The 51,623-nt window shown below is 43.8% G+C and overlaps 2 protein-coding genes across 3 annotated transcripts; one reads left to right on the top strand and one right to left on the bottom strand.

Annotated features, from left to right (window-relative positions):
- Nucleotides 1-14,014: 14,014 nt before the first annotated feature.
- On the top strand, nt 14,015-33,468 carry ggt1a (gamma-glutamyltransferase 1a). The gene is made up of 13 exons (XM_023808588.2): nt 14,015-14,120; nt 16,609-16,794; nt 17,686-17,816; nt 17,914-18,003; nt 19,347-19,539; nt 19,714-19,874; nt 20,365-20,514; nt 21,188-21,324; nt 27,565-27,752; nt 28,228-28,355; nt 28,819-28,931; nt 29,008-29,121; nt 29,212-33,468. Exons 2-13 carry the CDS (start codon nt 16,613-16,615, stop codon nt 29,356-29,358), a joined length of 1,734 nt encoding a protein of 577 aa, XP_023664356.2. The 5' UTR covers nt 14,015-14,120; nt 16,609-16,612; the 3' UTR covers nt 29,359-33,468.
- Nucleotides 32,886-50,445, bottom strand: LOC111842200 (glutathione hydrolase 5 proenzyme). Of its 2 annotated transcripts, XM_023808587.2 has the most exons (12): nt 50,128-50,432; nt 41,448-41,575; nt 40,866-40,961; nt 38,297-38,486; nt 37,731-37,891; nt 37,391-37,537; nt 36,932-37,068; nt 35,706-35,890; nt 35,174-35,265; nt 34,971-35,083; nt 34,561-34,671; nt 32,886-34,354 (listed from the first exon to the last, which is right to left on the bottom strand). In XM_023808587.2, the coding sequence occupies exons 1-12, from the start codon at nt 50,298-50,300 to the stop codon at nt 34,208-34,210; spliced, it is 1,680 nt and encodes a 559-aa protein (XP_023664355.2). In that variant the 5' UTR covers nt 50,301-50,432; the 3' UTR covers nt 32,886-34,207. The 2 variants fall into 2 exon arrangements, with proteins under 2 accessions (XP_023664355.2, XP_023664354.2); XM_023808586.2 differs by having other exon boundaries at nt 34,971-35,265; nt 50,128-50,445.
- Between the last annotated feature and the right edge of the window lie 1,178 nt (nt 50,446-51,623).

Below are 51,623 nucleotides of genomic sequence, written 5' to 3'. Positions count from 1 at the left end.
CATCAGCTGCTTCCAGAGTCCCACAGGCCAAAAAGGCCCGATAGGACTCCTTCTTCAGCTTGACGGCATCCCTCACCGCCGGTGTCCACCAGCGGGTTCGGGGATTGCCGCCGCGACAAGCACCGACCACCTTACGGCCACAGCTCCGGTCAGCCGCCTCGACAATGGAGGCGCGGAACATGACCCATTCGGACTCAATGTCCCCCGCCTCCCCCGGGACATGGGCGAAGTTCTGCCGGAGGTAGGAGTTGAAACTCCCCCTGACAGGGGATTCCGCCAGACGTTCCCAGCAGACCCGCACTATACGCTTGGGTCTGCCAGGTCTGACCGGCTTCCTCCCCCACCAGCGGAGCCAACCCACCACCAGGTGGTGATCGGTTGACAGCTCCGCCCCTCTCCTCACCCGAGTGTCCAATACATGCGGCCGCAAGTCCGATGACACGACCACAAAGTCGATCATCGAACTGCGGCCTAGGGTGTCCTGGTGCCAAGTGCACATATGGACACCCTTATGCTTGAACATGGTGTTCATTATGGACAATCCGTGACGGGCACAGAAGTCCAATAATAAAACACCACTCGGGTTCAGATCGGGGGGGCCGTTCCTCCCAATCACGCCCCTCCAGGTCTCACTGTCATTGCCCACGTGAGCATTGAAGTCCCCCAGCAGAACGAGAGAGTCCCCGGGAGGAGCGCTCTCCAACACCCCTTCCAAGGACTCCAAAAAGGGTGGGTATTCTGAACTGCCATTTGGCGCATAAGCGCAAACAACAGTCAGGACCCGTCCCCCCACCCGAAGGCGAAGGGAGGCTACCCTCTCGTCCACCGTGGTAAACCCCAATGTACAGGCGCCCAGCCAGGGGGCAATAAGTAAGCCCACCCCAGCTCGGCGCCTCTCCCCGTGGGCAACTCCAGAGTGGAAGAGGGTCCAGCCCCCTTCGAGGAGACTGGTTCCAGAGCCCAGGCCGTGCGTCGAGGTGAGCCCGACTACATCTAGTCGGAACTTCACAGCCTCGCGCACCAGCTCAGGCTCCTTCCCCACCAGAGAGGTGACATTCCATGTCCCTAGAGCTAGCTTCTGTAGCCGCGGATCGGATCGCCAAGGTCCCCGCCTTCGGCCACTGCCCAACTCACATTGCACCCGACCCCTATGGCCCCTCCTACAGGTGGTGAGCCCATTGGAAGGGGGACCCACGTGCCTTGTTCGGGCTGTGCCCGACCAGGCCCCATGGGTGTAGGCCTGGCCACCAGGCGCTCGCCATCGAGCCCCACCCCCAGGCCTGGCTCCAGGGGGGGGCCCCGGTGACCCGCGTCCAGGCAAGGGAAAACGTGAATCCATTATGTTTTTCTTCATGAGGGGTCTTTTGAGCCGCACTTCGTCTGGTTCCTCACCCAGGACCTGTTTGCCTTGGGTGACCCTACCAGGGGCATAAAGCCCCAGGCAACTTAGCTCCTGGGATCATTGGAACACGCAAACCCCTCCACCACGATAAGGTGTCGGCTCCAGGAGAGGCACTGGCAGTGTCCGTTGAGAAAATGTATACAATGTAACGTTTTTAAAATAGATGCATCTGACTGGTTGCATTTGAATTGAGGCGCGTAATAAATAATGATACTGTTCTGTGAGGATGTGCTGTTTTCTCTTTTTTTCCTCGTCCCATCAAGACCGCTATGTCCGAGACAAAGACAAGACCGAGACCAACTAGAGTCGAGACCAAGACAAGACTGAGACCAAATAGAGTCGAAACCAAGACAAGACCGAGACCACAAAAAATTGGTCTCGAGACCGGTCTCAAGACCAAGACCGGTCTCGAGAACTACAGCACTAGTAAATCCTTTTGCTAACTGTCTCCCTGTTCTTTTTTTTTCTTCTGCTTCCCGTTTCCCATGAACGCAAACATATTCTCATTGGTTCACAAATTAAATGTAACGTAAATATACATTCAGATTCTGCACTTACAAAACATCAAATAAAATATTTGTAAAACCTTGTGGTATTTTTCAAATATTTTTAACACCAATATTATTTAACAGACAAAAACTTACAACTTGTATTCCAACAGGCTTTCATGAACAAATTAACTTTGCAATGCTGACAAATAAACCTAACCCTTTTAGCCTTCCAACACTGCCTTATTTTCATAGGTCTACATGTCAAATATACACTCACCTAAAGGATTATTAGGAACACCATACTAATACTGTGTTTGACCCCCTTTCGCCTTCAGAACTGCCTTAATTCTACGTGGCATTGATTCAACAAGGTGCTGAAAGCATTCTTTAGAAATGTTGGCCCATATTGATAGGATAGCATCTTGCAGTTGATGGAGATTTGTGGGATGCACATCCAGGGCACGAAGCTCCCGTTCCACCACATCCCAAAGATGCTCTATTGGGATGAGATCTGGTGACTGTGGGGGCCATTTTAGTACAGTGAACTCATTGTCATGTTCAAGAAACCAATTTGAAATGATTCGAGCTTTGTGACATGGTGCATTATCCTGCTGGAAGTAGCCATCAGAGGATGGGTACATGGTGGTCATAAAGGGATGGACATGGTCAGAAACAATGCTCAGGTAGGCCGTGGCATTTAAACGATGCCCAATTGGCACTAAGGGGCCTAAAGTGTGCCAAGAAAACATCCCCCACACCATTACACCACCACCACCAGCCTGCACAGTGGTAACAAGGCATGATGGATCCATGTTCTCATTCTGTTTACACCAAATTCTGACTCTACCATTTGAATGTCTCAACAGAAATCGAGACTCATCAGACCAGGCAACATTTTTCCTGTCTTCAACTGTCCAATTTTGGTGAGCTTGTGCAAATTGTAGCCTCTTTTTCCTATTTGTAGTGGAGATGAGTGGTACCCGGTGGGGTCTTCTGCTGTTGTAGCCCATCTGCCTCAAGGTTGTGCGTGTTGTGGCTTCATAAATGCTTTGCTGCATACCTCGGTTGTAACAAGTGGTTATTTCAGTCAAAGTTGCTCTTCTATCAGCTTGAATCAGTTGGCCCAATCTCCTCTGACCTCTAGCATCAACAAGGCATTTTCGCCCCCAGGACTGCCGCATCCTGGATGTTTTTCCCTTTGCACACCATTCTTTGTAAACCCTAGAAATGGTTGTGCGTGAAAATCCCAGTAACTGAGCAGATTGTGAAATACTCAGACCGGCCCGTCTGGCACCAACAACCATGCCACGCTCAAAATTGCTTAAATCACCTTTCTTTCCCATTCTGACATTCAGTTTGGAGTTCAGGAGATTGTCTTGACCAGGACCACACCCCTAAATGCATTGAAGCAACTGCCATGTGATTGGTTGATTAGATAATTGCATTAATGAGAAATTGAACAGGTGTTCCTAATAATCCTTTAGGTGAGTGTATGTTTAAATATATTTGCTTGTGATAGGGATGGGGAATCGTTTTCTCTTGTAATGATTGTATGTACAGTTTCCCCTCAGAAGCCAACCTCCCAGAACGTGGCCACCAGAGGAAGTACAACCACGGGTTGATCAGAAGGATCGTGCAGATGGTGTGGAAGTAAAATTGGACATTAGTAGGACCGGGAGGGGAGGCATATTGGGTCTGTTATGTTTTAGGCCTTAGGCAAGAAGAGATTGTTTTGAATATTGTGTGACCTCGCTCTGTGTTAGCCGCCTGCAGTTGGCTCCGCAGACCCTGAAGAGAGCTCGGACCTTGGAGAGGCAGACAGCAGAGCAAAGGGGGGAAAACCACCTGCAGGAAGAGACTCGAAGCCACCCCAACTGGTGCACAAAGAGTTATAGCTTTATAAAATAGTTGCAGTAGACAATATGTTACGCAATTGATTGCATGAGTAATCATGTTTATCATACTAATGTTAATCATGCTAATCATATGTTAACCATGTATTTGCAGGGATTCAGGGACAATACGTCAATGTGTTAATCATTAATCAATGGAACACCCAAACATTAACAGTGATTCAATGTCATATAATTAATATCTATATACATAACTCAAGTAGAGTCTAGAAGCCGAGGCTGTCTCCAGTAAATTGTGTATAATGGGTGAACTTTACCTTGCTACCAAAGTGAACCAATGGAGCAGGAGAATTGTGTTTGTTATACGTTTCAGCTTAGTTTGTTGATGTTTTGTGACCAATCAGGACTTAGAAGTCCTGGGAGCTATGGTTTATCTACTGGTTGCTCTATGTGCTGGGTGTGACTTGGTACCGAGTGCCAGAGTGTGATGGGAGCGCTTTGCTGAACTCGCTGGAATAAAAGAGATTTTCTTTACTCACCAAACTGAGAGGTCCGGACTTTTATTCTAAGTGCCTCTCTGTGTTATCAGAGAAGTTGATTTATAATTTTTCTACCACAATGGTAGAAAAAGAGCCAAGGGAAACACCCAAACCCATACAAGCTGAACTCCAAGGTCAAGGTACGTGACTGTCTGATTGCACCATTCATCACCTTTTGAACAACAATGGGCTCCATGGAAGAACAGCCAGGGCTCCACTATAGAAAAAACATAAACAAGCCAGACTGGAATGTTCTAAAATGCATGTTGTCCTACTGTGAAACCTGGAGGGAGCTTGGTTATGTTTTGGCGCTGCTTTGCTTTGCCTGGCATAGGGGCCCTTGAATCTGAGCTGGGCACAGTGAAGTCTCAAGACTACCAAGGCATCCTGCAGCGAAACATACTGCCCAGTGTCAGAAAGCTCAGCCTCAATCGCAGGTCACAGGTTCTCCAACAGGATAATGACCCAAAACACAAAGCTCAAGGCACTCAAGAATGGCTGGTAAAAAACATTAGCCTATTCTTAAATGGCCCTCCATGAGCCTATCTTAGCCTATTGAACATATATGGAAAGATCTGAAAAATGCAGCGTGGAAAAGGCATGCTTCAAACCCGAGACAGCTGGAGCAGTTTGCTCATGAAGAGTGAGACAAACTACCTGTTAGTAGATGCAGGTCTCATTGCGAACTACAGAGATCACTTGTTGGCAGTGATTGCTGGTAAAGGTGGTGCAACAAAAATATGTCAAAATAGTGCTCTGGTGCCAAGTGCACTTATGAACACCCTTATGAACATGGTGTTCATTATGGACAAACTGTAGTTAGCATATAAAACTACAAAGGTAAGAAAATGAAGCCAGCTAACTTATCTAAGGCTAACTGCGCTAACAATTAGAGAAAGCACAAGTCAATGTTGTGCAAAACATTTTTTTGTGAATATATATATATATATATATATATATATATATATATATATATATATATATATAATTTTACACTGAGGCAGATGTATATGTGACATTTTCTTTCTTATCTCTGCATCAGTTGGGAAGCAGTGAAAGTTGAACATATTGTTTAATTTTGAGGATACTGAGCACACGGGGAAGAAGCAGTGACCCTAGGGGTGGAGCCGAACCCGAATATGGTATTCGGAAAGGCACAAATAACGTGTATTTTTTTTACAAATACTTTAAAAAAAATTGTGTTCGGGAACAAGAAAAACTTCATATCAAAAAGCTGCGTTTCCTCATGAGACCGCAGTGCACGCCCGGATGAGTGAGTGAGTGACGTTCAGGAGTCGGGGGGGTAGGGGGGAGTATTAGAGGTGATTGACACAGGCTGCTCCACACAGCAACAGAGAAGGCTCGGCTGAGCGAAAATAGACTTAACTACATCACTATTTTTGTTGAATAGATTTTTGTAGCTTAACTGGGTTCGGGAGATTATTCCATTACGCTGCATTATTGACGTCTGCAGTCGGGTGCTCATGTTCGCTCTGTTTACGTAGCTCTGTTAGCTCGGTAATTTAGACAATAGGCTGTTGACAGAGTAACGTTAACGTTCGGTTAAAAATGTTAAAACAATGCTTGTGTAGTTGTGTCGAATTATATGCACTTGTGGGAGTTATACAGTATATGGTACGTTTAAGTTATTCTGTCTACTCTGTCTATTGCATATCCATAATTATTATAATGGATATAATTAAAGAATACTGACACTATAACGTAAATTAGAAGTGTAACGCAAAAAAAACTGGATTTTTACGCCGGCTGCTTTGCACACCCCTAAGTGACCCGTTCCTTTATTTCTGTTGTTTTTGTCATGCATGTAGTGTTACTCATTTTCTATACCCTGTATACTCATCCGTACCGTATTTACTAGGGCTGCCACTATAATGGCTACTTTTCTTTCGTTTAATCCATCAGTTCTTTACTGATTTATCGATTAATCTAAACGATTAATTTTCTTCCTGGAAAATAAAATTGATCATTTAATTTTATTTAATTTTGTTTTGACAAGAACAAACTATTTGTCATTGCAGAGCTTTAGAAAACGGACGTCAGCTTTTCAGCACTATAATTAATACCTTAATACTCCATCTGTAACACCCTGCTCGTCTGACCCTCCTGTGTGCCACGAGGTGTGACACCATCAATTTGATAGACAGATTAGTAGTATATATAAAATATTATTGAGAGGCAGATTGTGATACCCAAAATTTATAGTAATCTGTATAGATTTGGTGTATCCTTGGTAATTCATGGAAGCGATAAGCACTGAAGTCAACAAAGGGACAGCGTAGTAACATCTTTTCACTGCATCTTTTAAAATTGTGGTTATATAAAGTTAAGCAACGTTAGTGGGTAGTGGTACTTTTTTGCAGTTTGAAGTCCATTTTTTCAATGGAAATTCTAAAGTAGCAGGCAAACAACTTTATGGCTTTAACAATGAGTGTGTTTAGCAGCTACAGTGACAAAGGGTATTAAAAAGCTTCCCGACCTAATGTTAATTTAATAAACATGAATAGACAACACTTATGGTAGTTTTGCCTATTCTGACGGTCCATCATCCAAAATAGCGCCTGTGTATTTTCTCTTCAAGTGCTCATGCATAGCTTTCGTGTCGCCGTAGTATGACATCAAAACTTTGCACAGTGTACAAACCACCCTCTTTTCTTTGGTGATAGTTTGAAGTACTCCCATAATTGCATAGTGATATTAAATGAAAACTTATATCGAAATATATATCGATATATAACGAACAGAACCATTTTAGAAATCAAAATGGTAATTTTATTACAACAATTTTAAAAAACAATGCGTCGATTTAAAATATTGATGTTGACCCTTTTGCAGTGTTGCAAGTCATCGACTACGTCGACTAATCGCAGCAGCCCTAGTCTTTACATAGTGACGGCCAGAAATGCTGGAGCAGCTATTAAATGGACATATATCCTGTGCTAAGTGCAAGTAGCCCATTAGGTACGTCGTTCCACCCATTTCACCGTAACACCCTGCAGAGACCTATGTTTGACATCACTAGTAACTAACAACTATACTTGAGTTTTTAGAAGTATGCTGGGAGTGTTGTTGAAACTCCGGAGCAATGTGGACGAAAGGCGAAAACGGAGACAAAGTTTTTGTTTTTAAATGAAAACATAGCAGTGTGGACGTAGCTTTAGATGTGTGCTTATTCTCTGGCTTTTTCAGATGTTAAATGTGCCACAATTCCTGGACAGCCTGTGCCATCTTGGGTGTCAAACCCGCTGTGGTGCTGCTGTTCCCCTTGACCTGGGCTGGAGTTGCAGATGTCACTGGCAGTCTTTGGCAGAGACCTTCCCTCTTCATCCACTGCACAGATGCCTCCCATCCTGTCTTCCTACGCCACTGGCACTGGCTGCTACTCGTCACACTGGAGGACCATTATGTCTGTACCGAGGCTAAGGGCTGCCTCCAGTACAGTGCTGGTGGACCCCTGGTGGACTAGCAAGTCTAGGCTGATGATGGATCGACGATGTTGGCCAGCCAGGCCTCCTGCATCACCGTGTGTCCACACACACACACACACATACACACATTATTTACAATAATTAACATTAAACATTAACATGACGTTAATGTACAGAACAATGAAAACACAATATGCACTAAAGACACACAGCTGTTTATGATTGACATCTAGAGCTGGGTAATACGGCCAAAAATGTTATCGCAATAAAAAATTCATATCAGTCAATATTGATAATCATCACAATAAATGTCAAATCATTATTTCTTTCCAGTTTAAAGGCTGATTCTTACTCCTGAGTTAAACTTGAAGAAACCATATGGTTAATCATAGTTCTAAACTATTTATCATCAGAACATGACAAGCATTTGCCAGACAGTAGTGATGGCCAAAGTGATGCTTCCAGAACCCTGTGCTCTGTTTTCTGACCCCACTAGATTGAGCTCTCTGTTCAACAAAGGGCTCAAAGCACAGCCAACAGCAGAGCAGGAGGGTCATGTGGGCTCACAGGTATCGCGAATGGTTCATGAAGCATCGTTTTGGCTATCGCTACCAGATAGCATTTTGAATCTCACTGAGATAACCGCAGAGTGATAGCACCGGCATTTGCATTCCTCTTATTGTTTCTTAATTCTCTTTGGATTATTACTGTATGAATTTCTCATGGGCTTAATTTTAGTGTGGATTTTCCTTTTGTAATCTTGCTGGATTACCCTTATTGAACAGATTGCTTTGGACATATTAGCTCTCGCTGTGAGTTGCCCTGTTGTTTTGACATTTATTTTTCTGTCGTCTGTCTAACCACCCTATTGCATTCTGTTATTTGTTTGATTAATCCCCCGTTTGTGTTTTCACGGCTGTGTTTGTGCTCGTGCTCCATTGCCATTCAAAATGTAGTCACAGAGAAAGTGACATCATTTTGTGATGCAAAGTGGCAGCATGTTTGGTCTTAAAGGGGCAGTTCATTGATTAAAGATGTTTTAGAGGAGTTTTAGCGCTATCTTGTCCATCTAGGTTGTTCTGCTGGCTAATGGCTTTTTGAGGGGAGCCTGATCTTATGGGTCCGTTCTTTTCTGAAAGCCTTTCAAAATAATGGCTCATTCTTCTTTTTCCTTTTTTTCTTAGGAACATGATTTACTATGTTTGTATCTGTGAAATAATCACTAGGAAAATGATATGGTAAGATTAGGATCAGATTCAAAGTTAGACATCCCACCAATGATGACATATGGCTTGCCTTGAATGCAATTTATGCAACACTGGTTGGTTCACATAAAATAGAGTGGATTTTGAGCACAACAATAAAAAGAACAGCTCTGAAGTACGATTCAGTTCTCTTTGTTTCATACAAAATCATTAGTGAATGTACCATCTGTATCACAAATTGACAGAAAAGACAGAAAAGCCAAAATGAAATTAGTCAGAGAGCAGATTTCCCCCAAAGTTATTCCAAAAAAGTTCAGAAAACTAAAGTAGGCTACTTATTTTTGGTCCATGAATAAAAAGTGTGAAATGGTGACACTTTGCCTGAGAGGACACAAATAATGTAGTATTATGCTATTATTTATGTATTAATTAACAATAAATTAAGTGTTGGTTAAAAACTGATCTCATGTTTGTTAATCATTAATGAATTGTCACACATATTGAATTGTCTAGCAAGTACTATATTTGTTACTATGTCAGTTAATTACATAAAGCTTTATGAACTACTGAAGGAAGTGCCCTGGGAACAAATTATAACACATGAAATACTGTTCTCATGTTTGTTCATCATTAATGAATTGTGACGTATCATTTATCTCAAGCAGTTACTTTTGTAGCGCCAAGCAGACCAAGGCATCACGAGAACAGCAAAGGAGGAAGAGACTTGCTTGCCGGGAAGAAGACGCTCTTTTATTTCAGTCCTTAACAGGACTATAACAAGCATCCAATGGGTACCGACCTCCAAACCAACCATCCATTCATCCATCCATCCATCCGACCTCCAAACACTGTAACAAAAAACAGGGAGGTCAGGCACCGAACTGTAAGGTACATACATGGTGGGAGACTTATACAACGCTAAGGACACGCGAGGATTGGACAGGGTACGCATAAGACACGGGCAAACATACATGCCACCATTGGGAAATTCAACTAGCATTTACATTAACAACAATGATTAAACACAAGGGCTATATACATGGCCCCCGAACATGCTGGGATATGCAGATCTCACTGGTGCTACACTGCCCCCTCCCATAAAGGTCGGCCATCCCGGCAACCACCACCCCCAGTCCCCACCTCAGTTCTGAAGCAAGTCCCTGGGGTCCAGTTGCAGGTGCTGGTGCATCACTTGCAATGATGGCGGGCCGTCATCTCCCGATGCTCACAAGCACCTGCAGGACTTAGCTACTGGCAGGCTTTGGCGTGTCAGATCCCCCCACCTGCCGACCCTTTTTCTTGCGCACCTTAGGTGGATCTGGCACCCCTTCCAGAGGGTCCTCCTGGCCAGGGAGCACCGCTCCTAATGACTTCCACAGCCAGTCCCCCTTCTCCGGGGACAGCCAGCACATGGAGCAGCTGGAGACTGCTGGCGGTGCAGCCTCCTCCTGGCCCCAGCCCTGCTTTTTACCCGGCTTAGTGGGGCCTCGATATTGTGTGGCAGGCTAGTCCTGCCACAGGACCTCCTGCCTACAGGGTCAGTGGTCCTGCACAGCTGCTCCTACACCGCGACTTAGGTAACCTCTCACAGCCATGCCAAGCTGCCCTTCTCCTCCCATCGCTGGTAGAGGGTCCTTCCCCAGCTGGGCCTCCAGAGTGACGCACACCTCTTCGTGGTCCCGCACCGCGGCCTCCGCCTCCTGCAGCTCGCAAGTCTTCTGGGCCAGCTGGGCTTCCAAGTCGTGGCATGCCTTCTCCCGGTGTCGCCAACAGTGCCATCCCACTGCCCTGTAATGACCCCTCCACTGCCTTGGCCAAACACCTGGCTGTCATGCTTCTGCCCTCAGGTGGCCAGCTTGCCGCACAGCCGCTCCTGCTCTGCAGATTCCTGCAGCTGCTGCTGGTCCTGCTGGTCGGCTCCCACAGATCGTCAAGCTCACTGTGTTCCTGGGCTAATTGAGCCTCCCAGCTGCGCCACGCCTCCTCACGCTCATGCAAAGCAGTCTCTACCTGCTGCCTTTGCTGGTTGTGTTCATAGCTGGGGTCTCGTTGCGGCTCCTTGCGGCTGATGAGCAGGGAGCACGCTGGTGAGCCAATAGCTGGTGAGCCGATAGCTGGTGAGCCAATAGCCGGTGAGCGGCCAGAGTCCGCAGAAGAGCTCGCTATCCTCTCTCGATGACTCGGATGGTGCCTTTCTTGCTCCAGCATCCCCTGCTTGTCTGCCGCCGGCTCTGGTGCAGGCTTACGGGCAGTGGCGTGCCCGGTGCCCTTCTCTCCTGCAGCACCAGCTGTGGGTTCCCATCCCTAGTCATCCTCCTCACATGCTGTCTCTTCTCAGCTGCCTTGAGGTTCACCAAGCTAGGGCAGGCTTGCCGGATGATCTTGTACAGCACCCACTTCAGCAGCGCCAGTGGGATCTCTTCCGGCGTCTCACTTCTGACACCACTGTAGTGCCAAGCAGACCAAGACATTATCAACAACAGTACAACAAGGAGCTATTTACAATGCACAGAGAGGGGCTATTTACAATGCACAGAGAGGGGCTATTTACAATTGGCCACAAGCATGCAGGGAATGCTAATCCCGCCGGTACTACAATATATCTGTTATTGTACCTGTTAATTCTGTAAGTCTTAGTGAACTAGTGATTGTGACTATGATTTGTACTTCAGTAGTAAATGAGTTATTACTAAGTATTTGTGTCCCCTCCAAGTGTTACCGTGTAAAACTTTCATAAAACATCTATTATTCTAGTTTTTCCCGATTTTGCTCTAAACAGAATGTTTTTAAAATGAAACCAATACAGCACAGGGCTAGAGTACATCCTGGACAGGATACCAGTCCATCACAGGGCATATGCATGCCTAATCATATAATAGGGGTAATTCAGAGGTTCCAATTGACCTCACTGCATATCTTTGGACTGCAGGTGGAAATCCACGTGACACTGGGGAAAACACAAATACAGAGGAGAGGTGTGAGGCTACAGTACTACCCACTCAGCCACCGTATATTACTGTTATCTTAAACAAACATTCGCCTTGCCTCACACTTCCAGGGTTGTGGCTTTAATTCCCACCCCCTGCTCTGTGAGTGTAGAATTTGAACGCGCTCTCCTCACGTTCCCACTGGGTTTCCCGCAGACGTAAGCAAATTGGCATCTCTGAATGTAGTGTGTAGGCTTTCCAGACGGAGCCATACTGGTGTCCCGTCCAGGCTGTCCCTGCTTTGTCATGTGCCTCCTGACCAGAGGTGGACATTTCAGGTCCGGAAAGTAAAAATCCAGACCAGGATTTTGTTTCAACCAACCTGCTGAGTATAAAGATTCACAGCCATATAGTACTCAGCTGGTTGGTTGAAACAAAATCCTGGTTTGGATTTTTACTTTCTGGACCTGAAATGTCCACCTCTGCTCCTGACTTCAGACTCACATTGACCCTGCACTGGATAAACGGTTATGTAAGCTAGAAGGATGATAATACTATAAAAACTGGTTGTTTAACAAAACCAACTTTTAAAATACAAGCCACGGCCTGTGTTGAAATCTAAGATTTAAAAAAATGGATTTATCTTACAGGCCACATTCCAAGATTTTTACTTCATGTAAAAAAAAAAAAGGTGAGTGAAATATTTAAAATATGGTAAAATCGTTACTTATTATTTGACACCCAAGGCTCCTGTCGCAGGTGTTCAGTATTCCTGTTCACATTGCTATTTTGTTCTGTTATCCATTAACAGTGATAGCTGTTCTCCTGTTACGTCGCTTCGCCATATCGACCAGCGTCACGTGTCTGTCCGCAAAGGGCTCAGCGTGTTCTGTGAACCCGAACACGGGCAGTCAAACTGCACCACCTGCCATTAATTATGCTCCCGGCCACATTGTGGTGTTTGTGGAATCTATAGTGCAGTTTCCATCCCTGCACTGTGAGGGAAAAAAGTACCACTTTGTACTTTTGAGGGTAGGCCTACAATTACCTGGTGCCTCTAATTGCCCATTGACAGACTAGTATTCCTCCGGTGGCGTCCCCTGCCACCCGTTTGCTAGCATTTGTATGAATTATGAAGGTTGCTTCTTACATTGTACTAACATCTGTTCTCTGTTTATTGATTATACACTGTTAGCTCTTCTTTGTAAAGGATGTAAAATAAACATACCAATGTCCACAGCCACCATATCCTGAATCTTCTGACCTCCATTCATCTCACGAACAAACCCGAACATGTGCATTGAAACGGGGGCTTCCAGCATGGTGTGTGCCCCCCCCCCCCCCCCCCCCCGGTCCTGCTGGCTAGGCAACACCAGTTGACAAGGTCTTTGTTTCCTTTATAATTCTCGGTGTGCACATAGATTTTGTAATGCTGATCACAGTCATAACTTCAAAATCTTCACATCACATCAGGTTTTTTGAGAAGCACAGTTTTATGTACGCGTTAATGCCGATTTAACAAATGTGCTGAGAATTTTGCTCTCGTCCATAGATTTTCTGTGATGTCATCTTTAAGCTATATTGATAGTGTATAATAGCTTATTAAGAATGTATGGGCATACTTAATTGTAGTTTAGGAAAAATTATTTTATTTCTATTTCTGAGCATTTTTAGGATATTATAGAAGGACACAAAGTACTGTAAGTCTGTTTTGCCAGCGTTCACAGGCTGCAACATGTATAAACATATTGAGACAGGGTCCTGCTCTCACTCTGATATTGAAAAACGATATCAAGGCAAGCGGAGTCCCAGTTTGCTGGCTGACGTCTGCTGGACCCTTAAGAGTGACGATCCTGAGGCCAAGTACAGCAGTAAATCATACACTTCTACCTTTTAGATGAGTCACATCCACCGTCCACATACACTGAATATGCGTATAGCATAAGGTTAATTTGCGTGTCAAATCCTTGCAGGATAGGTAAATTCTGAGTAGGTATTTCAATTCAGCTTAAACAGTACTGTGAGATTCATCGATTTTGATTTGTGAAACAAGGATGTAAAAATTTGTTAAGCAGTATAGTATGACAATTACAAGGGTGTTGTAAATTTTCCCAAGGTAATGGTAGTTAATGTTTACTGAAAGCATTATAATGGCATGCAGTAACTGTATGCAGGGCTGCCTATTTGGCGAAGAGCAGCACACTAGCTGGACAAGACAAGTACCCTGAAACTGGAAGGAACCGGGTTGTTCAAACAGGTATGCCGCATCTTCAGAGCCGTCGGCGGTCAGATGAGAGGAGCCACTCAGTCAGGGTTACAGTAACGTATTTACTACTGCCACACTGGAGGATCTGGCTCTCTACTGCCCAGCAGTGCCTGAAAGCAAAGCCTCAGCCATAGCTGTGCCGATGCTCCCAGTGTTTATGCTGGTATTAGTGAGAGTCAGGCTAGTTGTTAGCATATGTGCACATGTCACTGGAAGCTTCTGTGCCTCTCAGAGAGGTGTTTTGGGGAGAAGGTTTTATGTTACAGAAATTAGGCACACACTGGAGACAGTGCACTTGCAGCAGTGAAGTGAACTGACACATTCAGAAGGTATTTACCGTCTCCACTTTCAACAGTCTTGCTTCATACCTGTCACCCCATCTTTTCATCGAACATGGTGAGGACTGAAGTATGGTGTTTCCGAAAATGTAGTAATTCTCAGATATTGGCACCCCTTGGGGCTCCCATCTTAATGAGAAGGAAAACATTCTTAAGTGATTGGAAATTTTCTGACAGGTCACTGGCAGGCTAATATTTGGTGAAACATTACAAACTTCAAAGGGACAGTAAACAGAAACTCACAGAAAAATATTTTTATTATGATAGGTTTTTTATTATGATATCATAACTATTTATTATGAAAATAAGTAATGTTAAGGATGCAATGGACTTGTGCTGGAGACTAAGCTCAGCCGCTATCCTGTTCAAGTAATTTCAGACTACATGTCAGACTACATGTCAGACTACATGTCAGACTACATTTTTGACTAAACTAGCCCAGCTGGGTAGTAGCAAAAATGTATTACTAAATTATTAATAAAGTTTCACCCCTGCAGAGGACCTATACGTTATTCCCTGAATGCAAAAAAGAATGATTTAAAGCACTTCATCTTCATTTGTTCAACTTACCCTTTTCTACAAAGAGACATGCATTTTTTATGAATTCATACGGCTGGATGTTTTGCTGGAGCAGCTCAGGTTAAGTATTGACCTCACCAGTGTTACAGTAGGGAACTGAAATAGACATCTTCAGATAACATGTCCTAAGCTACTCCAGCCCGTATTGTCCTGCACGCCTGGCTTTAAAACCCTGCGATGGCTGCTTTGTTGAGCTCTGCGTTCATCCCATGACACATCAGGACCATAAAGGTCAGTTTCCACCCTAAACCACGCTCCCTAAACCATGGTGTATGATTTCTCCGGACTGGGTTAGGTGTTACACTCATTTCTGTGTGGGCCACATTACGTAAGTGTGGGCAGAGCACAGGGGCGCCAGGTGAAGCACGTAGTGATTAACCAGGGTGTTGCCTCAGACTACATCTCCAAGCAGGTGCCTCGTGATTTAATATGACCCTGTTAGTCCATATATGACCCCCTTCGTCCAGGGACAACGTATGACTTGCACACATGGTATAATTACAGCTGTGACTGAGGCTACTGTCGCATTTCAGTGTGGATAACAAGTGTCATCCAAGTTAATCGGTTTGGTCTTCAGTGAAGGCTGTATGGCCACTGGCAGGACAAACGGGGAATGTTGGTCAGTCTGGTCTACCCTCGGCGAGCACGTCTCGACGTGAGCTGAGGTTCGCAGGAGGCCCGAACGGAGAGCTGAGTAGCGTAGCAGTGCCCATGGTTCTGTGCCGCAAACAGAGCTAAGAGAAACTCCCCGGCGGACATCTGAGAGTGTGGAAAGAAAATTTGACATTGGTAGGCATGGGAGGGGAGGCATATTGGTTCTGTTATATCTTAGGCCCTAGGTACGAAGAGATTGTTTTGAATATTGTGTGTTCTCGCCTCATGATAGCTGAATGTGGTGGACCTTGGAGAGACGGATAGCGGAGAAGGGGGGGGGGGGGAGAGAAACTGCCTGCAGGAAGGGATTTGAAGCTGCAGCAACTGCTGCACAAAGAGCTGTAGTTATAAAGTAGTCGCAATAGGCCATACGCAATATTTTATGTAGTACAAATATATAAGTAGTTCTCACGTTAATCATGTTAATCAAAGGTCAACTTAATATTTACAGTGATTCAATGACAATACGTCAATACAATATGTCAATCATATTAATCAAAAGTTAACCAAGTACTTACAGTGATTCAGTGTCAATATAATCAATATCTATTTTCATATCTCAAGTAGGAGCCTAGCAGTCGAGACATGTTTTGGTAAAATGAGCAAAATGCGTGGATTTGCCTTGCTACCAAGGTGAACCAACAGAGCAGGAGAATTGTGTTTGCTATACGTTTGAGCTTGGTTTGTTGGTGTTTTGTGACCAATCGGAACTTAGAAGTCCTTATCTGGAATTGGGAGTTATGGTTTCTCAACTGGGTGCTCGGGGTGCCTGGTGCCAGAGTGTGAGGGGAGCAGAGTTTTATTCTAAGTGGCTTAACTGGAGTAATTAGAGATGAGATTTATAATTTTTCTATCTCGAGAGAGGTGGAGTGTATGTGTGTGACAGATACTTCCATGTGTGGTGGCAGGAAAATGGTCCGGAAGACGATCGTCATCTCTCTGCTGGCGTTACTGGTGGCAACAGTGTGCATCTTCCTGGGGGTGTTCTACGGTGTTGGCCACAGAAAACTCCCCGCTGGGGCCCCGGATGACAAGCAATCCTTCAGCAGGGCCGCAGTGGCGGCAGATGCAGGGCCGTGCTCGGAGATCGGGAGGTAAACAGTATCCTATCATGCAATATCAGATTTTTACCAGGCTTGTTAGTGTCTTTGGTTTGTTTGTAGTTTGTTTGCCTCTCGAAAAAAGAATATTGCTATGAATGTGCTAAAATATTTTATAAAGCGTTTAATGTGGTTTGACTAGTTCATGTTTCTTGTTTGTTTGTCTCTCAGAAAAAATAATCTCACTCCAAATCTGCTAAAATATAAAGCAACGACACACAGCAGCGTGTTCATGGATGCAGCCATGTTTGTTCCGAGATGTGGGTAGCTCGAACGGGAGATTGTCAGACGTGATGTCACTCAACTCGGAATTTCCGAGTTCCGAGAGAAAAACGAACGCACCATTAGATAACCGCCTCGACAAACATTCACATACACGTCTGAATCCTTGCTGAAGCGTGTCGTCGTGTTCTCTCTTTCACACTCGTCACAGTAAGAATAGCTTAGATCTATCTGATTTGGTTTTGTGTTAAACGGACTTTTTCACTTCAATTAAAAATTCATGTAGGCCTAGCGCTTTTCACGTTGAGAGGTGCATAGAAAAAATAATTGTGTGTAATTTATCACGGGTACGGGCGGGTAACGGGCGGAAAGTTAACGGGCCCGGGTGGGTGCGGATTTAACTTTGAAATAATCACGGGAGCACGGGCGGGTGTGGTGCTGTACTGTGCGGGTGCGGGCGGGTGCAGGTTTCCAAAAGTGGACCCGTGCAGGACTCTGCGCTGATCCTTCCATCTTCCAATTGTTTATCCAGTAGAGAGTAGCGGAAAAGTGAACGCAAGAATCGTTCCTGAGATGCGCCATTCTAGGACATACTACCTTCACACCATCCATTAAAGAGCTTTTGACTGCATTTGATTGTGTGTGTTTTTCCAACATACTCAGGGACATTCTGAAGAAGGGGGGCTCTGCTGTGGATGCCTCTATCGCCGCCCTGCTGTGTGTGGGGCTCATGAACGCCCACAGCATGGGTATTGGGGGGGGGCTGTTTTTCACCATCTACAATGCTACTACAGGTGGGTCTGCCCTCTGCTCCTGAAAGCTCTGTGTCTCCCCCATTTACAGAATATCCGACAGGGCTACACAGGCTGCTTTTTGTTTGGATTTACCCAGGAAAGGTAGAAACCATCGATGCAAGAGAGACAGCACCTTTGAACGCATCTGAAGACATGTACATCGGTAACGAACAGCTGTCCAGTAAAGGTGAGGCCCCATTGCCTCTGTAATACAAAATTTGGGAACAATAATACAGTCTTGATCCATCCATCCGTTTTCCATTGAAAAATGATCCAGTACAGGGTGGTGTTGAGCCTGGAGCCAAACCCAGGAAGTACCGGCACAAGGCAGGGGAAACAAACCATGTGAACACAGGGACAGACACATGGAACCCACAACCCACTAGGCCACCTTGCCATCTTGCAGTTATTATACAATAAATATTTAAATACTACCAGCCAGTGATGGACAATAACAACAGAAGTGTTCTTAGCCAAGATTTACTGAGACAGTTAATGAGTGCTTACAAAGAAAAATAATTTACTCAGAAAAATTTTGTCAAATCCAAGAATTATGTCACATGGCAACATGTGAAAATGTGGCTAAATTAAATTTATAGCAGTGCATCATGCTATCTTTACTGACCAGCAGCGAATCACAATGACACAGGTTAAAGGTGCGCAGTGCACTGGCCATACGTTGTTGTTGAAGTCTGCTCACTGCCATCTGAGATATGACTCATGCCACAAGGTAGGGGGCGCTTGTGCAGTTTTTACTACAGAAAGCTGTCACAAAGTAGCCCACACAACTCCTGTTCCTGTGTACTGCGGTACATGAAGGCTCCTGTGCCAACAAGCACACTCAGCCAATGCCAATTAGCTGGCAACAGAACTGTTTTTTGTGCAGAAAATACCTGAGGATGCTCTGTCAAGCACAGAGACTCCACTGTGCCTCCAGCGAATGACCTAAAGCGGTCGTGATGTTACATTTGTTCTCTGTATTTTAAGGAACCCCTCAGAGGGGCTGTTAGGAAAACCTGAGAGCACAAAGGCCAGTAGGAATAAGATCCCCCTAAAACACCCTCATGTTGACGGGGGGAGCAAACAAATAGGAAATGATGCCAATTTCTACACGCCTTGCTGCAAAGCTAGGGTTTAACTGGAATGTATGAAATGTTTTCTGGCTTCTGCATGGATGAAACAATGCAAGATAAAACGGTGCTGTAATTTACTATAGTTAATTACTAGTTTCCTTGGTAAATTACATTTTTAGCAATGAATGTAAGGAGAGATAGCCAGAAAAACATTCCTAGAATCAATAAACCGTCCAACGTTGTGGGTTCAAATCTTACCTCTGCTCTTTGTGTGGAGTATGTATGTTCCCCTCGTGTCGTGAGGTTGCCTTCCACTTAGCTACAGTCAAGCTAAAGGCCATTTGGATGGATGGAATACTCTAGGAACTGCTGGTTATGATTATGTCGACCCCAAAGCCTTGAGGAACCGCATTCGCGGGTGGGGTAGTTTCAGTCATGTGGGTCGACTGTCTTGCAGGTGGTCTGGCAGTCGCTGTGCCGGGGGAGATCCGGGGGTATGAGCTGGCACACCGCCGGCATGGCCGCCTGCCCTGGAAGGATCTGTTTGAGCCCAGCATACGTCTGGCTCGCAAAGGGTTCCCCATCAGGAATGCCCTGGCCTTGGCCATTGACAAAAACAAGGACACCATCCAGGGAGATGCAGCCTTGTGGTGAGAAGTGACGTTCTACCTGCACGCATTTCCAGTGCACTGAACTCAGCTTTGTTTATTTGTTAATGCTCCTGAACACCGAACTGTTGCATGTTACAATGATCTCATGAGCCAGCTGCTAATGTCTCCTCTTTTATGATCTAATGCCGCTGTTTCTCCTCCTTTGTGTTTCAGCAACGTATTCTGCGATGCAAACAAGCGTCCCCTAAAGGAGAACGAAACCATTAGGTTTCTCACCCTCGCAGACACCTATGAAAGAATAGCCACTGAGGGACCTGACGTGTATTACACTGGGAAAATGGCAGAGGACATCGTGAAGGACATTCAGGAAGCAGGTTGTCTCTCCTGTTACCCATCATACTGACATTAACTGATTAAGTTTCCTGTTTACAGATTGCACAATTCTGTGGAACCACTTTTGGTTTTGTTGCGCTAACAAAGAGTCATTGCAAGATGTTTCTCAAAAAAACACGAAAAGCTTTAAATCCATCAGTTGCAAGTTCCAAGGAGGAAGTCCAAGTCTGTGCCAAGGAATTCTTCCGTGCAGGTTTACAGTCATAAAGATTTATAGGTAGCTGTTTCAGGGAAGGTGAGCTCGACTTTGTTATGACAGGCTGTTCACTTTTACCAAAGCGTGACATGTTTGAAGTTCAGTGTTGGCTTTGTCATATCAAACATTCCATTGCTCAAAGTTATTCACATAGATAAATATGAGAGTTTAATGGAATTCCTAATTAAAAGTAGTGGACTGAATATTACACTTACAGATGGAGATGATTGTGTGTGCCCTCTAGTTGAGACAGTGTCTCTTTGTTTGCGTTCCAGGGGGTATCATCACACTGGAGGACCTGCAGGCCTACCGACCTCAGCTAGATGAAAGCCCGCTGAAAGTAGAAGTGGGTCAGTACACTATGTGGGCCCCCAGTGCTCCGTCCAGTGGTCCAGTCCTCGCCCTTATACTTAACATCCTGAAAGGTAAGCTGCGTCCCCCTCCCCCCGCAGACAATATGAAAGTCACAGTGGGTTATCAGGCACTGCTGGCCAAATCCTGCCATTCTCCATCTTGCAAATCTGCCATGACATAACAGGAAGGGAGAATAAGTGACTGGTATTAGTCTGCTGAGTGATTCGGGGACCTTTAAAGCAGCAAAAGCCTGCCTGTGACATTAACACTCAGGTCTCCAGGGGTTACAGTTGGGGAAGCAGGTTTCAGCAGTAGGTGGAGCTGTGACTTTCCAGAACTGTGGACCTTTTTCTCTTTAGACTTCAGCTCTGATGGAGCACCTTCTCTAAACAGCTTCTGTTGTCCCAAGCAAACTCCTCTCTAAGAGAAGGTTGCCGGAATCATCAGGTGTGAAGATACAGGTCCCTCTCAGAAAGGGCTCAGCCGGCAAATCATTAATGCCTCCAGTCACTGTGACTTTGTGACTTACGCTTCAGTGTTGCAGTGAAAGCTGCTCCCTTTCTTTGAACAAATATATCTCCACAGTTTCACTGGGATGGAAAGAAAAGTTACATGAAGTTTGTCTTTCTTTTCTTTTTTAAGACGTTAAATCCCTTGTCGTTATTGTCAGTTTTTTTAGACAAGCTTTTCGATGGAATTCTGCGGCTTCCCAGCTGCTGTTCATCGGAATTCTTCTGCCGACAGGCTATAACCTCACAGCCGCGAGTGTCTCTGACACAGAGACGAAGACCCTTACCTACCACCGCATTGTGGAAGCCTTTCGCTTCGCCTACGGCAAGAGGAGCAATCTGGGGGATCCTCGTTACCTGAACATCACCAATGTAAGTCCGTCACCCCATTAAGCTCTAATCCTAAGGTATTGGGGCTGTCACCATTGGATACCATTCAAAGGAGTAGGAGGCATATGTTAGTATGGTAGCTGAGGGTAATGATTCATCAACCGAATACCCAGTTAATCAGCTTAAAACAACCCCGTTTCCAAAAAGGTTCAGACCCCGTGTAAAATGTAAATAAAAACAGAATACAGACGCTCCTCCACTTGCAAACGAGATACGTTCGGAACAGCCGTTCGCAACGTTGTTTATAAGTCATTATTCAACATCATTTTAAGGGTATACGCAAGTACAGAGAACTAGGATGCTGGGAGTACACACGCTACGCTGCTGGGAGTACGCACGCTACGCTGCTGGGAGTACACACGCTACACTGCTGGGAGTACGCACGCTACGCTGCTGGGAGTACGCACGCTACGCTGCTGGGAGTACACACGCTACACTGCTGGGAGTACGCACGCTACGCTGCTGGGAGTACGCACGCTACGCTGCTGGGAGTACGCACGCTACGCTGCTGCGCAGTGGGAAGTCGTACTAGGCAGAATTGGTGCGCAGAAAAAAAAATTGATGTTGCGGACAGGAAACGGGAGCCAAGGAACACAGTTTGGATTTATAGTCCTCTTCGTTCGTATGTCTGAAAGTTCGTTGAAAGAGTCGTACGTAGAGGAGCATCTGTACAGTGATTTACAAATCATATATTTAAGTGAAAATAAAACAAAGACAACATATCAGATATTGAAACTGAGGAATGTCATTGTTCTATGAGAAATACAGTGATCCCCGTTTATCGTGGAAGTTACGTTCCAGACCAGTGATAGGTGAAAATCTGCAATATAGAAAGACCATATAAATAAACATTTTTTTATATAGTTTAATCCTTAAAATATCCCTTCCACATGCTTTAAACGCATGTAAACTTATTAAAACACACTTTGTAAACACGTATGATATGTGGATGTCCGGGTAAGGATATGAATAATATATTCGAAAAGTTCACAAAAAAGTTTGCTCACAGCAATCGGACCGCAAGCAAGGTACGCGATACGCAGAGAACTGTGATGCGTTGGGGAAAATATAGCGGGAGATCACTGTATATGCTTGATTTGAATTTGATGCCAGCAACATGTTTCAAAAAAGCTGGTACAGGGGCATGTTTACCACTGTATTGCATCACTTCTTCTTTTAACAACATTGTGTAAACATCAGGGAACTGAGTAGACCAGTTGTTGGAGTTTTGAAAGTGAAAGGCTGTCCCATTCTTGCCTGATATAGGATTTCAGCTGCTCCTTTGTCGTATTTTTCCTTTCATGATGCACCACGTTTTCAATGGGTGACAGATCTGGACTGCAGGCAGGTCAGTCTAACACCTGGACTCTTCTACTACGGAGCCATGCTGTTGTAATATGTGCCAGATGCATTTTGAAGTCTTGCCAAGATATTCAAGGCCTTCTCTGAAAAGTCGTTTGGATGGCAGCATATATCCTTCACCATTAATGGTGCCTTCTCAGATGTGCAAGCTACCCAAGCCATGGGCACTAATGCAGCCCCAAACCCTCACGGATGCTGGCTTTTGAACTGTCTGCTGATAACAAGCTGGATGGTCCCTCACCTCTTTAGTCTGCAGGACACGATAAGAAATAAGAAAATTTTTATTCGTCAGACCACAGGACAGTTTTCCATTTTGCCTCATTCCATCTTAAATGAGCTCAGGCCCAGAGAAGTCGGCGGCGTTTCTTGATCCTGTTTAGATCTGGTTTCTTCTTTGCACGGTAGAGTTTCATCCAGCACCAAACTGTGTTCACAGACAATGGTTCCTGAAGTTCCTGAGCCCATTGCAGTAATTTCCACTATAGAACCGTGTCTGTTTTGTAGTGCCACCTGAGGACCCACAGATCACGACTACCCATTATTGGTTTTCGGCCTTGTCCCTTGCGTACAGAGATTTCTCTGGATTTTCTGAGTCTTTTAATGATGTTATGTACCGTAGATGATAAAATTCCGATATTCTTGGAATATTGCGTTGCTGTAAAAGGTAAACGGCACACGTAACTGCTCCTCAACCTCCAAGTAGGAACTGGATTCTATCTATGTTGCATTTCCATGTAATAGGGGTAGGCTCTGGGGTTTTGGACTGACACCATCCCCATGCGTAGTCTTGCATTTAGTGTGCTGATAGAGCCCTAAATGAATGCGTGATCACCTTATAGCTTCCTGCCCCTTCCCTCCAGCTAGCAAATCGACTTGACACAATGGTTCTGAAACAATGGCAAATTGATTTAAACTTAACCCAGAAGAAATCTTCGCTGTGTCCACCACCACATCAATATAGTGAAAACTGAAATAACACAATAAATACATTCAGCTTCAAAGGGTCCAGGGACAATGAACAAAACTTTTCTGCTTTTCAACCGAAAACATCGCAAACTGCTTTTATTCTGCCATTAAGACAGAAAAAGGAAAGGCAGCGAATCACACTTGCACCACGTTATCTGCCCCTACTATACTAAATAAAATTTTAACTCAAAACTCAAATTTCACTCTAAGCTCGAAATCATCAGTACAGCAAACGCTTCTCCATACTACACTGCACAATAATGACATACATTCCACTGTACATTCAATGGAACAGTGCACATAAAGTTCAGGAATTTCAGGTCACAAAATCCGTCAACAGTGTTGAGTGGACAAGGGCACCTGGCAAGGAATGCTAACAAAGGGAGATGGAAAAGGGAAACATCCTACTTGCCAAACAGATTCACTGATGGTGTCGTCCCAGTTGGTTTGCCGTCCATTTTCTTCAAACACGCCAGCTGCCGTCCATCTCGCATCTTGATGATCTGCTGCATGAACTTGCACAGCTTGGTTCTGCAGCCTTCATCTTTCGTTTGTTTTATCACCATTAAACATCAGACATTAAACTTCTCCTTTACACATGGCCTTGCTCGGGATTCCCACATTGGCTGTTGTCTCCTTGCTCCCGCCTCTTGTCGCCTCATTCATTGACTGGTGACGTGCTCATTCATTATTAGAGCCCCCTTTAACCCTTTACAAGCCAGTCAGTGTTATGTGGCTCGCCACACTTCCCTCTTCCAAACCCTGCCACAGCATTGGAATTCAACAGCAATTATCCTTCATTTTCAATCCATTAACATTGTTATTATGTAGCTGGTAGAAATCAAGGTAGAGCATTGATTACCAAAACCAGGAAGTATACATTGTACGTAACATACATCGGAGTGCAACAATCATCCATAGTGCAAGACAAAACACAATGATACTCTGAGCTATTTTATGAAAGAGTCCTGAAACCTGGGCCGACTAGGCTTTGGCATATCCTCACTATCTACACTGGATTCATTTGCCTTGTGAGAAGCCCCCCCCCCCGATTCATCCTCTGCCGGTATGTAGTGTATGTTCCCCATAGGATGACTACACTACATCATAGGTGTCTGAAATGAACTGATCCTGGGCCCTTTCACAAGTATGGGGGTCAGTTCTGGAGCCAGGGACATCAGAGACACAAGGTTTCATCTGCTCCTTATGCACGACTCTAGCAGGGGCACCAGCCTGAGGTCTAACTGTAAACACTGATACATCGGAATGGGTTTGAGCCACGAGGTAAGGATCTGGCTCCCACCATCAAGGATTTTGTTCCTGCCCCTGGGTCAGTGGTTTCTCAAGAGGATTCAGTCAACTAGTCTGATTTGAGCCCCGCATGTCTTATGGTCATATATCCTCTTGTGCTTCTGTGAATCCTGCTGAGCTGCTGCCCGAGCCTGAAGTCATTGATGATGACCTAGAACCCAGTCATCCATGTTGTCAGCATCATTAACTGCCAGGTCCTCACCTCCTAGAATGTCTCTGGGAAGACGTGCAACCCTCCTAGAAGGTAAGTAAAATGGGGCGTGGCATTGTATGCCATGACCAACTCCAGCAGATGCTCCCTCCAGGCCCTTTTCTGCTGTGAGAGACCTTAACATTTCATGCAGTGTGAGATTCAAATGCCTGCATTTCCTTGTGGGTGGTAGGAGTTTGTCCTACTTTTGGCAATACCATTAACGTGGCAGAGCTCTTTAATCCACTGCCCAGTCAATTTCTGTTGTGACCAGCTCATTGCACGCAGGTTGTTTCTTGGGTCTTTTGTGCACCTTAACGGCCGTCAATACAGAACCATTGGTAGAATCCGACCCTCATTCCAGCTGTACCCACAGATTTGGCTTTTCAGCTTTGGCTGCCAAGTATCCACCCGGCTCCTCAGACCTCACTCTACAGACAGGCCACAAACAAGCACACACTGCCTCTACCCTACTTACCAAGAAATCTCTCTGTGTCCATAATGTTGGATTCTAAAGCCACTGGAACACAGGACAACACATCTGCATTTTGGTTCAGTCTTCCAAGCTTGTAATGTACTTCAAAGTTAAATTCTGGCAACTGGGACACCCTCCTTTGTTCTACTTCACCGAGATTTGAGGTCTCCAAGTACCGCAAGGGGTTGTGGTCCATAATGATGGTGAACTTAGAATATAGCAACAGATCTCTGAATTTCTCATTGACTGCTCGCTCAAGGGCCAATAGTTCCAGGTTAAAGATGCTATAATTCTTGTTGTTCCTCTCAGACCCTCACATACCTTGGCTGGCAAAGACTACTACAAGTTCAAACCCTTCTTGCCTTTGGCTCAGGATCCTCCCAAGGACCAGGTAACTCCCATGTGTTGTTACAATGATTAGGAGATTAAAGTCTGGATATGCATGTACCGGTGATGCCATCAGACATTTCTTCAGTCGATCAAATGCTGCTTGGCATTCCATGCTCTCGCAGGCACCCAAAAGACAGATCCAGCTTCTCAACATGACTTTCAAAATCCTTGAGAAATACAAGGATATTGTGCAAGTAAACCAACAAAACCTCAAATGCCATATCGCCCATGACCGCCTCCATCAAGCACTGGAATGTCGCTGGGGCATTAAACAGCAAACCAAATGGTGTGACTACAGCCGTCTTCTCTTGGTCATGTTCAGCCACCACCACTTGGAAATAACCCACAGTGAGGTCCAAAGAAGAGAGAATCCAAGCATGACCCAGAGCATCAAGTGATTCCTCCACCCTAGGTAAAGGGTAGGCATCTCTGTGTGTCACATTGTTAAGTTTACTGTAATCACAAGAAATACGTACAGATCCATCCCTCTACTGCAGGTGATGCCCAAGGGCTGCAGCTCTCCTTTTATACACCCTGTGCAGCCAGGTCCTGTACATGTTGCTTGAGCTCCTGGAATACATGCGGGGGGAATCCTGCGATGTCTTTGCTTGATAGGATGCACATCGCCTGTTGGGATACAATGCAAGACCGTAGTGAAGCCATAATCCTGGTCTTCCTGTGAAAATTCAGCATGATGCTTCTCCAGTACCTGGTTAAGCTGATGGACTTCATCTGAAATGAGCCCCTGGACATTAGCCTGTATAGGAACAGATAATGACCCCACCCCATCCAGCTTGACCTTAGCGGTAGCCTCTCTTACTAATGCATTAACTCGCAGCTCCCCAGCAGCTTCTTCAAGTTATCATATTGACCAGTAAACGACAAGAAACATAAATAACACAATCAATGAAAATCTGCTGCCAAGTCAATCACTACTTATACTGATCGCTTGCTCCATTTTGATCGCGGTTCCCGAAGAGAACTCTATTGGCAATCTATGGCTCATCCTGCTAGTCCCGGACGTAGAGGGTTGAATTTCGGACCGAATTTTAAACCACTGAAATTGTGGCAGCGTATTTGAAACAGCGAAAATAACGGGACTGAATATTGTAAAGCAGAAATAAGAGAACTGAATGTTACTGCTTGAATAATAAAGATGCGAATTAAACACATGGAATATTTTCAACTGAATTTGTTCTTTTGAAATTTATTTTGAGGCGAAATTAAATGAACTGAATTCATGTGGTTGAATTAATTATAAACATGCACTTTAAAATACGTATGTTTTGGAACTGAATTTTGGAAGCCGAATATTTTTGTACTGAATATTTAAGCAATGAAATTACAATTGAAATGTTTTCAGTTGAAATGTTCAATGTTTAAATGTATATACACATATTAGATTACAGTCCCCAAAAATTCAAAGCGTCGTTAATGTAATGTGTTTTTATTCGATAAGTGTAATTCACCGTGTTTTTTTTCATCAACGACTTTTGTCATTAATTTACTTCCATCTCTGTTCCCTCAGCTCATCGCTAACATGACCTCAGAGGAGTTCGCTGAAAACCTTCGCACCAAGATCACTGACAACACCACCCACCCCGAAAGCTACTATGAGCCTGACTACTATGTCCCCAGCAGCCAGGGCACGGCCCACCTCTCCGTCGTGGCAGAGGATGGCAGCGCTGTGGCAGCTACTAGCACCATCAACCACTAGTATGGTTACCAACTAGTTTACCACTGTTACCATGGCTTCCCACCTAAGCCTGTAGACAAGGCCTCAAGGTCTCATAACCCAAAGATTTCTGGTTCTACTCCCTGCTGTATTTCTCTTTTGCAAAGCATATAACCTGAAATATATCCATTGTGCAGAAGGTTTCATCATTTTGTAGATAGAAACTGCCTTACAACCAAGTTTGATAAGTCTAGAATAGGTAAAGTAATTTATCTCATTAACGAAGACTAAATCATCCTCTTTAATAATGACCAAGTTAAACTTGGAAACAAATGATTTACAGATTCATTTATATATCAGGGGAACCAGGCCACAATGTAAAACCTTTAAGATATTAATTCATTTTCCAGTATGTTAGCATTTTGTACACTGATCCATAGTCATTGATGTCTATGTAAACTGGCATGGAAGACTCAGTATTCCAAAAAGGCATTGAATGCGCAATATTCTTTTTAGTTTTGGTTCTAAGGTTCTGTCCCGGAGGACTGGTATCCTCTTGAATAATGAGATGGACGACTTCAGCTCTCCCAATATCACTAATGGCTATGGAGTGGATCCTTCACCCAACAACTACATCCGTCCAGGTGAGGGAGCCAGAGATGAGGGCTTTTGTATAGGTTCTAGGTGCAGATGCACGTGTGAAGCAATGATTGCCGACTCACTGACCCAATACAAACCTTAAGTATGAAAAACATAATTTCACAAGACACTGGGCACAAATACAGAACTTAATTTCCTTATTTCTATCCCAGGTACACAGTGTTTAGCTGCACATGTTTCTCTGTTTAGCACGAAAATATGTGTGATTATCGTAAATGGGGAGATGTGGACTTCTATGGGGTTGTTTAGTTGGAAAAATGGCATCGTAGGTACAAATCCTGCATGTCCGTGCTCTTTTGCTAATACCTTAGCTTTCTCCATTTCAATCAAAGTGTTTGTGTTTCTGATTTCTGATAACACTCATGAACATGAATTCAGAAAACTCATGGCTAAAGTGGTAGCCTTTTTAGTTCCTGTTGAAAATCTGACTTGGTTTTTATGACTTAGGAAAAAGGCCTCTGTCCTCCATGTGTCCAACAATCCTCACAGACAAGGGGGGGAAGGTCAAAATGGTGGTGGGAGGTTCTGGTGGGACCAAGATCACAACAGCGACAGCCCTGGTCAGTAGACCCATCCATTCTTCATGCCCATCCTCTTGCCATGGTGCTTCAACTGACTCGTCCATTTCTCTGACAGGTGATCCTCAACTCGCTGTTTTTTAATTACGACCTGAGGAAGGCGGTGAGGGAGCCAAGGATCCACAACCAGCTCCGTCCCAACACCACTGTAGTAGAGGCGGGCTTTAATCAGGTAACTGAGGAGAACGGTAAGACGACAGACAACGCTGGCAGCACTAACACAGATGACGACAAAGCTGTACTTGTCTTTCTATGTGCTTAGAGTGTGCTGGATGGATTGGCAAAGAAAAACCACGTGATCGAAGTTCTGAACATAGGCGGGTCCGTGGTGCAGGCCATACTGAGGAGGGAGAATCTGCTTGACGCTGAGTCGGACCCCAGGAAGATGGGCTATCCAGCAGGGTACTGAGAGGGAAGAGGAAGCTCCCTTGCATGACCCTCTTTCTTTGCCCTCTTCAATCCATGTGATCACAGCTGCTTTGAATTTTCCAGATCCTTTTATGGGAAAGTATCAGGTGTCAAAGTAAGAACTTAAATTAATATTTATTTACATCCCTGGGAAAAGACAGTGACTTACTCAACCACGTGACTCCTCCAAAGGTTTAATTAATATACTTAATACTGGTATTATATATTTTGATTCAGTTAGGAGACTGACTGGTAGCTGCACGGAAGGGCCAGGATGGGCCTGGACCACCCAATCACAAGCTTGGCCCAGCCCAAGACTCGAAAATGCTGACCAATCACATTTTTGATTGCTGTAAATAATAAGGCAGCAAGCCAAAATGTGTTTTTAAAGCCAGAATTTTTCAGAATCCCCTCCCCCTGGCACCTCTGGCCGGGTGCTTTGTTTGCAGTTCTAATTTTAAAATGCGGGTGTGTGTTTATTTTAGATCGTTGTGTAATTCCCCTTATCTGCTCTGATTTGCTGTTCCCCTTAAACTGGGGAACTTGGTGGGACTGGAAGCCCAGACATGACTATGTCATTAGCAGAAAATGATGTAGAATTCCACATCCACCCACACACTGTCCATCAATCCGTCTTGCATAATGCTTTATACAATGCGTTGTCGTGCCTCATACCAAACTGCATTTCGACAATGATTTCAGCTGCAGGTTTCTCAGCATGTAAGCAATGCCAGTGAAATGAATTGCAGACCACAGCCCTGGCAGTGCGCACAAGCTGCGTGCCAAGACCTGAGTTTATTGCAAGTTATGGTCCCACCCCACCGAAGGAGAGACCCTTCGTTGCTTGGGCGCGGTCTCTTTAGTGAGCGGCATGGATGGCACCGGCTTCCCTGGCTTAGTTCTCTGCAATTCCGTCCGCGTCTCCTGTTGTTCCATGCGGTTCTCTCTACAAGGGTGTTTGCAAAATATTTTATTGATACTATAACAACATAAAGCCACAACAAACCATCTGCTGAGATGTACACAGCCTGGTTTGTATTGTATAAAAACCACCCAGATGGCTTCCCAGACCACTCCCCCCCCCCCAAAGAAAAAGCACAGTTTCGAAATGCTTATGTGTTTGTAGCCTGTATGTGCTTCGTGGGGACCTTGTGTTCGCCCTTTATCTGTCTCTTTTCTTTGTGTTACTCTGCTCTGTTTATATTTAGTTTTGTACTCCTCATCGGTGTGTGTGCTCACTGTGACTCATTTGTTCCATTCTACCCCAAAATCAATACTGCTAGTACAATACCATAGTTTACCCAATACCTATCAATCGCAGCTGAGGAACGCTGTCCCCGCAAAATCGCGGTCAACAGCTTTACTGCCAAAAAAGCGGACCGCTACAGAACACCATTTACAATATTCCTACTGCTCTTCCCAGATAAACTCACAAAAAAACATATGGAAGCAAGATGAAAAGATTCATTTTGATTTGCTGGTTGTGCTGATTTGTGAAACAGTGCCGCATAGATTTAAAACAGTTTCAAGTATGTTACATTAATTGCCTGTTTGCATTTCTTGTGGGGATAAAAACAGCTTAAATGTTAACAGCACTTCAAGAAGCAGGTAAATTCAGTCACCTTAAGAAGCCTTTTAGTCATCCAGGTTTTCTGAAGACTCAGCGATAGTCCCTTAGGTGTGGGGAACGCGGAACTCTTCTGTTGAAAACAATGTACACATGCAGACATAATTAAGTTGAAAGAGGCATGAAACAAGCCATCTGGTTGATCCCTGAACAAAGTGTCATCATACCATTGTTTCAGCCCTGTTCAGATAGTTAAGTCCTAATGGCACGGTGTTGCATTTCCCACAGAGGTTAAACAACTAGGGACTTTCCAACCATTTAACTTAATTAAGGGAATATGTTGGATGCATGACAAAACCTTTCAATATCAAACAACCAGTCCAGTGCTCTTCTCTCTTATTACCATTAGTTGGTGAATTCACTGGTTTCTGAACGAGGCTTTTGCTTATTTGGATGACCACCAAATCTTCCTCCAGCTACCCAACTGTTCTGCCAGTTCACTGAAAATAAATTCTCTGGACGACCTACAAATGAAATGAAAGGCTTAGTGAGTCGTTTCTAGGAAACAGAAACTTCATTATCAATTCTTTTTATCCCTGATAAATTGCCACTGGCAAAAAAGGGGTTTTGCATACCATAGGATCACAGTAAACAAGTAGTTTGACAGATTTTCTATTAACTTTTCTCTCATGTTTTGTGCCTTGTGACTTTTGTTTTTACTCATTAATACAATAATCATTAATCATAAGAGATGATCGCAGTATGTGTAACAGCCTCTTTTTTACATGCCTGCCTTGCCAGATCAGGCAGAAGTAATGAACAGGAAGTTGGTGGAAAGTGCATGTGTGTGTTTAGTTGGAGACCAAACGTTTTTCTCAGTTATGCACCTGATTGGACAGGTTTCATGGAGTCATCGACAAATCAGGGTGTGTCATATATTGAATCATCTATATAATATGTTACAAAATGTTTTGGGGGAATGTGTGCCATCAAAATAAGTTTCATCTTTCTTTTTTTAAAATCTGTTTTCAGTAAAGCCTGCCACCATTTTATAAAAGTGTCTTTTATGATTCCCTTGTGCAGCGTTTGAGAAACATTAAATTACTAATTTAAGAAAATGTTGATTAAGCTGTGCTTAAGCCTATTCTGCAAATGAAAAGTAAGTTGTGTTAATAGATGTCATACCGAGATTTGTGTTGTAACAGATCCAACTAATGCCTCAGTCAGCATACAATGTGGGACTAGGGAATCAGGCTTCAGACTCGGACTTAATGAGAATTTTTTTCTGTGCTTAGTGTAGTGAAAATAATCAATTAAACTTTAAAGAGAGGTATGTGTGCAGAGGCACAAAGGCATTGTCAGACCCCCCCCCCACTATTTTAGAAAAATGGTGTAGTTGTCACCTGGAGGGATGAGGGTTACATTTTTACTAGCGTCTATTCCAGGAAGCAGGAAGTGCAAGTTAGGATGCAGCACAAAGTAGGTGATTGTCACCTGCTTGATTTTACCTGACGCTAGAGATGGTACGTCATGATAACAAACCATTCTGGAAAGAGAGCAGCAGGCCCTTGGCAGTGAAGGAGAGTTTTTCCCTGTGACACAGTGTAACTGAACCAAAGCAGTGCTGGCCTTTTGCCAGTATGGGAGCGTCAGCTGGCAGAGAGGCACTGAACTGACAGAACTGGGGTCGAATCCAAACAAGCAGTGTCAGAGCTGTCAGACAACAAACGGCCCTCTCTCTTCATGCTGTGCTAAATGGGGTAATCAAAGCAGTAGCAGTGGTCATGTTGGGAAAACGACAAACTGGACGTGACTGGCATGACTTCCGCGTGTAACTCACTGCCACGTCCTTCACAGGCATTTAGCCTCAGCTGGATCCAGAACGACGAAACCTTCTTGACTCAGAGCATCGGAACAAGCAAATATATAAAATTCTTGTAAATACAACATACATCAAATCCTGAAGGAAATGCACCAGTATTTATTCTAATAGACAGCACAAATATTACACACTTGGAAAAATACAGAAGTACAAAAAATGTTCCATATACAAAACTCTGAGTAATTGGCAGTTGTGTATGCATGTGCATGTCTGTGTGTGGTTGTTTATTTATGTCGAATACAAAAATACTGGGAATTTTATAACAAAGGGATTTGCTCATTTTTTTGCATTTGCCCCAATTTAACTGTCACTTGGTTGGAGCAGTTCACAGTATTTATTGTACATTTTAAATTGTAAACATATGATTAGTCCATGTTTTAGGTGTGATCACTTACAGTAAGCCTGTAAAACCAAACGCAGCACTACATTTTATTGGTGAAGCTTATATGTTCAGTAAATTGTGATGTCAGGAGTTGTGATGAAATAACATGCATTGTTTTTTCACTTTAGGGGTAATCCCGATTCAGAGGTATTTTTTATTTTAGGTCAACCACACTGAAAAACCATTAGCGAGTCCACATATAACGTAACTGGAATTCTGTGATTAATTCAGGCATCAGCTCAGCCAAGGTAAATTCATGCAGAGATGACTACTAACTACAGGTACAAAGCTTAAACTAAAAACAATCAGTAAACAGTGGCTTCTCAGTAGCAGGACTTTAAAATACTTTAGGAAATACCATTAAAACTCAATTAGTTTAGCTCTGGCAGTTGTTGGTTTGTCTATAAATGTCTTCACTGTTTTCCCTTTATGTGTCTGTAACCCTGTAATTTCTTAGAGTTGCAGTCAGAGTAAGTGTGTGTTAGTGTATTTTAATGTCTTTAAGTAAATATGTGTCCCAGCAGAAACAGAAAGTGTGATTCACCTGAAGCGTTGACTTTCCAGTTCACTGGCACTAGAGCAAGACGATACACTTATGCAATTCATACACACATTTCTTTGTGGTATACATTCAGGCCAGATACCACATGCAAGTTTGTTTTCACCTAAACAATGTGTGTGAGGTCATTTTACCCAAGAAGTGAAATGAAAATGTATACAAAAGTTCTGTTTCACATTGTGGGATTATTTACAGTATTTATGTAGGTGTGATGCCTATAATTTTAAACCCAGAGGTGGGTGAATACGGGTGCCAGAGCAGGCAGAGACCTGTTGAGGCCCAAAATTTGTGCACCCAGGAAGTGACATTTTCACGAGGCCGCCCGCAGACACCCTCATCTGCGAATCAGTTTCGGTAGTACCGAGTAGCGTGGATTCTCTGGAAACCAGCTTTTGGGTAAAAGCGTAGACACAATGACAGCAGAATTCATGGGGTCATCATTGACCATGTGTCCATGGGGTCAGTAGCCGACGGCTTTCCCAAGTTTTCTGGTGTCTGACATGGCGCTGATGCATGAGCCCTCTCTGGAGATGGCATTGACCACATTGAGAGAGTAAGTCATGTTGCCCACGCTGTGCCCAAGCTTTTTCAGTTTGTCTACAACACTCTGAGGACACAAGGAAGCAAAGAAATGACTCAACAACTTTCTTTTACTTGTATAAAGACATGCACTACAGAAGGTGACATTTCTGGCTTATCGGTTAATAGGAAAATATGAAATGTGCCACCAAAATCAAGCAGAGAAAAATACAATCATCCTGTGACTTCCTTGTTTGGCTTCTTCCTTCAAATCGCTACACAAAATACACTTACCCCATCAAACCCTTTCTCCACCTCAATCTGGCTCTTGGCGTTCACATACAGGACCGGGTCAGAGATCGCTTGTTGCAGGTCCTTCTCAAACCACAGGTGGTTCATCAGAGCCTAAACGGGACAAAAAAAAACAGTGTGGGTTAGTAGAGAGCTGATGACGAACAGCTAGGTGACCCGGGTGCTGGTAAGGGAGGTAATTCCATCTCCAGAATCACTTGTCCAGTATAAAGTCATGTTCTTGGAGGTCAGCCCAAAGTCACCAATTCATCTAAGATATAAGAAATATAATTTATTTATTCTAGGGGGAGTTCTTGGTTACCCCCATACCAGAATGACACCTTCATATTGGAAGAGTCAGCTTCATGGACAACTCTCACTAGGAAGTGCAGCAGAAACCAAGAAACACTTACTGAGGCCACCCCAGTAGTGATCATAGTGCCCCCTGATCCTCCAATCAACAGCAGCTTATTCTTGGACTTTGAGTAGAGTATCGACGGGGCCATTGAGGAAGGAGGCTGTTCCCCTGGAGGAGAAGGGAAGAACTCAAGTGGAACCACACCCACACTGAACAGCAAGCAAAGCCAGAGAGGAAGGATTAAACGCATCATCTTACCTGGCTGAAGATGGCCCCGACCATTACAGAAATCAGCCAGCTCGTTGTTGAGAATCACCCCAGTCCTGCGAGAGTACACCATGGAGCCGAAGCTGTGTGGAGACATGTCAAAAAAACATGTCAGAGCATAGGAAATGTCTGGAAGCCTCTGTGGCAGCCATATTGCATGTGCTCTGAGCCTCAGGAAAAGGGAAAATGCACTCTAGTATGTTTTGGTCAGTCCCAAAACATACTGCACAAAGTGTTTGTGTGGATGCGCCCTGCAATGGACTGGCATCCATCCAGAGTGTTCCCTTGCCTTGTGTCCCCATACTGCATGGGAAATGCATGAGTGACCCTGTATTGGATAAAAGGATGGATGGATGGATGGATGGATGGATGGATTGATTGATGGATGGATGGAAGGATGGATAGGTGGATGAATTATGGAGGCTCTCCTGGATTGACCTGACATCTGCCAGGTCTAAAAGATGATGGACAGACAGAGAAGGAGTGACTAAAGTATCATAGAAGGAGATTTTGTTGCCCTCACAAGTGGTTGATGGTGCTGGTGACTGACACGGCAGTACCGTCTTCAGCCAGCACTGACATGTGGCTGGTGCCAAAGTGGTCCAACGCGGGGGTGATGTTATAGTACTGAGGGTCATGTGTCATGGAGCTGCTGATCATCGTCCTCACGTGGTTTGCAAATTTGTCACTTATCAAATACTCCGCTTCCTTGAAGAAAGAGATTTTTTTTTTAAATATACTGAGTTTGCTGAACTGAAATAAGTAACTGGTACTGAATATCAACACATGCATAGAAATGTACAAACATAGATTGAAAATGGTATTTTATAACCAATTAACCAATATGCTGTGAAATATGTATGGTGGTCTTGAAAATTATACAGATATTCTACAGCCATTACTAGAGACTTTCAGTGTCACGAATGACAAAATATGTGTGCTTTCATTTCTACTCTGTGACAAAACAAAAAGTGCAAATTGCACTGAAAGGTCATTCTCCGATTCAATGTTTTAAAAACATGGATCCCCTTTTGTGTCAGTTTATTTGCTCACACATGCATTACGGTGGACTAATGAAGTTGTCGAGTCACCATCTCACTGAATGACCGCTGTGCATTTTGTGAATGGGTGTATAGAAGGCAGGCTTAAAGAAGAGGATCCAATTGTGCAATCAGATTAATGACCCAGACCCCCAATGAGATTTTAATTCACTGCCAGGTTTTACATAAGCCAATGAAAAAACAGTCCCTGTGAGCGATGAGTAATTTGTTTGGTGATTTTGAGGTTATGAGGTCAAGAACCTCTTGCTTCCCGACATGACTTCATGAAGTCCAGGAGGTTCTCGCATTTCAGTATTGTATGACCATGTGAGGGAGCAGGAATAGATCTTAAAGGAAAGGCTGTATTTACACACTGAATAACTCATAGCAGCATACTTATATACTGCATTAAAAACTGATCTCCCTAAGAACAGCAATGTACAGACACCATGAAGCTATACTGAATAAAATGTAACAGTGGATGGATGGATCAATCAGAAGTTTCTTGCACAGAAACGTTTATGAATTTTATAATTAAAAAACAACCTTCAACATGTGTGTGAAGAAATTCCACAAATAACAATCAAACACGCGGAAATACAGGGTTTTGTTGATAGAAGAAATCTGTTTGAATAATCTTTATAGCAATCACATATGTTACCATGTGTCAGTGCTAAACAAACAAGAACAATGAAAACAACTTCTTTACCTTCATTACTTCAGGGTTGAAATCAGGGTCACGAATCGTTGGTCTCTGTCCACTGGCAAATTTGAGTGCCTCCACATATCGGTGAAAAGTTAAGGCTTTCTGGTCATCCTCGATGGATGAGCGACTAAGACTGAAACCTGAAAGTGATCAGTTGTGAAATTGTTTGCAGTTCCTACATCTGCTCCAAAAATTGCTTCTAACCATTACAATGAATAGTTGAAAGATGTATGAAAGGACTCACACAAATGCTTGTAAATAATAATTAAAACTGAAGAATAAATTTCCAAAACTCATACAGTCCATGGGATACATGTGAAAATGGACTGAGTTTTGGAAATTTGCTCTTCAATTAAGAATATCCAGATTCCTTTCTTCTTTGATGTAGGGAAATAATGAGGAGCATTTTCAAAGATGAGTGAACGTACTTGATTGATGTTGACAAAAGAAAGCAATAATTACCATTCATTATGTTCAGAATGAAGCCAAGAAGAGCTCCCCCTGCTGGTGGGGGAGGAGTGAACATTTTGTAGTCTCCCAGTGGCATTACCAACGGATCTGTTACATTGGCTTGAAAAGATGCTAAATCCTCCCTTGTTAGGCTTCCACCTGTTACACAATGGGAACAATAAGCTTGTATGGAAACTCAAAAACTGCTGACAGATTTAACTCTCAATAGAAACTAATCTAAGCTGTACATAATCAGGCTGTTCAGTTCCACAAGTCATTTAATGGTTAAAAAAAAAAAACCAAGAACACTTTAAGAGGACAGAGCAATCCAGGCTGTGTGCAGGCATGGCACCTGCATCTGTTATGTCCGCAATCAAATCATGTGCGATTCTGCCCGTGTAGAAAGCATCTGCCCCCTCCTTTGCAATGGTCTCCATGGTGTCCGCCAACTTTGGGAACTTCAGCAGCTCCCCGGGACGGAGCACCGTCTTATTCTTATTGCAGAACACATCACTGGAAGGGAAAGAAAACATGTAAGAAGGCGGAACCTCTATTGCCAGTTAGAAATGTCCTGATAATGGTTTTAGCCCACAGAAGTCCCTGAAATGAGCTGCTGTAGGGGCTGCCTATGATTAAAAGCATGGTATCTCAGCACTGTAGCACTGCAGCTGGGGGGTTGAATCCTGCCCCCAGACCAGGTGCGGCTCTCCCTGGGTTGGTACTGGTTCCAGATGCTCCTGTTTCCCCCAGAAGCCCAAAAGCAGCAATAAACTGACTTCCTCAGTTGGGGGGGCGGGTACTGATATCCTGTCTAGGGTGTTCCTCTATTATCAGCACGAATCAGAACCCTGTACTAGTAGGTTATTGAAGATGGATGGGTGGTATTTGTAGTAAAAAGAAAAAACTAAAAGTAGATACCATAGGTGTGACCCCTCAATCGGCTGTTTCAGCATGTGAAGAAAAATCCCAAGGTAATTAGGGAGGGGGAAGCCGTGTCGGGCCAATCGAATAGCAGGCTCAAAGAGCTTCGCCCACGGCAGCTTCCCATAGAGATCATGAGCCTGCTTGTAGCCACGTATCTCCCCGGGAACAGCTATCCACTCACTTCCTGAGAAAGGGAAACAAAAGGTTAAAGGTCACAAACTGTGGTTTGACATGATTGAGCTGTGCTGAATACTGCACACAAGAATGGACCCCAACAGTTAGGAAAACATTATATAATGCCATTTAAAACAGCTATCTACATCTGCAAGTCTTGTTTGCTTAAACCTCCTCGGTCACTTTCATGCACATGGCAAACAGATTAGGCCTGTCCATAGAGGTAGAGGAGGTATGACCTATTTTTGAAATTAGATTATTAAACAAATAACTTTTTGCTAAAATTTATTGTCATATTGTACATCTCTCGTCTTTGGAAAGATTCTCCTCTTGTAAAATACATTTCATAATTGTAAACAGTGACATCTAGAGGCCAGAAGGAATGGCCAGTTTGTCTGAAGAGGTAAAAGCTGAGATACCTCAAAATGGGCGGGTCATCTCCCTTCTTCTCCTACAAATCAATGTAATCCTTTAAAAAAAAAAGTTGCCCTAATACTTTATTGGCAAAAACACATAAAATGATGTGTCAACAGAGCTATACCTCTTTATGAATCATCAATATTTAGTATTGTAATTGTGTTGGGCCAGTGAATGATTTTTAAGTTTTACATTTCGATCTCTTTCTCTACCATTGCATTGTAGTGTGACAAACAGGTACTAAAGCAAGGCTCAGTGGGCTAACCCTGTGTGCCTGTAATCAGAAGGTCACTGGTTCAAAACCCAGCCTCAGTACCCCCCAGCTTCCTGGGTGCCCCAAAGGGTGGCTGTCCTTCATGGACAGCTTACTCTACAAAAGAGCAAGTTGAGGAAGGCATAAAGACAATTTCCCCACGGGATCAATAAAAGTGTCAATTATTATTATTTGTATCAGATAGTTTTAATTTCTTTTGGTTTACAGTTTCATTAAATTTCATTGATTTTACTGTACAATTTGCCTGTTCTGTATTATCTTGGTCATTCTTCCAAACAAATGAATTTGGCACAAAGTTAGTATTGTGAGTAGGGGGGAGGGCAAGAGCAGCACCGCCCAGGCCCTCTCTATGCTCTGGACAATGACAGCTCTTCTGCCCTTCCTCCTGGTGACATCTTCACCTCTTTCTGTCATCTCTCCGTTCCTCTTAACAAAAGGCAACTTTTAATGACTCAGCTATTTTTCGGTGCATTTTCGATGAGTAGTAAACTGCTGAACATTGTACTGTTTTTCATAACATGTAAACTCACTATACCTGTCCAACCGGTGGGATCACAATAATTTTATTTATTTAGTTGTTTATTTATTTGTTTGTTTATTCATTCTTTTTTTTTTATTAATATATAAGATTTGCATATTTTGTCTGTTTGAATTAGAGAGCATGAAACACTGATTTGAGTAACTGCATCTTGTTGCGTCTGATGGCCTTGATGAGTATTTTATTTAGAGGTGGCACTGATCTTATACCCAGTATCAGGATTGCTGGATCGGATATTGGGGGGATGGAGGAGTCAGAAACCGATCTGATTTTCCATCATTCAGGGCTTGAAATTGCCCACAACTGGGGACAATTTCACACTTACGTGTAACACATGGCGGGGGGGGAATGCAATAATAAAATTGCATGGATTCAATGGCCATGGCGTATTTAATGGAATCCACTTCTCTTGACAAACGCTTTTATTTTCCTGAAGATAGCGCCTCATTAAATTTCGTGATCTCACGAAAATAGCTCATGATCTCAAGCAAACAACTTTGGCCATGTTGAGATCATGAGAAAAGTACGTCGTGAGCTCGACATAAGAAGACGGAAGACGATAATCATGGATGTCCTCTATGGACCCCTGATGTCGGCTGTGTGGAAATATACTGAGCATCAATAGAAACTTCTCCAACCTTCTACAGAGCACATAAAGCTAAAAATTATAGAAAAAAGTATATTTTAACAGATTATTAATTGAGAACAAAGAAAAAAATGTTTGTAACAGTATATTAGCTGACAACAAAGACAGCAACAAGTGGTAAATAGGCATGATTACTGTCCTCAGTAGTGCTGCGACCTCAATGCGCAGCTGTGCAATCAGGTGATCCTGATCTCATACTCTGCAGAAGGTTACCTATGACAGCCTGGGGGATCCTGCCCCACTCTTCTTGTAGTCCCTGTACCAACATCTATTTGTTGGTAAGATATGTTCATTTCAGTCCTATTTCTTTGTTATCAAGTGGGATTCAAGTGGAAAACAAATGAATGCCCCTTTGTCTGTACCATTCAGTTCTGTCCTATTTCTTTGTTATCAAATCGGATTCAAGTGGAAAACAAATGAATACCCCTTTGTCTGTACCGTTCAGTTCAGTCCTATTTCTTTGTTATCAAATCAGATTCAAGTGGAAAACAAATGAATACCCCTTTGTCTGTACCGTTCATCAGTTTGACGCTTTTGGGGCAGCTTTGCAGGAGGTCAGCTTTGATGCGTCTTGGAACTTTCTCTCTGGATGTAATGACTTTAACCTTGCCTGGATCAGAAAGGAAACGTACGCATAACCAACCAACCAACTGACCACCCCTAAGCACTATGTAACAGAGAGTTTAAGACAATGCACCGGTGATCATATACTCTACACACTTGGGTGTGAGTCCTGTCCTTGTCAACATTAGAATCTATTCTACCTATTACAGTATGTTGGTTGATTACGTGATGGGTAAAGGTCCCAAAAAAGAGTGACACAAATACAGTGCAAAATAACAGATCTTGAGAAGATACAAGGAAGTACCACACAGACTAATTTAAAAACAACTGTCATTTATCAAGTCAGCAAGACACATTGCATTCTGGGAAGGTGAGTGGAAGGCCAGTGCGGGAAAAAGGTCAATTAAAGGCAGCTCACAGGAAACAGCACTGGATTGACAAGTACAGTCACACTGTTATGACTGTTAACAGGATGTTTGCCAGCAAAGCCAAAGACGAGGTAAACACAGTGACATGCATGTCATATCCTTACCCATCTTATCCATCACCGTGAATATGGAACCCCCCCCCAAGCCCATACTCTGTGGGTTCACCAAGGAGGTGCATAGGAGTGCTGCAATGGCTCCATCTACTGCTGAGCCTCCTTGCTGCAAGATGTCCCTGCAAGAAAGCGAGAAAGTAGGCTACTTTACTGTAACTGTTGCTGTGGCAACTATCTTTACACATTTGTACTGGTGGGGCACATGGACCAATGGTACGACAGTGGCTATTCCTCATCTATCCCAAGTCCATTACTTCACAAGCCGCTCATGCAAGAGTCACTGTGACAGACCCAAGCTCTTCATCAACATGGCGAGAGCTCGAGTCTGTCAGAGTGATTCACGGGCAGAGACAAGACTATGTTGTGAGACATCCTGCACAGATGTAGGGCATGCTGACAGGCAACGCAGGGTTTGGTGACACACCATCTGGCCTGGCCGACGGTTTCATGTGGGGAGTATTTGGTGCCCCCACATGTGTGCCCAGAATACTTGCCAAATCTATTCAGCGGACAGGGCTGGCCAGCATGCTCTTACCTGCCGGAAAAATATCTGGTTCACCTTGACAGACATGCCTGGTCTAAGCAGGATTCTGCAAAAAGGTCGCTTTCTCCCCTTTGAAGAGCGGCCCTGGATGACCTAACTGTATGAATAACTTTAGCTTGTGCACCTGGATTGTGAACATTTAATGCCGTATATCCCAAAGGGCCAAGAGAAAAGATGGGAAGACGATCAAGACTGTCACTTTAACTGATTGACATTAATGTTCTTTTTTCTTAAAACTGCAAATAACTCAGTGCTTATATTTGAATAATGCCTGTCTTGTGGACTGCTGGTGATTAGGGGGCCTTTTCTGCTGTTACATCCGGATCAGAGGAGATTAGACTCCATGACGATAAGCCAGTGGCTCTGCTGGGTCAGCAAAAAATCAGATACAGTAGCCTGTTCCCAGCAGTATATAGAACTTTGCCACACGCAGTTGGAATACAATAAAATAGGTGTAATGAGTAAAATTTACAAAATATACAGCTTGCCCTAATTTTAAACAGGATATTAAACAGAAGAATAATTCTAGCATTAGTAAAGTAATTGGAGGGGGGATATTGCAGTTTTGTCTTCTAGAACCATGACATGAGATAGTGAATGTTTGTATCATGATTTTGGTCTCGGTTTCAGAACGATTAAACCACATATGAAAGAACATCCATCCATGCATCCATCTTCCTGCTGCTTATTCGATACAGGATCACAGAGAGGGGGAGCAGAGGAAGGTCCCAAGCAGCATAGGGCTCAAGGAAGGGCTACAGCCAACATAAGTGCATACAAAGTGCAGTAGCTCAGGTGCTAATATAAGGAGCAACTTGCTCAACATCAAAATCATCAGGTCAGTATTTCTCTCTCTCTAGGGCAATTGATTCTACCCTGCATCATCATTATCATTTTTTATATTTATACTAACAAAGAGACTTGCTTAAACACATCTCACAAATATTTCACCAAGTGTAAAATGATCTCTCATCTTTGTTAAAAAAAAAGAAAGAAAGAAACACGTCGAAACAGGAGCTAAAGGCGCAACCTTTGTCATCTGGGACTGGTTTCATGGAACATAGCCCTCCATTTTCCATAACCACTGGGGCACAGTGAGTGTGGGGCTTATCCTGGGCACAGAGCATGACTCACCATGGACAGAATAACCTGTCCCTCACAGGACACACATACATAGTTATTATCAGGATCTTAGAGGTCTAAAACAATATGTCCTTGTATTGTGGGAAGAAATCAGAGCTGCCGTATAAATGAAGAACATGCATGATCTACACAGAGCAGGAATCAAACCCACTAGCCTGAAGGGTGGGCTTTAGTTTTAAAGGGAATGTAACACATCAGTGTTGTATCTAGTCTAGGCAGGGAAGGTTTGGCTCCTTTGCCTTTGGTGGGGATGGATAAACTAAGAAACATTACTTGTCAGTGAGAGATTTCATTGACAAAGGCTTGGTTTGTGCTTGCCCTTCAAAGCCAGTACAGAGGTACAGGCTGATAGGTTAACGCTGCTAGTTATTACAGGTCAGAAAGAAACAGTAGTTGGCTTCAGTGCTAGACGAAGTTCACCATCCGAGACCCCCACCTCCCCCTGGCAAGCTTCACTGCATCCCCCCCAGTGAGAAGTATGCACCATCCCAGGCAAAATGACAAAGTGAAACTGGCTGCCGACGTTGGGGCCCCTCAGTTAGTGCTGCCTACGTCGCCGATGGGTGCTGGTTTGGTATTTTGGAAAAATGAGGAGGAGCGTCTCTTAATAAACTGCAGACTCCCGGCAAATTCGCCAGGTTAAAGGAAAACAATACTTTCACCATTTGGAAGGATGCAAAGGAAGGTCTGCTGGGCCATTTTGCATGGGAAGCTTTTCCTGATGCCAGAAGAACAATGCAGGTTAACCATCCTACCAGGAAGGTCATGCGTTACCCCTGGGAAGAGCTACTGAAGGTGGAGAAGATTTTAACAGATATATAGGCCTGAATGCTAAGAGGCGCCTCTTTAAAATGAAAAACTGTCCTACCAGGACTACTGGCAGGAGACATCAGTGAATGGCACCTGTTTCCGTATGAGGAAACCAACAAGGATATAAGCCAATACAAGTGTGAACCCAAGTCAGCTGGAGTACTTAGGAAAAACACATTTTATTTTATCCTTCCGTGAATCGCCACCTTATCACGGTGGAGGGGTTTGAGTGCCTCTACTCCTAGGAGCTAAGTTGTTGGAGGCAATTGCCCCTGATAGGGTCTCTAAAGGCAAATAGGTCCTAAGTGAGCAGCTGGACAAAATGCGATTCACATAGACCCCTATGAATACCAACATATAGGACAGACCGGGGCCCCACCCTGGAGCCAGGTCTGAGGGGGGAGCTCACAAGCGAGTGCATGGTGGCTGGTTCTCTACCCATAGGGCCCAGCTTGGCATTGTCCAAAGAGATAACATGGGTCTGCCCTGGGGCTCACATGCAAAATGTGGATTAGGTGGCAGTTGAAGGTGGGGGGTCTCAGCAAACCGATCGTTCCTAGAAGCGGGTTCTAGGAACATGGAATGTAACCTCTCTGGTGGAAAAGGAGTCTAAGCTAGTGCAGGAGGTAGAGAGATACAGTACTGCCCAGATTTTGTGGGTCTCACCTCAATGCACAGCACAGGCTCTGGAACCAAGCTCCTGGAGAGGGGCTGGACCCTATTCCACTCTGGAGTTGCCCTTGGTGAGAGGCACCAAGCAGGTGTGGGTCAACTCCTAGACCCCCCTTTTAGCGCCAGTAGTTCACCCCGTTGAACAAGAGGGTCGCTTCCCTTTGACTTCATGTTGGGAAACGGGCTCTGACTGTTGCCTGAGCTTAGGCACCGAACACCAGCTCAGAGTATCTGGTCATCTTGGAGACCCATTCTACTGCTAATATTTGTAGTAGGAGATCGAGAGTCTGTGTGCTTACTTATCTGCCTGTGTCTCCAATAGTTGTGCCTTAATTAGTCAATTAATTTATAGGGTACCACATACATTTGGCCATATAGTGTACATGTTATTGATTGCTAAGAGCTGCCTCATTTGAAACATTCACTTTTAGTTTTTGTAACATATTAATTTTCATCACCTTATTGTGCAATATATTCACCAAGAGCCCACATTCTGTGATTAAGAGTCATGCCATCCACAACCAGCTCAGGCTAAACTGGTTGAGTGTTCTGCTGGCAGACAACACTGCATAAAAATCAAGGAGCTGGATGAACTTGTTTTATTGAGTGCATTGTGACAAAACAGAGATTTTCTACTGAATTGTACTCGTAGTTCTAATGTGTATAATCAGGGAGAGGGCATATCCCGCACAGCCAGTGCCAGTCAAACTCCATGTGGCACCTTGGATGACCGATACCCGCTCCCCCCCCCCACCAAACTTCAGCGTCAGGGGTAGGGCACCAGCAATTTGCTAAGTGTTTCCTAAGGGGCATTGGATGGTAAGAGAGGCAGCATAGGGTGATGATATGCAAAGATACAGGCTGCTCTGCCACAGGCCACATATGCATGTATCATTTACATCTACATAAACGGAATGTATAGATTAGCAAGGAAAATATTGTAATAAAAATAATTATAATAATACTCACGTAATTTGCATGTCCCTCAAACTTTATTCTGAATAAAGCTGAATATATTTATTATGAATATAGCTGGTGTCAAATGTCAGGGTAGGACAGCGCCAGCCAATAGAAAAAGATAAATCTGTCAGGGTCACCAGCCCGGCCCTGTCCTCCATGTCCTGTTTTTGGCCATCATGTGTTGCTGGTCACTCTGTCCCCCTCTCCCTCTCCCCCTCTCTCTCTCGTAGACTTCAGTCCTTGTGTGTTCCCTTGCTTTTTGGGCTGCTGCATACTTCAATGGGTTGAGCAGTTCAAAGACAAGCAGCTGTGGGTCTGAGGTTGGCTTGGGGCCAGTCTTGCCTGTTTATAAGACTTTTTGTTTTCTAGTGTCTTTCACTTGGCGCATTTCCCCATTTCTGCTGTGTTTTGTTATTTCTGTATATTCTTAGGGTCCTAGTCTCTGTGGTGTAACCCCAGTATTTGCTTTGTATTTCTCGTTGTTCCTGCGCCTGCCTTGATTGGTTAATTGATTATGAGTTACACCTGTCCCTTGATTTCCCTGCTTTTCTCTGTGTTTAAGTTCCTGCCTTAGTTCATTTCCCTAGTGGGTCATTGTGTTTACTGCTCTTTTTGGTTTTTTTGGTTCGGCTCCCTGTGTTGCTCTTTTCCCCTCATTATTACCTTTTTCTTATTTTTGTGATTAATTCTTGCCTCCCTCACGTGTGTCTGACCCCACGTGGTCCTTCTGTTTTGGGGCTTGTCCAGTGTGTTCAGTTTCCCCAATAAACCCTTCTGCTGTCTTGGATCGTCACCTTTTCCCACCTGCGCCCTGACAAAATCTGGTTATTTACTCATCCTTGTTTGTTTGTTTGCTTATCCACCCCCCCCCCCATATTTTGACATACAGCAGCGAACATTCGGTAACATAATTTCCCAGTGTTGCGTATCGAAAAGGAAATAAAAGCAGACATTTTTCTCACAATGATGAGGTCCTGATCTCATAATTACAAGATAACGTGGATCCAATACAAATCCATGATTGTTGTCGGTCCCGGTCCGGTCATTGACACCGGACCCTCTTGTTGCCTGTGCCTTTCCTTGTTCCGCTCCTCCCATTTTTAATCCCTCACGGCCCCGCTTATTCCCAGTCTCTATTCCTTGAGTTCAATAAACCCCCTTTTGTCTCACTACAACGCCTGCCCTTAAGTCCTTTGTTCCTCAAGTAGTGACACCCTGTTCCTGATGATGCTTGGAGAAGCCTATAGATACCCGTGAGACACTAACTGCAATTAGAAAAAAGATGAATGGACAAATTATATGGATATTTACCCATCCATTATAAAATGCATCTGCCATTGTCTTTGGAATTTAAGGCATTTATCTAATAATCCTAAAATGACAGGAAACATAAGATCTTAAAGATGCTTAAAGTTTGGAATGCCAAACATAAACTGGAAAGTGACTACACTGCTGTTCACATCTGGTCTATACAATAGTATTTGAGCCAAGCCCATACAGTAGCTAGAATCAAATGTCAGTGTGGGGGGGGGTGCCTCAATAGATTTCACCGATTGGGGGAATCCCCCTCGGTAGATTTTGCCAAAACAAATTTCAAGTTATGTTCAAAGCTGTCACTTTACTAACTGGCAAGGTAGCTAACTTTTTTTCCCCACCCTTTGTCTGGTTTGTCCTGCAATAACTCCCTCCCCAGGAAAGGCAACGCACTGGGATTGTAAGCAGGATGGGGACCTTAACATTGCAGGTGAGACTCTGAAGTTGACCCAGGGTTGGTAAAGTTTCTTTCTCTTCTTTTACAACAACAGTGAAAATATTTGTTTATCTCCATTAGCTCATGTGGTTTTGGCAAACTTGGCGTTCTGGGCAAAATACGAAACATTCCCCAAGCTGTCAGCAAAGGTTTCTGGATGGATGGCAGCGACAGTTAAAGTGTTCGTCCAGGGGCAGTGGGGCGTTTGGCACCTGCAACTTGACTGTTTGAGAGGCAGGTGTTCGACCCGGGGTTGAGGGGCTTGGTAAATTATGCCAACTTGGGGGACGGGGTATTCGCTTGGTAAATTTCACATCATCGTCGGTGATGGGTAAAATTCACAGACCGGGGCATACAATGGAACATTATTTAGCACTATACAACGTAGAACATAATCATTATGATATTAATAAAAAGCATGCCAAATACTCATGATGCAATCATTACAATGTAATCACCATAATGTAATCAACACAATGTAATCAACTGAGTATGTATTTGCACCTTATGTTAGCACCTCAAAGTTTCTGTTAGCTACTTTATGTTAGCCCTGAATGTATGAATATCCAGCTTTATTAGTGTTATATCTTATCACTATACTGAAGGATAAATATATTATACAACCCTCTAGTTAGACAATGTGCAACATTCTGAAGCTGCCAAGGTTTACTACTGAAGGGAAGGGATTGGCCTGTGTTCACCAGAAGGTCACGGCTGAGTATTTTCAGAAAACCAAGTAGAGATGGTCGTGCCACCATTATGTTCGGCCGAGGGACCAAACAGTAAAAGAAATGATGTACAAACTTATCACCTAGGGGTGTGGATCAAGGGAGAAAACAATGATTGTGAATGGTTGAAGAAATGATGATGCATAAGTGACGAGATATTGTTAAACAATAAGAAAATGCATAAAAATTGGTATAAAACAGTATTGGACACACTTGCAAGTGTCCGGCCTTGGTTGTAACCTAATTGTTGCAATAAAGACTGAATTTGGATCTACACGAGCAGCTTCTGACTTCTGATCTGGCGGGGAAGGAAAAAACCACAACAATACCTACAAACACTGTGGTTTTTCGCAGATGTCTCCTGTATTTCAAGATCATCTTGCAGCGTTCTCCTGTTTTCGTGTTTCTCCTGGGAAGCTCCCATAATTCACATAGCCCTCAAACTTTATTATGAATAATCATCATATCATCATATGATTATTCATTGATATGTTTTGTATGTTTGGTGTTACACAAGTTGGCAGATCATTTATGAAACACAGTCCAGACACACAATCCACAAACTACATACAATTTCAACCCATCTGTCACTGCAACCTGGCAACCAAAAGCTGGATTTAACACGCGTGTGCAGGTGTTCTCTGCACAAGCCAGCAGGTCAGTTGAATGCTGAATGAATCGGCTAATTATATAAATGTAAAGTAATATGTGTTTTGTACCACAGTGTTGCACTGCAGTGTTTCTGTGATGAATTGATGTTGATGTTTTGTCATTTCATAAATATAAATGTAAATAAATCTGGCAATTTATTTATTTATTTGTTTGTTTGTTTTTACTTGCTTACTTACTGGCTTATCCACCACCCCACCCCCCGCAAAAAAAAAATTAAAAATCCCGTATTTTGAAACCTAAATGTTGGCAGGAATCGACCGGGGGGGTCCACTTTGATACATCTTGCCTGCTGGGCAAAAATACTGCGTGTTCGTGTCCGAAAAGAGAGGCGTTTTCCATCGTTCGGGCCATGTGGCCCTAATATTTTCTAATTCCCTTGAAATTGTCTGGCGTTGCGTAAACCAGATGATTATACCCGCCTCTCAGCAATTTACGATAAGTTTTTGTGGACCACCTGGCACGTAGCCCAAATTTTGTTGCGTTTGAACCTCAAAATTTGCTTTAGCCAACTGGTTGGAAGCAGACGGGAGGGTGGACGAGGGGTCTCACAGAGGGGCCGACGGAGGGGGGTGTCCATCTTGGTGTTGCCGGGGGAGGGGGGGGTTTGTAAAATCTAAGGAGGGACCCCGCCCTGGTCAGAAAAATCAATCGAGGGGGACCTATATGACCGTGGGAAGCACTGTCATCACCCGGTAGCTGAAGACCGAGGAAAATTAAAAAGACTTCGACTGGTCGTGCTAACAGTAGGCAGAATTCCCAAGTTTCGCTACACATATTCTATATTGAGTTATGTTTCACATAAAGACGGGCATCATAATGAAAACTATATATTGCAGCTACAATTTCACTATCAATTCTCCATATGGCCGTGAGACTTGCCAGTTTTACTTAGGAGCAGTATTACTGATTTTATGCGCTAAAATTAGTTAATCTTTTTCGGAAAATTTGTCCCCCGCCCCCAGTGTAAAAAGGTGTTACTACAGAAACCAAAATTTCCTTGCAGATATTACATAGGAAGGACGGTACGTGCAGCCGTTTAAATTCCATTTTGAAAAAGTTCTCAAATTGCTTAGCCTATAGTTGAGATGCATAAAACCCGCATTTCACGTAGCCTGGAGTCTATCCAGCCAAAGAAACGCAAGAGAAGTCGACTCACCTAAATTCATGTCGGGAGATTGAGGGAGGAAACCCAAGCTACCTGTATACGGGGGGGCACAAGCAAGCGCAACATGCAAGGAGCGCGGATGGGATTCGAACCTACAATCCTTGAGGCAAAACTCAACAGTGCAGCTCACTACGCCGACACATCATCCACGCAAAGGGCCATCTGGTATGAGTGACAAAGTGAAATAAATGTACAGAACCCTTTTCATACTGTACATCGCATCTTACCTGCCAATTTCCGAACACCTCTCGGAATCGGCGGCCACCGCTCCGTGCTGGAAGTATCCGTCTGAGCACTTCGTCTTCGTGAAAAGCACGACGCACGCAACGACGGCAGCGACGACGACGAGGAGCAGAAAGCTCAAACAGCAGCACAGCCTGAAGGTCGCGGATTTGCTCATGATTGCAGTCGCTCACGCTTCACTCACACTGAGCGACTAAACTTCCTTTTATGAAGCCGGCGTTAAGATCCGCCTACATCTCACATCTACGTTCGTATGCGGGGCTGGACTGGCATTAAAAACCTGGCTTTTGGGGCTCCTCACGAAAAATATAGAGAGCTGAGGGGGTCCCGCGCGACGAATTTTGCCAGCTCACAAGCCAGTCAATCTACTGGGAAAATGCCAAGTATGCCAGCCAGTCCACTGGGAAAATGCCATTTATGCCATCCACGTTCATACAGTATGCTCTGATTAGGGTGTTGATCTAATTAAATGAATTGCACACTTGTCATACGCTGTACTCTGCATATTGACGATTTAGTTGTCAGTGACGGCTGTTTCAGACATCTATGGGCTTATTAATAAGGTTTTTAACATATCTGAAAAACGCGGACAAATGGTAAGGTAGTCTGGATATCAGTGGCAGGAACATTATACTCGTATTCTTATTTTGCCATAATTATAGTCATAATGAATGGTGGGTGTGGGCTAATTACGATTCATGTAGAGTTGGTAGCTATTTTTTTGGGGGTGTGATTGATCATGTCACCGACACATGATGTTTGTATCGTAAGACCAACAGACGAGATACAGCTTTCTTTGGCAAAGATGGCAAGTATGACTCCAGGTCCTGGTTCCTCTCACTATGTTTGTTTGCCTGATTTCTTGCTTTATTTTTTGCCAAAATCCAACTAAGAAAACATTGCCTGCCAGGGATAGTTAAGCTCTTGCAGAGTGCCAGCCTAAAAGGTAATTATAGCCATGAATGGAAGGCTTATTATCAGGTCTGATTTGCCTCAAGCTCCAAATAAATGTTTTTTACTTTTGTACTGTGAGATTATTATCACTAAATTGGGTTTTCCATCAGCAAACAGAGCAAAAATTTTCCAAAAAAACTGAAATTGGTTGTGCCTCAGTTTCACGCCGAAAAGGACATATTAGCCCTTATTTTCCACACCGTTCTTGGTCTTTGGGTTCAGATGAGGACTTATGAGAGAAAAAACAGTTTGAGTTCTTCCTTAAACGTAAGATTATTGGTCAGAGAACTAGGTATTACAGAGGTGGATGATGTCATTAAAACCTAATGTCCAAGAAGGGCAGCATCTCAGCGTGAAGCTAGCAGATTTGGTCCTCCTTCTGGTGCAAAGGTGAGGTGTATGTCTGATCCATTAAACTGTACACAGATGGGAAGGTGTTAATCCTTCCCTCTGTCTTTCATAAAGCTCATCCAGTACTGGGCCTCAGTTTAAGCTTTGATTAATCTGACATGTATGATATGTGGCC

Source organism: Paramormyrops kingsleyae, chromosome 7 (genome assembly GCF_048594095.1).
Source record: "Paramormyrops kingsleyae isolate MSU_618 chromosome 7, PKINGS_0.4, whole genome shotgun sequence".
Lineage (NCBI taxonomy): Eukaryota > Metazoa > Chordata > Actinopteri > Osteoglossiformes > Mormyridae > Paramormyrops > Paramormyrops kingsleyae.
The sequence above is the reverse complement of the archived record's forward strand: the minus strand, read 5'-3'. Positions and strand labels throughout refer to the sequence as shown.

Coding starts and splice junctions, on each gene's coding strand:
- ggt1a (XM_023808588.2), top strand. CDS start 16,613: ATGGTCCGGAAGACGATCGTCATCTCTCTGCTGGCGTTACTGGTGGCA. Junction 17,817..17,913: donor CATCTACAATGCTACTACAG/GTGGGTCTGCCC, acceptor GGATTTACCCAG/GAAAGGTAGAAACCATCGAT. Junction 18,004..19,346: donor CGAACAGCTGTCCAGTAAAG/GTGAGGCCCCAT, acceptor ACTGTCTTGCAG/GTGGTCTGGCAGTCGCTGTG.
- LOC111842200 (XM_023808586.2), bottom strand. CDS start 50,300: ATGAGCAAATCCGCGACCTTCAGGCTGTGCTGCTGTTTGAGCTTTCTG. Junction 41,576..50,127: donor AGGTGTTCGGAAATTGGCAG/GTAAGATGCGAT, acceptor GCTTTCTTGCAG/GGACATCTTGCAGCAAGGAG. Junction 37,538..37,730: donor TGCGGACATAACAGATGCAG/GTGCCATGCCTG, acceptor ATTGTGTAACAG/GTGGAAGCCTAACAAGGGAG.